Source organism: Callorhinus ursinus, unplaced genomic scaffold (genome assembly GCF_003265705.2).
Source record: "Callorhinus ursinus isolate GAN/ISIS: 27379988/994484 unplaced genomic scaffold, GSC_fseal_2.0 scaffold51, whole genome shotgun sequence".
Classification (NCBI taxonomy): Eukaryota; Metazoa; Chordata; class Mammalia; order Carnivora; family Otariidae; genus Callorhinus; species Callorhinus ursinus.
The window spans coordinates 2,306,439-2,376,246 of NW_027397113.1; the positions used below are offsets into that span (position 1 = coordinate 2,306,439).

A 69,808-nucleotide genomic window follows, 5' to 3' on the forward strand; every position below is an offset into this window, starting at 1 on the left:
GAGCTGGTCCCAGGATAAGTCATGGAACGCCAGGTACGACTTCACACCTGGGTCTTATGGACTGGAGCTTGTAGTAAGGATGATGATGGTGAGTGGGAAGGTGACAATGAGCCAGTACTCGTGCGGAGTGGCTGAAAGGCAGAAAGGCTGCAGGCTCAAGTCATCCTCACAACAACCCTCTAGATGTAGAGATAAGGCCCAGAGTGGTTAAGTACGTTGGCCCAAGTCACACAGCACAGGCAGCAGAGCCGGGGCTCAGGATTGGGCACTAAGGCTGCACTGCACTCACTGCAAGAGATTCCGGGTCAAAGTGGGGTTCGCCTGCAAGTGCCAACGGCAGCCTCTGGGTCTTCATTACACCCAAAGAGCCAAAGAGTGGCGAACTGCTAGGAGGGTTTGTCACAGAGTTCTTCACATGCCTGCTTCGCTAGGACAAGGCACCCAGGGGCCAATCCAGGAACAGAGGTTGGGGCACCAGTTCTAAGGTCTTACACCTGTGAGCCCTGAAGCCCAGAGCAGAGGAAGCAGGGAGACCCTCCCTCCACATCCAGCCCTGAGGCAGGTGAGGCATCTGCACAGTCAATGTGTCCATGGATCAGAGCTGATCCATCAGGGTTCCCCCAAGCCCCACAGCTGAGATACGGCCCATTCTCCCACTTAAAGACTATAAAGACCAAAGTGCAGGCCCTCGGCTAGTCCCCTTTTGTGGGTGATTCTGCTTGTGATGGGGTAAGGGTCAGCCACAGCCTCACAGGAGTGGGCTCTAGGCTTGGAACCACCATGTACTGATTCTACGGTCTCAGTATCTTTGTCTGTACAATGCGGATGATTCTGCTCCCGCCTTGCAGGGTTGGATGGAGGACTAAAGGTGTGCAGTGCTGAATTCTGTGCCCAGGTAGAGGTAAGAGCTCGATTAGATGTCCACAAACATCTGTAGAGTTCGGGGCTCACGTAACCAGCCGCTTACAGAACGGGTCAAGTCTACACTCGAGCTCAAGGAGAGCGATGGAAAAGGCAGGCCAGCCTAGCCAGGCACCCCCTTCCCCCTCCTGCACCCCGCTCTGGCTGGCCCTCTCTCTCTTCCTCTCTCTTCCTCCTGAGCCCTTAATTTGATGAGTGTACAGTGTCACTTCTAGAAAGAAGCCAAATTGGGCTGCTTCAAGAGCAGACGTCACGATAAGTTTCTCCATGGGAATCCAAAAAGAAAAAAAGGGGGGTGGGGGAGGAGCGGCAGGGAGAAGGAGTCAGCAGCTTCCCATGCTGTAGTTAGCAGCTCGCAGTTCCGAGGTGGCATTCTGATTGTAGGGCACACAGTCCTACCCGGGGCGCTCCGGGAGGGTGGAGCTCGGCCGTGTAATTAAATACAACTGAGCGCCGGCTGTAGCCCCTGCCACCGTCCCGCCCGCTCCGGGGTTTATTTAGTAACCTCTGAACTGGGAGGGAAAATCATCCAGGAAACACGGCTTGGGTCATTTATTTTAAAATTATTGGTATAAAAATACCCAGGGTCGTGATTTATGTGCAGGGAGGGGCCCAGGAAGGCAGGAACCCCCCCCCAACTCCAGTCAGACCTCCTTTGTGTCCCCCACCCCGCCTCCGCCCCGCAGTCCCTCCGCAGTTTCCATGATGACTTCAAGTCATAGGAGTTACTTTCTATCGCAAATAAATCTCCAGAATAGCACGGAAATATTATGTGTATTAATAGCGCCTGTAAAAACATCCGAAAAGCTTCCATCCGCCGGGACCGTGGAGGCCGCACGGCTGGGAGATGCTCTCCCGGGACTGGGGACGCGCGGCCGGCCTGGCAGATGCCTGCCCCCAGCCCAGCCCGACCTGGCCGCCGGTGGTCTGTCTGCCGTCTGTTTGTCTGTGGCTGACCCCAGTGACCCGCCGCCGACCGAGCCCCCCTCCCCCGCCCCTCACCAGGAAGAGGCACGGGGGCCGGTCCCCACCGCCGGACACCGGGGTCCCCCCTCTCCTGCCCCCCGTGCACCCCTCAGTCCCGGGGAAATGGCCTTCCCCGGGCGTCCCCGACGCCACTGCCGCCGCGCTCAGGGTCCCTCGGCCCCCCCGCGCAGTCCCCGGATACTCACGGGCTGCGGGGGCTTCCTTGGGGGACAGCCCCTCGAGGTCGATGTCGCCCTCCAGCATGGCGCGGCTCGCTGCCGGGTTCTGGTGCGCCCCGGACGCGCAGCGTCCAGGAGAGGGGGCTACGCAGTCACCCCCTGAGGTCTTCGGCGGCTCCGAGGGCCAGGGGTCGAGCCCAGCTTGGGAGGGGACCGTCCCCCTCCTCCTCCTCCCAGACGCAGGACGCCCAGCCGCGCGCGCCGGAGCCCAACTTGGCCGCCCTCGCGCACCGCCGCCGCGCCGCTCCTCCCCCTGGGCTTTTTGGGCTGGGGGTCCCGGCCGGCCTCCCCGCCCCCGGGGCTACCTGCGGACGCCGCCCTCGCCCCGCCCCGCGCGCAGCGCGACGCCCCGGCCGCCACCCGGACACCGCGCGCGGGCGCGGGACGCTGGAGAAGAAGAGCGGCGCTCGGCCCGCGGGCCCGGCCCGCCCCCGGCCTCCTGCTCCACCGGGCGCGTCTCCACCCGCCCCGGACTGTCTTATCAGTCGGGGCGGCCAGTGGGGCCCCAGGGGGGCCGTGCGCGGCGCCCCCAGCGAGGGCCCCAGGGAAGGGGCGCTGGGGGGGAGGGGCAGAGACCCAGCCCCGAGAGAAAGAGGGCACTGCACGGGCAGATGCGCGAGTGGCCAGGGTTCAGCGTCAGTGGAGAGTACTCGGCCTCCTCCCCCAGGCGGTGGGACCCTAATTCATCACTCTGGCCATTTGTCCTGAGAGGAGGAGGGAAGCCCAGGGATGGGAAGGAGATATGGAGGTTGCACGGCAAGTGCCTGCCTGAACTTGAACCCCAGCCTATGTAGAACTTAGGCATCTTGGTAAAGGGCGAACTGTCCCCAGTAGGAGGGACAGTTGTTTGAGGACTCCAGTTAAGCAAGGCAAAGGGAACTTGGCCAGGGGCAGAGGTGGGGGGGCGGGGACTCTGACCCACATCCCCAGGCCTGCTCAGGGCTGGGGGGGCAGGTGCCACTCTCCAGCCCTGCTCGTTTTTAGAAAGCAAGGTCTGCACAATTCAGCATCCTCCCAGACAACCCAGATGCAGGCACCACGGAGAGCTGGGAGAGTCACAGGCAAGGCGCCTTCTGTGGCTACAAACCCCACACCCCTGACACCTCTGGATAAACACAATAAACTCTGACGCAGAGCTGCCCTAGACAAAGGGCGAAAGCTGCTCCCTGACCACCGCATGGGTGGTGGCGGGACAGGGACATCCTGACCTTTTGGAAGGTCGTCTCACACTTCGTGCACCCCGAGGAGGAGCCCGCCCATGCCAGGGACCCCGCACCACCTGCCAGGTAACACCCCCCAAGCCACTGGCTGTGGCTGGCCCCAGGTGGAGACAGACCCAGCCACCTCCGGGGCCAGACTTCATTCACAGGAAAGGAATCCATGCATCCTTGAGGACGAACAGCCCTCCCTGAGCCCCGCGGGCTGCCGGTACCCATGTGTGCTGCTTTGGGCACAAACACTCACTAGAAGTAGCAGCAAAACCACAAAGAAACATCTCCCGCGGAACGTTCTTCCCTGCCCCTGACCCAGAGTGCTATGCACAGAGAGGAGACTCAAGCCTTCCTCCTCCCAGCCAGGGAGGGAGAAAGGTCACCTGCTGTTGTCTTTAGTATTTAGCTTGTTTTCAGTCTGGACGAAGGATTTGGGTGGATGGAGGCCCCCCCCCCCGGCCCCCATGAAGAGTCTGCAGAAAGCCCCGAGAGGTGGGGGCTGAGTACCCCAAAAGCCTGTCTCTGGGGGGCAGAGGAAGCTGGACGGGAATCAGGTGCAGTGTGGGACCGTTGTTGGGGTCACATGACTTTCACAGAGCTTTTACATCTGACCCAAACCACTGTTGTGCAGGAGTGGAGATAAAAACTCATTTTTCTTGGAAGAGTCTGATAGCCAATGTGATACATAGCAATAGCTTGGTTGTATAAATACACAGAGAAAATGTTAGAGTTCTAACTCCTGGAACCATGAACTATAAACCAAAAAAACTCAAGGGAAAAAAAATGTAAATAGGTAACGGGGCTATTTTTAACCATCATTGTTTACCTTTTGGGGGGCAGGGAAGGGCTATTGTATATTTAGCCAGCCTTAAAATGCACATTATTTAATGTATTATTATTAGCAGAAATATGTTAAACAGCCATTAATAGATGTTGATTCATTCCAATTGAGGCTATTTTTCTTCTTTTCATCCCCTTGGCTCCAGTTAAGTTGTGCTCTGATGTGAAACCCTTCAGCCGAGTCCAGCATATGCAGAAAAGCCAGCCGTAGATCCAGACTGTTTAAAACGATGTTTGATCCAATCCAGTTTTAAAAAAGATATTTTAGTAAATACCTGAACCAGCTCGTTTTTACAAAGATCAGCTTCGGCTGCGATTTTGGTAAACATTGCTGTGCCAGAAGGATGGCAGGGCTGGGGAGAGGGGGGCTCCCCCGTGGTCTGAGCAGGCAGAGAGTGCACTGGGCGAAGGGGCACCGCGGGGTCCCCCCCAGCCCGTTTTGCAGGACCCCCATGCGGCAGTCAGGAGCATCCTGCCTGCGTCAGGAAGATGTTTACATCAAAAGCAGAGCCCGGCAAGTGGACCGGCGTGGGGAGGCCTCTGTCACAGCCATCATTACAGGATACAGTGGTAATCACACCACACCACCCTTGTAATTATGGGACATGGTTTCCCTTTTTGGCGGTGAGGGAGGGAGCGGAGGGAGCTCCCAGCGAGGCTGGGGCCAGTGCTCCTGCCCTGGGGTTGGCCCAGGTTTAAAATAGGCTTTGCAGGGAGAGGCCCCGCCCACTGGGACAGGCTCACTCTCCCTGATGCCTGGGCCTTATCACACAGGGTGGCCTACTAGGGACTCTGGGGGCCTCCTTCGAGACACTGAGCGAGCACGTGACTCACGGCAACATCACTCGTGGTCTCCACGGCTCCCAAACACTGCTCAGGGGTGGTTTAGAGGCCAATGGTTCGTTCAGAGGCCAGAGCTCACTTGACCAGCTGAGTGTCACCGTTCCTAAAGCTACCCCATCTGCAGACCCCAGTGTATCCCCCTGCAGTTCCCCAGGAGGACCCTCAGATAAGCCAGGAGATGCCCAAAGGTCACATTCACATACACTCTGCCCGCACTGTATTCATCCCCTGATCACGGTCATGGGTTGTTCAAAGAGTGACTTCTTGTGACCTCAGGAAGTCTGCTTTCAGTTCAACCAGGTTCTTGGAGCACCTGCTGTGGGCAGGGCCCCGACTCAGGGCTGGCAGAGGGTGGTTGCAAGATGAGCAGGAGGGGACCCCAGTCCCCCCGAGCCAGCATGCCGTGGGAGGAGACAAGCCTGGGGCCCCGCAGCCAGCCACAGAGGGGCTGGGACCCAGCCTCGGACAGTTGCTTCTTGGCACCTCAGTCTGTGCATCTGTAGGAAGGACCTTGGCAAAGGCTGCTGCTTCTAGAGGTTTTGCGAAGCTTGAAAGAGGATCCAACTTCCAGCGCAGAACCTGGCGAGGCGTAAGGGCTGGTTTGGAGGGGTGTTGGCTGCTTGTATCATGCTCAGGTCATGAAGGCCGGGGCCACGTGGTGGGAGTCGCTCCCAACAGAGCTCGGGCCTGGCAGTGGCCCCTGACCTGCGGGCCAGCAGAGGGGGAGGGTGGCTTTCTCTGGACGGAGAGGGGCTTTAGGGCAGAGGGAGCTGGGGGAGCGGGTGGAGACAGGCCAGCGTGGCAGGTGTTGGGTGTCCAGTGAGTGACGAGTCAGAAGGTGTGGCCAGATCAGACCAGGGCTCTGGGCTGTTGCCTTCAGCAGGACAGGGTGAGTCTTTTGATAAAATAAAAGAAAAAACACAACTGTATGGAGGTGAAATTCATATAAAATGAAATTAACCATTTTAAAGTGAACAGTTTAGTACATTCTTGATGTTGTGCCACCTTCGCCACTCTCTGGTTCCAGAACATTTCCATCACTCCCAGTGAAGCCCCTCACCCCATGGCAGCTCTCCTTGCTTCCGCCCCCCCAGCCCCAGCCATGGCTAGTCTGCTTCCGGTCTCTGTGGACTGTCCTGATCTGGACACGTCTTATCCATGCGGTCTTGCTGCTCTCACACCGTTTCTTTTTTCTTAATGGGGTTCATACATGATTTCTTTCTCGTAATGTTCCTAAGGTTCATCCACGTTATATATCAGAACGTCGTTTCCTTTCGCGATTGAATAGTATTCCGTGGTATGGCTCAGCCATGCTTGTTGACCCGTGCATCCACTGATGGACATTTGGGCTGCTTCCAAGGGGGTCCCACCAAAGCGCCTGTGGGGGCCTGAGGCTCCCACGATGGCCGAGGGCCCTGGGCAAGGCTGGGCAGAGAGCTCAGCGGCTGGGCCATGCAGACAGCCCAGGAGGAAGCCTTGCGAGGTGGGGAGAACAAAGCGCAGCCTTCCGGACACAGGGGCCCCCAACGGTGGCCACAGAGGGTCTGCCTCCGAAGGGGTCTATCTCCACAGGTTTAACCAGCAGAGGGGCCCCCAACCAGGCGAGCTGCCTGCCTGCCCTCCCCTCGGGAGTCTGTGTACTTATTGAGCACTAAGACAGCACTTACTGGGTGCCAGGCTCTGTTCCAAGTACTTGATAAATATCAGCTCCTTGCAGTCCCTTCTGTTATCATTCCCATCTTCCAGATGAGGAGTCCGATCCTCAGAGAGGAGAAGTCACACAGGCATGAGTGCGGGGCAGGGACTTGAACCCAGACAGCCTGCTGCGGAGCCTGTGCTGAGCGCTGGGCTCTAGGCTGGAAACCCCACGTTGCCCAGACCTCAGCCATCCATGACCCACGTCCCGATTTGAGCCGGAGCCGGGATCCTCCTTCCTATTTTTCTTTAACCCCCCTCACTTCTCAATAACCTTTTCACTGTTACTTTTATTTTTTAATCATGGTAAAATGCACATGATATAAAAGGTACCTTTAGCCACGTTTGAGCGCACAGTTCCGTGGCATCAAATGCACGCACGCTGTTTTGTGGCCATCACCACTGCCCGTCTCCAGAACTTTCCATCCTCCCAAGCCGAACCTCTCTCCCCGTTAGACCCCAACTCTTCCCATTCCCACTACCTCTTGCCCGGAGGAGGCGACAGGCCTCCTGGTACCAAGCTGAGACTTGTCTTGGGCACACTCCAAAAGACTAAGAAGCCTGAGCTGTGTCTGCGACCGGGTGCTACATGGTCCCGCTGCCCTGAATCCCTGGGCCGCCTAGCACTGGTTCCCTTTGTACCGAAAGTAGGTTTGCAGCACAGCCGTGGCGGGGGGCCACATCCGGGGAGCCGCATCCGGGGAGATGCCAGGAATAGCAGCCTCCTTCTGTGCATGACCACGAGGTTCTGTGAGCTGCCGCTGCGGCCGGGGTAGCAACCACGGGAGTGAGCCACGGCCTCGCTGGACCGTGTCTGCTCTGCTTGTCATCTGTGCTACCTCGACCGTAGGAGGCGTGGGTTCTCGTCCCTGCTGACAGCTGAGGAAACTGATACCCGGGCCGGGGGAACCGCTCACCTGGATCCACACAGCTGCTAAGTGTCAAATCCTGCCCAATGGATTCTAGAACTTTCTAGTCGACTCCAGAACGCTTTCCACCACACCATGCCAACCTTCTGTTTGGACTCAACATATTATTACCGGAACAATAAGAAGGCTCTGGAAACAATAGAAAAAACATCCTATTTAGGCCCTTTAATGTGCTGTGTCCAAAATCTGGCTGGGGCCCCTTGGCCTCTCCTCAACCTTCCGCCTGTTTGTTTGTTTGCGGGATGAGGTAGGCGGTGGGCCTAAGGGAGATGCTCAGCTCACAACCTTCCAGGTATGACTAACATCCTGTGGCCTGTTTACCCTGAGGCTGCTCCTATTGCTTGAGGTTTTGGAATTAAACAGACTCTAATTAATGGTACAAATATTTACGCTCAATGCCCCATCAAAGAACACACAGCCTGGGTTTTTTGCTTTTCTTTCCTCAGAAAATAACACCGATGCCAAGGCTCTTGGCGGTAAACCAGAGGCAAGATTATGGGCTCCACGTATGTTTTTAAGTGGTTCGAAGATGGTAGATTTATATATAAAGTCCCTTTATAATTCAACACACCTGGTGGTTTTCTTTTCCCCCCAAAAGGCCAAAGGGGAACAGTCTTCCCTCGGTGGAGATTATCAGGAGTGGATGACGAAATGCCTCTTGAGGAGGATCGCTTCACCTGGAGCATCGTGTTAAGATCGAACAGTCTAGAAGCTGGTCTGCCGTCACTCGGGGAGTCTGCTTCGTAAGGCTGGGGCCTTTTCCAGGTGCTTTGCCCACAAAAACCTGAGACATTGTCATCTGATCGGGGTGCCTGCCTGCCTGGCACAACGGCCCGTCAGACGACTTGGAATGCAGCCCCTCCTAGGAACTGGACGGCAGGCCTCAGTGTCCTCGGGGTTTTTGCCCAGGAGGGCAGTTTTGTGCCCGGGCCTCCCCTCTTCTTCAGTGTGGGTTGGGGATCAAGATTCCCAGGGAAAGAAAACACCGGGTCCAGCTGCCCTTGGGGACCCCCGCCTGCCCCGCCCTCCCTCCAGAGGCCCTTAGCAGAGCTCCCTGAACCTCCCTCTGCGAGGCTCCCTTCCCCGGTCAGCCACAGTATGCAAATGACAGGCGCTGAGAGCCCAGACCGCTCACAAAGCCTCCGTGGCCCCCGGCTCTCAGATAAGGCTTTCCCAGACCTTTGGAGGGAATCTGAGAAGGAAAAGTCCGGCTCAGTTATCTCCAAAGGGCTCAGAGCCAGGAGGACATGCTGCCCACGGTTGCCCTGGGTGGTGGGGCACACAAAGCCGCCGTTGTCTTGAGGGGAGTCGGCTTCCAGTGTTCCCGAAAAGATGAGGATAAGTGAGTGGCCCCAGGCCACCCTTCTGCCTCCCCCAGGATGCATTTTGCTTTAAAAGCCTCACACTCGGGCGCCTGGGTGGCTCAGATGGTTAAGCGTCTGCCTTCGGCTCAGGTTCATGATCCCAGGGTCCTGGGATCGAGTCCCGCATCGGGCTCCCTGCTGCCTGGGAGCCTGCTTCTCCCTCTGTCTCTGTCTCTCTCTCTCTCTCTCTCTCTCTCTGTCACTCATGAATAAATAAATAAAATCTTAAAAAAAAAAAAAAGCCTCACACTCTGAGTGTCCACCAACTCCAGCCTCAGGCCTCAGGGCTGCGCTGGCTGGCGGGCTGGGGAGGGTGGGCTGGTCTGCTGCTCAGGTCCGCGGGGGCCAGACGGGCTGTGGTGTATCCCATTCTGAGAACCCTGCGCCCCCCTGCCCACTCTTGGGTGTGCATCCTCCTGCCTGAGGCACAGGCGGCCTTGCAGGGCTCGTGCGCGGGGCTCTCGGAGCTGGGCCGGGGAGGCTTTCCTGCAGGACCAGCTCCTCCCGGCCACAGCTCAGCCTTTGCCGCACGTTTACTGCTCCTGCGGTCTTGGCTCATGGGGCACGCACACCGGGCAGGACTCTGGCATCATCCCCTGCGCCGGGGTCCGTGTGACAGCTCAGGTGGCGCCCAAGCCCCCCTTGGCTCTTCAACCCGAAGGATTTAATGGCATTTTGAGGGAGCTGGGTGGCTGCCTTCCCATTCTGGATGACGGCTCCGCTCAGACCCAGAGAAGCAGGGGAGAGGGGGCTACAGACGGGGCTCACACGACAGAAGCTCCGTGTCACCTGTTCCTGGAGGCTGAGGCCTGGGATGCAGGCGCGGGCAGGGCGGGGTCCCCTGAGGCCTCTGTCCTCGTGTGTGGACGGCAGTGCTGTCCCTGGGTCCTGGCGGGGTCGTCCCTGCGTGCGGGTCTGTGTCCTGATTCCCTCTTCCTGCAAGGACCCCGGTCACATGGAATCAGGACTCACCCTGCTGACCTCATTTTACCTTAATCACCTCTGTAAAGACCCCAGCTCCAGATTCAGCCACCTTCTCGGGTGCTGGGGGTCAAGACTCCAACATAGGAATTGGGGGGCACGATTCAGCCCCTTACCAGGTTTAAAGAAAGGACTGTTCACAGAGGCTCGGGTCAGGTTGGGGGATCAACAGGCCGTGATGAGGCACCCCCACGCTAGCACCGGGGGAGTCAGGCAAGGACCCCAGGAGGCTGGCCTGGAGGAGAGGGCTCCAGCCTTCGGGGCGGGAGCCTCAGCTCACAAGAGAGGCCAGAGGGACAGAGAGCCAGGCCTCTGTCCTGATGGCCAAGTAGTTGACAAGTGGACCCAGTGCATAAAGGCCATCTCCCCATTGCCCGCCCTTCTCCCAGGGCACCGCGCAGAGCAGGGGGCGAGGGAGTGCGGGCGGTGGAGGCTCCGGCACTGCACCGTGGATCAGTGGACTCCAGCCATGTGGACAGCTTAATAAACCAAACAGACTAGAACAAACTAAAACAAACAAATTGATCAACCACCGTGTTCTTGCCAGCCAGGAGGTTTCGAGCAGATGGTTCTGCAATGCACATCGCCCCGGCTGGTAGACAGCCCCCAGCGGCTCGCTGGCTCGCGGGGAAGGACCAGGCAGCCCGTCTGGAGCAGGTTGTCGGGGAGAGCGTGTGGCCCTGAGCGGGTGTCCTGCAGCTGCCTCGTGCACGAGCGTGTGCACGCTCCCAATGACTGAAGGGGGCCCTTTCCTTCTGGACCCCCCATTACCCAGGAGTCTGTGCTGGAGGAGAGCCTGTGGCTCCCCGTGGGCCCCATGGGAGGTCTTCCTGAGGGTCTCCTCAGGGAGGGTGTGTAGGCTTTGGCCATTTTGGGGAGGGGGCTGCCCAGCACTAACTCCCTTTCCCACTTGGGGATCCCCCGGGTGTGATATTGGTGGATACAGAGCCCACTCTCCCATGAGGTGGTGGCAAGCTGTCCAGCTTTGGCTCCCTGGCGGCTGGGCCGAGGTCACGTGACTCCAGCTTGGCCACGCAGACCCTCCCGTGAGCGCCGGGCCTTGGGGCCGGAGAGGGCAGGGCGAGGACTGTCTTGGGACAGTGGTGCACGGTCAGTGGCTGTGGCAGCCATGTGCGGTGGCAGGGGATCTTGTGATGGTACGGAGAGAGGGCACTTGCCCTTCCCTTCATTCCTGCCTCTCACAGGGCCATCCGTCCTGTTCTTTCCCAGAGAACCGCAGCGGACTTCTGTTGCTTGCAGCGAGGGATCCTGACCCCCGGCAAGTGACGTCTGCACTCGTGCCCAAGAGCCCTTCCAAAAGGGGTCTTCCTTCTGAGCCACTGGTGTGGTCGTATTTTGTGGACAATCTGAATGACGTAGCGGCTTTGGTTTTCCTCTTAGGATTGTCTGCTGGGAGTCTCGGGGACAACTTTGGGGTGGTGCCTGGGGCAGGTGGTTAGGAGGATGGGCCACCCACAGCTGAGCCCTGCATTCTTCAATCCGGTGCCGGGCCAAGAGCGTGGGGTTGGGGGGTCCTGCTTGCTAAGAGACTGCTGGCTCGCACCCACCTGCCCTCGCTCAGCTCAGCGATCTTCTTTGTCTCCTTTCGTAAGATGGATATCCACGTGGCGCCTACCCCCACGTTGTCGTGCAGAGCGAGCGAGCAAGATGAGGTGAAACACTCCGTGTCTGGCCCACGGAAGCCATTCCGCAGGCACCCTACTTACTTCCAGAACCTCACTGTCCCTGTGCCTCGTTGTTTGTATGATCTCCCAAATTATGTTTCTTGTGGAATTTTAAAAATCTCAGCAAGCTACAGGGGCTCCTGGGCAGAGAGGTGGTAGAGCATCCGACTCACCGTTTTGGCTCAGGTCATGATCTCAGGGTCGTGAGATCGAGCCCTGCGTCGGGCTCTGTGCTCAGTGTGGAGTCGGCTTGAGATTCTCTCTCCTTCTGCGCACCCCCCCCACTCTCTCTCTTCCCCACCCCCTCTAAAATAAATAAATAAATCCTTAAAAAAAAAAATCTCGGTAAGCTACCTTAAAATCCCTTTAGAACAAGGTGCAATCCAGAAAGCAGACGCTCCAGTAAGCACGCATGTACTGACATCTTACACCTCCTGGGAACATCTCCCCAGAGCTGCTAGATCAGGGAATTAAAAGTATTTTTCATCTTTAATAGAGTCTTCAAGGACCAGTAGAAAATACTTAGAAAAGTGGCGGCCTTCAGGCAATAAATATTTATCGAGTGCCTCCTTGGCACAGGTTCAGGTGCGGAGGGCACGGGGCTTTAGGAAAATCTTTGCCGCTATGGGACACTATGGAGATGCTCTTCCTACACAGGAGAAGAAACATAGGCAATAATATCGTGTTGCAGAGCGCGGGGTTTTGAGGAAAAATGAGGCAGCCTGAGGGGACAGAGAGCAAGCCGCCACAGACGGGGGTCGGGAAGGGCTGTGTGCACGTAGGCCTGAGGGAGGGAGGGCAGGGTGCTGTACCGGCGTCTGGGGAGGAACGTTCTGGGCCCAGGGCACAGCCATGCAAAGGCCCTGAGGGCAGCCAGCTGCTCCTTCTCCAACAAGCTTGACTCTCTCAGGAATGCTGGTCAAGAGTAAGGAATCCTCTCGGATTTACGAACCACGTCTGGAGGCCTGATCCCAGGTCAATGTTGATACGGCGCATTTACACAGAAATATCTTATCACGACGCAGTGTGAAAGCGGCAAGATCCATTTGCCCAGGAATTGTTTTACGGCTCCAGGAAGATGACACACGTCATATTAATCACAGGGTTTCACAGTTTCCACAGGCGGGGAAGGCAGGGTTCACGGGCGTGTGTGCAGAGCCTTCCTGGGGGAAATGAGGTCGTTCATCGTCCGCGAGCCACTCGCCTGGTGACTGGATCCGGCATGCATCCACGGCGCACCGCCTTCTTCCGGGGCTGCCAGATAGGTACCCGCATGACCACGCACCTGCCTAATGAAAAAGTCTGGGCGCGATGGCTCGCTCTGCCAGTGGTAGACCGGGATGGAGTGGCTCTAGCGGGCCAACACCCCAGTGGTTTCCCTCAGCTTGCCTTCCTTTGTCTTTTCCGGGGAGCCATTTACCCACAGCAGAGGCCACAGGGACTGACAGCCCATTTTACAGATGAGAGACTGAGGCTCCGCTGGAGGAGGGGAGAGCCAAGTCCCTGGCGAGTCGCTAGCCCCCCAGGACGAGGGCTGGAGAACCTCCCGAACCCATGCCACAGACCGCCGGTTGTCCCCCAGGGTTTACTCTTTGCCTTTCTCTTAAAGTAACTAGTTTTTAGCCTGCATGTAACCACCCAGAACAAAGCCTGCATGTCCCGGCCTCCTTTGCAGCTCATTGCAGCCATGGAACTAAATTCAGGCCAGTGGGAAGGAATGAAAGCATACGAGCAACTTGCAGGGAGGAGAGCGCCTTTCTTTGCCTTTTCTCTCTCCAGTGCTGGAATGCAGACTTGATGGCTTGAGCTCAAGCAACCATCTTGGGTCATGAGGTGGATGCTTTTGCTGAGCATGGCAGAGCAGCCTGAGAAGGACCCCGGGTCTCTGATGACTTCATGAAGCCCCCTACCAGTCCTGGAATCCTGACATGCCACCCTCTGGACTTGTCTTATGTGAGAGGAAATCACTCTCACCTTTTTAAACGTAAGTTTTCTGTCCCTTGCTGCTGAACCAACAGAGGCCTTTCCCTTCAATGCGGCTATTTATGCAAGTCCCTCATTATGACAGAGATGAGAAAAGAGCCCCAGAGAGCGGGGGGGGGGTGATCTGTCCAAGGTCACAGAGCTCCACTTACATAAGCATTTCATTTCAAACCTGCCTGAAATGATTGCTCAAGCAAATAGCCCTTGCCTCCCGAGGGCCAGCCAAGACTGTGACCCAGCGAGTTCACAGGAGGGCTAATCGATGAGGCTGGACACACATTGAAGGCCTTCACCACCCACCACTGAGGCTGCTGTCAGCCCAACTCTGCCCCATCCTCCCTGAGGACGCATGCAGAACCCTGTTCCTTGACCCAACTCTGAGAAGTCACTCCCCTGAGGGTCGGGCCCTGGGACAGTTGGGTGCGTGGGGCCCGTCAGTTCTGCTGTGTGACATTCCCCGTGCCAGGTTCCCCTCTGCAGAGAGAAGCCCCCGCAAGCTCCCCCTGCTGATCCTCCTCCTGGCTGACAGCATTTCCTGTTGGCAGAGCCTCTTTTGGAGACCCTGAGACCATGGCAGCCCCACCCCCAAACTGCCTCTGACAGTGATTTCGAACCTCCTGTTGGGGACCCCTCCTCTGACTGATTAGGGGGTGACATGGCTCATTCTGGCCACCTTCCTGCCGTCGGGTCTCCCAAAACTCCGAGCTGCCTCTTCCGCCTTGTCCTGAGGGCCTCTGTGGCATGTCATGGCTTCTCTTGGCAACAAGAGACAATTTCTCAGTAGACTTGGATACTTAGGATGTCCGTCTGACGACAAAATAGGGGCCGTAGCCAAAGGGAGGCCCTTCCCAGCCCCAACATCAGACACTGAGCCTCACTGCGGAAGATGCCACCATGTGTGCCCTGTCCTTCCAATTCTCTGTGGGGAGGTCATGCCCATTTTACAGAAGAGGAAGCCGGGGGCTGAAAGGTTGACGTGCCCCAGGCCACAGCTGCTAGGCAGACCCCCCTCCAGACCAGGCCCTGTGGCCCCTCTACCCTTCCCAGCCTCCAGCCCCAGAGGAAGTCTGCACACACGGCCCTGAAAGGGGAACCACGGGACTTTGGGGACCTCTGGAGAAGGGGAGTGGCTTCTCACTGCCAGTTGTGCACCCCTGTGCCCGGGCAGGGCCTGTCCCCCGGGGCGCTGTGGCCCTGGCTGTCCCACAGCTGTCCGACCACCTGCAGAGGAGCTGGCTTCCATTCGGCCAGGAGCCACCAGCGAAGGGTGGTGCTAACCTCGATTACGCTAGGGTGTGACTGACCCCGACATGTCTAACGGTTCCCCATTGCTGATGCCAACGTCACAATCAAGGGCTCCGCTCCTAGGCCTTCATGACAAAGACATAAAGACTGAAGGGTGCCGCTGCCAACAGCAAGCGAGGGGTCTTCCCAGGGGATCCCTCAAGTTACAGCCCTGGGCACTTCAGGCCAGGTCACAAGCCCAGGGGCTGTGCGGTTAGCATAGGAGTATCGCTCACTACGTAGCTGGTGGACAGAAATCCTGCTCACGAAGTGCTCCTGGGAGAGGTGGAGGCTGGAGTCTGAACCCCCAGTGCAGCTCGAGGTTTGCGTGCTCGTCCCCAGCAGATGCAGGGGGTGCAGTCCGCTGGCCCCTGTCCTTCCCTAACGGGACCCTCCCTCCGGGCAGCCTCTCATCCTGCCTTCAGCTTCACCGTCTTGGTGAAACACCTTGTGCATTCGTGCTACGATTCGGTGTTTCCCGGAATTCCTCGACCGGAACCTGCCCTCCGCCTCTGTGAGCCTCGGGCTGGCCCTCCGCCAGGGAGACTGCCTCCGCGGTGACAGAGCGGAGTCACCGCGTCGTCTCCCTGGCATGGCCGTCTGCGGACTACCTCACGGGAAACGGGTCCTCGGACCTTCTCAGTGTGGGGATCGCAAAAACTTGGCAACACTCTGTAGCTATTTGAGGGCTTTTCTGTAAACATCTGATTGCCTAATTCACATTACTCCTCCCTCTGCCTCGACTCTCAGACACTTTGAGAACAAACCAAAAATAAAAATTAGTCCTTTTCCAGCGAATTCACTCATTTTTGCAAATCCTCACTCTGTCCGCCTCTGCCCTGGAGACTGAGGCTCACTCCTGGGCGGGGTGGGGGTTTCCGGCTTTGGCCAAGGCAGTCTCTGGGAAGGGAGCTGCCCGGGAGGCTCTGACTTCTGACCCCTGAGGGGAAGCGCGGAGCGGGGGGCCTCCAGAACCACCTCCCTCCACCCCTTGCTCCTCGCCTGGAGTCCCCTCTGGGGAGCCAGGGGATGCTTGTCAGCTTCCTCCTCCATTCATTGGAGATGACGTGAAGCCATTCATTCATTCGTTCATTCATTCATTCATTCGTTCATTCGGGTACTAAGCAGAGGACAGAGGGTGGGGCTGGTCAGACGAATCCAAGTCTTAGACTTCGTGGCTGAATTCCCATGAGACAAGAGGTCAGCTCTGTTCCAGAAAGACCCTCGGCCCTGCCCTGCCCCCAGTGTCCCCAGCTGGCCCCCGATGCCAGGAAGGGCCCCAGAGGCCCCCCGCCCCCGACCCCCGGCCAGGGCCCCCTCCAGGAATCCTAGGTAGGACACTAATGGCCTGGGGACTTGGAGCTAGGTGTTGTCCCTCCCTGAGCTTCAGGGCCCCAGGCCAGCCGGTGGGGAGGGACAGACCCGCCGCGAGAGTCCCCGCATGCCTCGTCAGGCAGATGGTAGCTGCTCGGTGCATGTTGCTCAGAACGGAAACTCCCCGTTGTCCAGGAGGCGAGGCCCAGAGGTGGGAGCGGGCTGGCCTCTTAATTCTCAGCTCCTGTACAATGTCCCCTGTTTCTGCAGCGGCAAGAGGCTCAGTGACTGCGAGCCTCTCTGGAGAGAGGCGCCTAGGCTCCCCCACAGCCCTGCCCCTACCCGCTGGGTGACCCTCTGGCTGGTGGCTTCATCTCCCTGGGCCCCAGCTTTGCATAATATGGGATCGAAACAGCACTCGGTAGGTGCCATGCCCTTTGGGCTCGACACTTTACCATTTTACCAATGAGGGAACCAAGCACAGAGAGGTGAGGCAGTTCGCTCTAGGTGGCTCAGCCAGTAAACGAGGGTTGGGTCCAACGTAGGGGTCTGGCCCCAAAGCCTTGGCGTCAGGGCTGCCCTCGTAGGGCCCCTCCTGGCCTAAACGCTCAGTGGGACGCCTGGTGTACAGTTAGCACTCCATCCAGGCAGTGCGATGGTTCTCAAGGGAAGGGGGTGGATTGCTCTCCAGAGACACTGGGCAGTGTGGAGACATTTCTGGGTTGTCACACCCGAGGGTGGGGTGCTCCTGCCTCTAATGGGTGGAGGCCAGGAATGCTACCAAACATCCCGCCGTGTGCACAGGACGGCCCCCGCGACAGGGAACAAGCCAGCCCCAAATGCCACCAGTGCCGAAGCTGAGAAACCGGGCTTGTGATTATTGTTCTCAGGAGGGGCTTGCCTACTGGAAGGTGCCTTGCGTTAACCTACCCCCGGTCAGGCCCGCCATCCTGGGGATGCTTTCCCTGCCCACTGGACTGGGCACCGCCCAGAAGCCACACGCATGGGGATCTAGAGGGCAGACCGGGTGTCCAGACTGGGCTGACTGGGCTGGCAGTGCGCGGCACTCCCCGGACCCCCACCCCGCTGTGGGCCCCGTGTCTCCTTACTGGTCAGCAGAGCGTCCAGCGCTGTCTCCTCCATCTGAGCACTGCCCACGCGCTCGCCTTTAGTGGGTGCCGGCTCCCCGCCGCAGGTGAGGGCCCTGGGGCTCCAGAACACAACTGTACTGGGACCTCGGGCAAGGTGGCAGAGACCACTCCCCAGGGTGAGCAGGGTTTGCAAAGTGAGTCATTGGGTCAAGAGGAATGGCAGCCAGGTGTCGATTGTGGGTTAATCATTAACATGCAGACACTTCCCTGGGGTCCCAAAGGACCCTCGGGCATGGCCTCAGCCAGCCTCGACTGGGGTCCTGGGAGACCCATCCCATCAGGGCCGACCTTGGTCCAGTCGTCTGCTGAAGGGGAGGGTTGGCGCCCAGGGACCCTCTCTCCCTTTACCCATAGGGCTTCCGCTCTGCAAAGTCGGGGCCACAGAAGAAGAGCGGTCCCATTTCACGGCTCACACCACCAACAGTCTCTTCAGACCACCCTTCCCTAAGTGCCTTTGTTTCCCATGCTGTGCCAGGCCCCTGACATCTATCATCTCCTCAGACACTGTCCCAACCCTGCAAGCAATGAGTTGTGTCTCCATCTCTCCGGGGATGGGGTGAGGCCCCACATGTGGCTGTCTGGTGAGAGGCCTGGTAAAGAACAAGGAGGAAAAGGAATAAATCGTTTCTTCCTTTGGGGTCTCTTTCCTCAGCGGATACACAAGCTGTTCAGGGGTTAAATGAGGCCACGCAAGGAAAATGCCGAGCACAGGTCCCGGGCACACAGGAGCGCTCGATAAACGTTGGCTGTTTTCCATGTCACGGGGCTGTGCCTCCAGGCCCAGGATCCTGGGCTGGTTTGTCCCTGGGGTGGAAGCACGTGGTCCGTGTTGGAGGAACAGGCGTCGGGGGACTTGGCCAAAGCCACGGGGCAAGGCAGTCTCAGTGCCGGTGGGTCTGCCTCCCAAGGTTGTGCTCCTTCAAAACGCCGCTTCGGTCCTGAGATGTCCCTGCATCACCTGGGAAAGTGGATTACACTCCCTTCAGGTGGGTGGGTTCTGAGCAGTGGCCCCAAATTCCAGCAGCAACGAAGGCCCTCCGTCTGTGGCTCTCCTGACCGGAGGAGGAACAGCAGGGTGCGGGCAGGTGGGGGGGCTGGCGAGCGAGCGAGTGTGGGGAAGCCTCCCCCTGGGGGTAGGGGAGGCTCTGAGTCGATGGGGAGGCAGGGGGAGAGGGGACGTTCGGGGCTGTCAGGGCAGGAAAGCCCAGTACTGGGTGCTGTTCACCTCCCCGGATATTAGCTGTGGACCCAAGAGTTTTGCTCCAAAGCTCTCCCTGCCTCTCTCGGCCACTGTAAGCCCGTCCTGCTCCAACTCAAATGAGATTTTTTTTTTCTTTTGAGATTTTATTTTTAAGTAATCTCCACACCCAACGTGGGGCTCGAACCCACAACCCTGAGATGAAGAGTCACACGCTCCAACGATGGAGCCAGCCGGGCGCCCCTCGAAGGATATTTGAGGGAGGTGAATCAGAGACTGCCGTGGGGAGAGACACAATAATACATTTCATTCATTCCTTCGTTCATTCACCCATTCCTTCTCTCTTCCAGAAAACATTTCCTGAGCACTTCTGCTGTCCAGGAAGGATGCTCTGAGGCAGAGAGCAGAGGGGAAGCCGCCTGAGTTCCTGACATCAAGCAGGGTACGGGGCACTGCAAGGGTCTCATGGTTGAGGAATTCCATTTGGGGGGGTGCCTGGGTGGCTCAGTCGGTTGAGCATCCAACTCTTGATTTCGGCTCAGGTCACGAACGAGCCCCATGCTGGGCTCCCCGTTGAGTGGGGAGTCTGCTTGAGACTCTTCCTCTCCCTTGGCCCCTCCCCCTAAAATAAATAAATTAATCTTGGAAAAAAAGGGGGAATTCCATTTTGAAGGGGAGACGGGTGAGCTCCTGTTGTGCTGGATCTGGAGGACCCGTGCTCTCCCCCCGGGGAACGGGGTCTGCGCTGGGGGCACCGGGCACACGGGAGCCGACCGAGCCCCTGGGGCTAGGATGGCCTCCCCTGTGGGAGAGGCGAAGCCCCATGCAGGGTGCAGGGTCGAAGCTGTGACCCCGGCAGGTCGAAGCGTTGTTTGGCACCTAAAGCCTCGTAATGGGCTCCCAACATTTCCACGTGTCTGGTTATTAACACCAATTACTAAATCCTGGCCTGCCAACCTCGCGCCTCCCTTTCTAAACGCTGTCAGGACGGGAAGGTCACCCACGGCTCTCCCGGGCAGCGGCAGCAGCCCTACTTGCAGAAGGTTTGAAATAAATTCCCAGGGCACAAGGAGGCACCTCACACCCGGAGCTCGGCAGGCTGCCCCATACCAGGTGCTTCTGTTTTCGCTCAAACCCTGGAATAAACCCTTTTGGGCTCTCCCGACCTTTCAATCACATGTATGGAAGTTCAAAGCCAGGTTCTGCCACCCGGCTGCCTTGAGGCGAGCCTGGGTCACCTCTCACGCTCATTGGTGTATTTAAAAAATGACGAATGGCTGTTTCTATAAGGAAATGATAACCGGCTTTGGGCAGAGTTACTGGATGTGGGGAATGGAGAGGCGCCGCGTGAACGGCATTTCTCCCCGTGCCCTCGGAGCCGCCCGGCTGCAAGGGCCGCTGTAAACAGTGAAATGTAATATTGCCTTATTTGGTCACAGAGCCAAGTTATCACTTGCAGAGGCCTCTCTGCTCTCAACTGGGTGAGAAACAATTAATTCCAAGTCCTCGTTCACCAGGCAGTGGGAGAGTGGGTGCTGCCTGGGCCGACCCTGCTGGGTTCAGAACCCCCGTTTGGATGGACCCACCCCCCCACCAGGGGGTCTGGTGCTGCTGGCCTCTTGTGCAGCTTTCGCACACGCAGCCGGGACCCTGCCCGTCGCAAATCCGGGGCCCTGGCGGGCTTTGCAACAGACGAGGTGTCTAGGTGCAGGGGACTAGGCATCAGAAGAACCTCCTATAGCTTTGCAGTTCGTATGGAGCTTACATGGGGTTTAGACAATAACACTGATTGTCTTGGGGGTAGAGCAGGATTCGGGAATGAAAGGTGTCCCTGAATTTCGGAGGATCCAGGAAATGCTCCAAACCTCGGCAGGGATGGGATGTTGGCTGTGGTTGGTGTGACCGGGGTACCGGGGGCTCAGCACCGGCCATGTGTCCTGGACACTGAGGGGGGTTGGCTCTCGGGCTCAGTGTACAGAGGAGGGGATGGACTGCAGACAGGTCAGCTTCTGTTGGAGTCCCAGCTGGCTGGGACCAGGCGGCTTGAACCCAGAGGGCCGAGACAGCCACACAGAGGAGAGGCAGCCCAGAGAGCCCCGTGGACGTTTCCCTGGGGAACCAGCTGCCTGATCCGCTGGTCCAGGGACAGGGGAGATCCTCATGCCCCTCTGTGAGAGGCTGGCCTCCATGGGAAGGCAGCTGTCCCCTGGAGACCGTCTGCTTAGTCACTGTTCTCCTTGCCCGGGTGTCTCCTCTGCGGGGTCATCCCCAGAGGACTAGACAGTGTGATCCCAGGGAAATGAAGAGGGAAGATCAAGTGGCCATGACTTGCAGGCGGCCCGGAGTGGGGGCGGCGTGCTGGAGCCGGGCCTGGCATCCGTGGGGCCAGCCTGGCCATGGCCTGCAGTGGGGCTGCAGGCAAGGCAGTTCTCTCTGGGCCTCTCTCCCTGTCCGTGAAACGGGCTCACTGGGGCCTGTCTTAGAGGCTGTTGGAAGGAATCTGTAAGATGAATAGATGCAGAGAGGCCAGCGGCACATGGTAGGTGCTAAATTGGTGTTGGTGGGATTAATGAAATAATTTAATGAGAAAATTTTGCCTAAGGTTTTCAAGGTATTGTGTCATCTACAGTTAATTATGATAGTGCATAAGAATGCAACTTCCAGGAAGCATCCTAAAGAAAGAGGCATGCCCTTCCCCCTTTCCTATCCCACTCCCTTCTGGCTGGGATAGAGCCGTGATGGCTGGAGCCAAAGCAGCCATTTTAGACATGAAGCGGCTTTGGGCATGGAGGCTTATAAAGCAGAGCGGCAAAATGTGAGATGCCTGCATCTCTGAAACTGGGGAGCACCAGCCCTCATGCACATACCCCGGGGCTTTTATGGTCAATAAACAAACTTCCGTCTTGCTTAAGGCAGTACGTGAAAGTGCTTTGTGAACTATGATGAGCACGGCAAAGGCGAGGTAAGGACTTCAGGTCTAATATCCAGAGTGAAGGGGAACTTAGTTAACCTTCTGCTACCTTTGTTTTTCACCTTTAAAATGGGTCCAAAAATTATGACTAGCGTTATGATTATTATTACTCTCCTTTTGCCTTTCCCCTTGTAATAATCCCTTTGAGTCCACTGTTGTCATTTGGTGTCCTCACTCTGTGCTCCTGGGTGCCCAGCACCCCCTCCTCCAGCTGACTGTCCTCTGTCTTTTGTGCTCAGGACAAGCCCCCACCAGAATCCTGGGACTTGGGGCACCTGGGTGGCTCAGTTGTTAAGCATCTGCCTTTGGCTCAGGTCATGATCTGAGAGTACTGGGATTGAGCCCCACGTCGGGCTCCCTGCTCGGTGGGTGGGAAGCCTGCTCCTCCCTCTCCCACTCCCCCTGCTTGTGTTTCCTCTTTCGCTGTCTCTCCCTCTGCCAAAAAATAAGTAAAATCTTAAAAAAAAAACAAAAACAAAAAACAAAAAGAACCCTGGGACTCGAGAGGTCTTAGCCCTGATTGTAGCTCTCACCCAGTGTAGGCTGTGCAATGCAGCATCCCACCAACCTCTGCTTAAATGCTCCCAGGGACGAGCTGCTCACTACCTCCCACACAACCTGGTCGTTGCTGGCCAGCTCTCCCAGAGCTGAGCACCAAATATATGTCCTGGGATGCCCCCATCTACCCTAAATCTGCTCTCTGGGATTCATTCACCCCAGAAACCTTTATTGGGCATCTCGTTTCTGCGGCACTGTGTTAGCTGCTGGGGGACAGGGACAGATGAGGTTCTTGTCTCCAGAAGCTCCCCTTCCAGTGGGGAGACCACCACAGCATGAACAATCATGAAGCAGTTAAGTCACTGACTTGTAACTGTCGCGGGTGCTTTGGGCATGGGAAATGGGGCGGCCCCGCCTGGCTGGAGCTGGAGTGACGGTGTCCCGCTTCGCCTGGGACAGTCCTGGCCCTGGCACCGGAAGTTGCACATCTCAGGGAGCCCCTCTGTTCTGGGCACACCGGGTTGGTTGTGACCATAGGACAGGCTTTCCAACTCTATTAGTTTCCTGGGGCCACTGTAACAAATTATAACCAACTGGGAGGCTTAAAACAACAGAAATGGATTTTCTCCCAGCTCTGGAGGCCGGAAGTCTGAGACGGAGGTGTCGACGGGGGTGTGGGTTGGGGGGGAGGTGGGGGGGTGGTCTCTCTGAAGGTTCCGAGGGAGATGCTCCTGTTCCAGGCCCCTCTCCCGGCTTCTGGTGGCTTTGCCGGTCCTCAGTGTTCCTTGGCTGGTAGACGCATCCCTCCAACCTCTGACTCCATCTCCACATTGCCTCCCTCCCTGGGTCTCTGTCTCCTCTTTTGTCTCTTAAAAGGACACTTGTCATCAGATTTAGGGCCCAACCCATTCTAAATCCAGAATGATCTCCTGTTGTGATCCTTGATTATAACTCTTGTAACTCGATTACAGCCATAAAAACCCCCTTTCCAAATAAGGGCACATGCACAGGTACCAGGGAGCCAGGACTTGGACATGTCCTTTCGGGCACTAGACGTTCATGCCGGCACTGGAAGGACTGGCAGGGCAAGTGGGACTTACCTGGGTGGGGGGCAGGACAAGAGGGACTCCAGGCAGGAGCAGGAGCATGTGCAAGGGCCCTATGGTCAGAAGGAGCTGACACATTAGCACGTGTGTTTGGAGAGGAGGGAGGGGAGACCCAGGGGCACCCAGGCAGGGCTGTGCAGGCCACGGGGAGGGGTGTGGCATTTGTCACAGGTAGAAAGGGAACTTCTAGTGAATGACAAGCTCCGGGGACCTTGAGCAGCCCTCCATGTGTGCGGCTCCAGTGCCCAAGCCGTGGCCACTTCCCAGGCTTCCCATCTGCTGGGCCACAGTGGGTGATTCCAGGTATGTGGACAGAGCTGCCTGTGTCATCTCTCCGGCCACCTGCTGTCTCACTGAGGCGGAACATGGGCTCTGAGGCTCCATGGGGAGCAGCCCCACTGCTGGGGCCTACTGGGTCCCCTACAGCCTGAGGGGCCATCCTTTGGGCAAGCTTTACCTGTCTGGACCCTGTGGATAGAGTGCTGTGAGGCTCCTTCCTCCCAGTGACGGTGTCATGACAGACAGGTGGAAAGCCTCCGGACGGGCTTGGTGCAGAGCTGGGGCCAGGCGAGCAGTGCAGGGGGGGCCGGCAGCCTGGAGGCAGTCCATTGTTCGGTCTTCGTACCGGACACCTGCTCCGTGGCCTCCACATCCATAAAACCAGAGAGGCAGCTTTGATGAAGACAGGGGCCTGAAGAACAGTTCTCCATGAGCTCCCCGCCGTGCCCGGCCCCTTCACAAATCTCATTTCCGAGTGAGATGTTTCGATCTATTTGCACCAACGTGGCTGGTGAGAAAGCTGACACCTGAGGAAACCAAGCAACTTGGCTGAAGTCACCCCATGGGGAGGAGGTGGCCCTGGGCCCTGGGTGCGGGTCTCTGGGCCTGTCTGGGTGGAAACCCCCGCAGGTGACTGAGCCAGGCAGGCCCTCCCCTCCACGACTGCCAGCCGGCTCCTGGGTGAGGGAGGATGCTGGGTCTCCAGAAGCATCTTTTTTGAAACTTCAAGAAGTCCCCGTCACTAAACTCCTGTGTGGAGGGGCAGCCCAGTGTGAACGTCTGGTGTGAGAGCTGTTCATGGTCCAAAGGCCCCCCTCACATCTAAGAAGAGTGGGCTTCATTCGGCCCATGACACTCGAGCCCCGCCGATCATTTCCCTACGGAAATGCAGTGATTTTGAATTGTCGGCGAGAACGCGGGGTGCTGCAGGCTTTGGGGGGTGTCCCGTTAGGTGCTTCCGTTGGGGCCTCGAGACACCATCACAGCTGTCTTGCAACGAGATGCCCGAGAGAAGGAGAGGGGCAGCGTATTTTCCCTTCTAAAATGTGTTCCCAGGTCTGCCTTCTGGGCTGGGTTCCTGAGGAAATGCATAGGAGACCTTATTTGGGAATACTGAGTTCCTTGGATTTTATGGGCGTTGAACACTCTCAGTGCCATGATCTGGGCTTGGGTTTCCGCGGTGGGTGGTGGCGGTGGGCGGGCCGCTTCGTGAGGAGGGGAGGGGCTGACAGACCTGGTCACAGCAGGGACTACCGTGTGGCCCAGCAGGCCGCTCGAGCTCTCTGAGCTGCAGGATGAGGTGCTGTGTGTGCGCTGGGGGCGGGTGGCCTCTTGTGCTGAGCCCTGTGGGGCTGGGCTGAGCGGGTCCGTCCTGCTCACTGGGACCCAGGGCCGATCTAGGCACCTCAGTGCTCGTTCAGCCCTCCCAACAGCCGCACTGGATGGATAAGGGAAGTGAGGCTCAGAGCAGTTTAGTCACTCTCTCAAGAACACACAGCCTGAATGATCACACCAAGTTCGAGTCTAGAGCAGAGCCTGCCAGTCGCCACTCTCCACAGTCCATCAAATGCCTGCCAGTGACAGGGACTCAGCCCCGTGGCTGGTGGCTTCCCAGCAAGGCTACAAGCCAGCCCTTAAAAAACAAACAAACAAAAACCCTTTGGGAACGTAAAATGGTGTAGCCGCCATAGGAAACAGTTTGATTCCTGAATGAGTTAGACGGAGGATTACCACGTGACCCAGCAGGTCCACGCCGAGGGGATACACCCAGAAGAATTGAAAACAGGGGTTCGAACAAAAGATCGTACTCTGATGTCCGTGGCAGTGCTACGCAGAACAGCCAAAAAGTGGAAACAGCCCAAGTGCCCGTCAGCAGATGAGTGGATGCACAAACTGTGGTCCATCCATACGTGGTGCATCACTGATGCATAAAAAAGAAAGCAGCTCTGACTCAGGCTATGGTGTGGGAGAAGCTTGAGGACACTGTACTAAGTGAAAGACGCCGATTACGAAAGACCGCAAATTGAGTTCATTTGTATGAAACTCCAGAACTGGCCAGTCCGTAGAGACAGAGAGCAGACAGTGGGCTGCCGGGGGCAGGGGAGGGGGTGGGGGTGATGCTGATGGGCACAGGTGTCCTTTTCGGGGGGATGGAGATGTTCTGGAACCAGATGGTGGGCAATGGTTTCATGACACCAGGGATGCACTAAATAGGTGAATTTTACCATGATTTATTTTTTTTTAAGATTTTATTTCTTTGTCAGAGAGAGAGAGAGAGAGAGAGAGAGAGCACAAGCAGGGGGAGCAGCAGGCTCCCCGCTGAGCAGGGAGTCCAACAACAGGGCTCGATTCCAGGACCCTGGGACCATGACCTGAGCTGAAGGCAGACGCTTAACCGAATACGCTACCCAGGCGGCCCTTTACCACAATTTAAAAAGCCCCGTTTTAGATGTGAGGAAGCTGAGGCTGGGCCCCACACCGAGCAGCCATCGCAGGCAAGGGAGGGAAGGGCTGGTAAGAGGACCCCGTGGCCGGCTACGGAGGACACACGTCTTCCTGGACCCTTAGCAGCGATTCCTGGGTTGGACAGAAACACTCTGTCTCATCCCGGAAATCTCCAGCCAAATGTTTCCCTCACGGATGCTCTGATGTGAGTGGATCTGTGTCGTGGAGTCTCCGGGTCCGGGCTGGTGTGCGGGGAAGGCAGACGCCCTCTCCGGGCGCTGCCCGCGGGGCCTCGTTCCCTCCTGCGTCTGTGCATCTGGCTCAGGGCGAGCCCAGTGAGAGCACCAGCCACCGCGTTCTCCCACGTCCACGGGGGTTTAGCGACAGCATGCACAGTCTCCCCGGTGGCTGCCTTCCCCACGCCAGCCGTGAGGCCCAGATGGGGCTGACCTCTCTCTCGGACTCTGGGGTGGCCCCTGACCCAGGTGGGCCTCGAGCACTGGCCGTCTTGAGCTGCAGGGACAGGCCCGGGGATGACCATGTGACCCAAGCCGGTCCAGGGACAGTCGGCTTTGCTGGAATCTTGGGTGAGACACAGCCTGGAGCCGCAGGCCCCATCTTGGCCGCTGCCTGGGGGCAGGGCAGGGGGAGAACCAAGGCGAATGCCAGAGGGAGGCAGGATCCTGACCTGGGTCTAGCTGAGCTCGGTTAGTGGAACCTGGGCCTTCCCAGCAACGTGATCTGGCCGTTCCCCTGTCTGAGTTTTCAGTAGGTTGCTGTCACGTGCCAGAAGCACCTTGTGGAACACAAGAGTTGTGCAAATTGTAGCTGCCCCAAGCGCTGGGGGTGGGAGCCACTGACCTGGAAGCAGCTGACTGACTAGGAGGCCACTGGACGCAGGAAGGAGGGTGTGCCAGGGGACTGCCTGTGGCAGGGCACCCCGAGAGCAGAGTGTGCGGTCACACCTTTCCTCGCTGTGACCTTGGCGTCCGTGCCTCCCCAGAGGGCCATTCCGTTGGGAGAAAGGAGTCCAGGCTTTGGCATCAGTCCGGGGTGGATGTTGCTCCTTCCCAGCCACGTGCTCGCTGTATGACCTTGAGCAGGACTCCCGTCCTTGAGGCCTCTGTCCTCACTGGCAAGCCGGGGACTGTGATACCCGACACCAGGCCTGGAGGGCCACTTGGGTCTTCAGGCAGCCTGGCTCAGATCCCAGCTCCATCACTCACTAGCCACTTAACCCCTCCTGCCTCAGTTTCCCTGACTATAAAATAGGGGGATTAAGGGTGCTTCCTTCCTAGGGAGGGGGTGCAGCAGATGAGTTTGTGAGTGTGCGTGCTCAAAACGGCAGCCAGCCCTCACTTAGTGAGCATCTGCTTAGTGAGTGTCCCTGGCACATCTGTGGTGGGGACAAAGGAGACAGTCTAGGAAAGGGCACAGCATTGCCTTCCAGAGGGGGTCCCCCTCTGTGCCCCACCCCAAGCCGTTCCCGGAGTCGGAGGTGGCTGGATCTGCCCTCCCTCCAGAGTGGACCAATTTGTCACCCAGTGACAGCCGTGCCTGCAGCCCTCGCCAGCCCTCAGCGGTGATGCCAGAGTCCAGGAACGCCCCGTCCCGCAGCCTCCAGGCTCTGCTTCGGGAGCTCATGCATCACAGCCGAAAGATAAATACATGCCATAAGCCTGGCTCGGGCACCCACCCAGCTGGGGCAGGCATCTGCAAACACAGGGGTGCCACCAGGCGCTTGCCGGTGCCACATAATGAACTTGACTGCTCCCTGTTAAAAATGGGGTGTGAAGGAGGCCCGGGGGGGGGTCCCGGCGGCTCCCCCATCTGGCCTGATGGGAATGGGCGCCGGCCTGACCCGGCCTGGCCCCGACCTGTGTGTCTGCGGCCCCTGTGGACCCTCCATCATCCCTGTCATGCTCCTCCCCGACGATGCTGTTCCCACTCTGGGTTCCTCGGGGCCGAAGGTCCAGCCCCAGGCCTCCTATCTGGCCGCTGGCAGAGGGAGAAGGACAGAAGACTCCGGAGGCTGAGAACTCCCTGCTGCTCTGCTGGGATTTGGATTCGTGCAGATGCAAATTAGAATAAGACCTGAGTAGGTCTAGAAACCTGCTGTTAAAAAAGAGAGAAAAGAAGAGGAAGCTGTTAAATTAAATCCGTGCCCCTAATTTCACCCCAAGGGGGAGGAACTGTACTCATTAACCAAGGAACGCATCACGTATAGGATTTTTGACCCAGATAGAATCCAAAGGCGCTGCGAATCTCTACTAAACCCTGTGGCATGGAGCACAGCCCAAAGGGGTCCCCGAGGGAGTGACTTCAGAGCGCGGGACCCCCAGCCACACGGAGCCCACCCTCGCTTCAGCGCTCTGCCGCCTCCATCTTAAAACCCTTAGTGATTTCATCTTTGAACTTGTGTTTTTGGGTGAAGTCCGGGGAGCACGCACAGGTGCAGAGCACGGAGTGCCTCGTGCACGCTCACCCCCGCTCGAGCCCGGCACGGTGTTTGCGTGGCGAGGGCACAGTGTTCAGGCTGCCGAGTGGGAGCTGCGGGAGCCTCAGGCCACACGGAGTCCGGGGGACCCCACGGCCCGATGCAGGCACTGGTGTTTCCAGCACCGCGAATGGCCCAGCAACCCATCACGTGGTCCTTGCCTGTGTCACCTCCCGCCACCGGCCACCACTCACACCCCCCGCAGGAGGAACGGGAAGAAGCCAGAGGAGCCCCCGGAGCAGCTCGTGAGTACACAGCACACGGCATACGTGCACACGAGCTCGGAAGTGGGAGCGGCTCATGCCGGCGCTTCCCCACGTGCCTTCCGCACGCTGACATTCGCCTTGGAACTGGCCCCGCGCAGGAGGACGATGAGCCGGAAATCCACGCGCTCGCGGTTGATGCCCAGACCCGCATTGTTCTCCTGCTTCCCGCATGTGGGCACCAGGCCCTGCCCGTCGCGGGGCCGGCGGCTTGGTGCTCATTTCCGTGTCTCGGTTGCTCTCTGCTTGCTGCCTTGTCTGCCGTGAGCCGGGGAATTCTCACCGCGCCACGCAGCCGAGGCCTCCGTGCTACCTGGATGCCCTGGGTGCCGGTGGGAGCCCCGAGGTTCCTGCTCCCTCCTGGAGCACAGAGGGGCCGGAGGGATGGTGGGCTTCCCTCCAGGGCCACAGCTGGTTCCCGCGGCCACCTGCTCTGGCCCCGGAGGCGCTGGGGTCTGTAGCCCTTACCTGCTCTCCCTCCCCTAGTCTGCCTGCAAGGCTCTTCCCAACTGCTAGTCGCCCCAAGAGGCTCGCAGCTTCACCCCTGCCCCGGGACCAAGCCCGCCCTCGTGGCTGGGCTCCGGGCCCCTCGGTCACCCCCATCCCCACCACAGCTCCAGCCTCATCTCTGCCGGCCCCTCCTCCGTGCTAACCACTCCTCTCTCCTGCCGGGGAGCACTCGGCCTTTAGAACACCCCCTCCGGGTTGTCTCCAACCTGCTGCTCCCTCAGCCCCAGACGACCTTCCTGCCTCCTCCACAGGTGGGTGCCTTCCAGCACCGAGGTCTCTCTTTCCCGGCCCCGCCTTTCTGCCCTGGGAAAGCCCTCCCAGCCAGCTCTGAGCTTCCACGGCTCACTTGCTCTGTCCTTCTGTCTCTCTCTGTCTTTATCTCTCCCTGAGTGTGTGTCTTCGTTGTTGTCCCTTTCTGTCTTTTTCTCGCTCTCTCTCAGTCTCTCTGTCTCTGGGTCTCTGTGGGTCTCTCCGTCTGTCTCTGTCTCTAGCTCTGTACATGCCCGCCCTCACCAGGCTGGATGCTAGGCTGTGCTCACGGAGCACCTCTGCGGTGCCTTCCTCAGCTGCCCTGCCCCCCATCGCTCCCTCCTCCCTGACGCTGCGGCGGTCCTCCAGAGGAGAAGCAGCCTCCGAGCCCCGAAGAAGCTCGTTCCATGAGTCTGGGCCGCCCGCTGCGGAGGGCCCGACATGGGGGTCTGTGCACAGCGGGTGCGTCAAACTTTGCTGAGCCTTTGCCACCTGGACCGACCCCAGGTCAGCAGAGGCTGGGACTCGGGGCTGACCTGGCCTCAGAGAATTCGCCCCGACCCCTGACTGGCTGGAGATCAGGCAGGGGGGGGCTGCTGGTGACCACGACCTTGGATGCTTTCAAGGTGGGGTCCTGCCAGGAGGTGCCCCATGTGTATCAGGGAGCCTGTCACGAGGCTGCCTGGGGGGAACCCAGGGGCGTTCACACACGGGGCTGACCCATGTCATTCAGGCTGCCCTCCAGGCTCCACGGCTCTGTGTGCCCGAGTGAGGCTGGGAAGGGACATTCTGGCTTCCTGGTCTCCGTGAGATGCGAGCCCTGAGGGGTTTCCTCTATGGGAAAAGGCAGGCTCTGTCCTCTTGGGGTCCTACCCCGGGGGTGGGGGGGGCACGTGAGTGCAAGTAGATCACCAGATGCTGGTCCTTGGCAGCTCGACTCCAGCTAAGGTCACTTCGGTGAAGCCAGAAGATCCTCCGGGGGCAGCAAGGACCTCAAGACCGTAGTGGGCGAAGCTCGGCATCCACAGAGGGCAATCCCGTTAGGAGCTCCGGCATGGGGCTAGCAGCTCCCTTGACTTACCCAGAGCATAGTCCCTCAGGGGGACCATCCCGGGACACCTTCCCCACCTCTCCCACCTGGGTCCTCTGTCTTCCAGGAGGCCGGGACAGAGACATTTAGTTCAGAGAGCTAGACAAGAAACAGAGGGGCGGCATTGAGGCGAAAGCTTCCAGAGTGGCCTGCTCCATACTCCTACCCTCAGGCGTCCCCTCCACACCTCCCACATTTCCTTTGATTTGGCACAAATGTGTGAGTAATTAGGCTCAGGAACCATCTTTCTAGAAAATGCTGATAGCTCTTAGAGGTTAGCTATGTATCAGACACGTTCACTTTAGTATAAGTTAGTTTGTTCAGTGCGCTTTCCTGTTAACACCCAAAGGGAGAGGAGCTGTGCTGAGAGATCAGGATCGCTTGGGGATGGATGTGGGATCCCAGAGGACTACCAGAGGTGCGGGTGCCTGGGTGGGTGGTGCCCTGGGGAGCGTAGAGCAAGGCGGCATTTGGATAAACAGAGCTGCTGGGGGCATTAAGGAGGACAAAGTCCCATGTCTTCTGTTTCAAAATGTTCCTAATGGGCCAGTCCTGAGTTGAGGACAGGAGAACCTGTTCTCCCTCTTCCCCTTTCCCCTCTGCTCGTCCCTCTCCCTACCCCGCTTACCCCACACTCAGGGCCCCCACTTAAGACTCGGGATGCAAGCAATTATGGCCGGTCCCAGAGTTCAGCTCCATCAGGCAGGGTGTCCGAGGGGGTGCAATGTCACGTTATTGTGGCCATTAAGACTAGGAAGGTGCCACCTGTTTTTCTGACCATGGTGGTTAAAGGGGGTGATAATAGAGACAAGGGGTTTGGTGAGTGGGCCCCAGAGAGGATGGGGTGACAAGACCTTCTGTGGCTTGACCATCCCCCGAGGAGTGGTGCTGGGGAGGAGGTGGGCAGCCGTGTCCAGGGAGCAAGGGGTCTCCCGCAGGAAAGGGAGTGGAAGCTCAACGTTTGAGGTACTCTCAGATAGGTGGGAAGTGTTCCAACCAAGGTCACGGACACAAGAGGACCCAAGGACCAACAAGGTCTCACGGGCACCCCCACCATGAGCTCCCCAGCTGAGCCTAAGGTTCAGGGAGGAGCACTGGCCCCCACTGGGGCTCCTGACGGAATGGAGACAAGCCCTCGAACCTATAAGCACTTTGGAGCCCAAGTGTAGGACAGGAGGACCTGCTCAGGTCTCGCCCAGATGGGCAGCCGGGATGTACTGAACCCTGAAGTTCCACAGCAATGCCACGTGGCCGCATCGGAGCAGCTTCGGTCCAATGTGGGCTCTGGGAGATAGGCAGGACCATCCAGTCACTCTGGCTCCCGTGGAGAGTAGACCGAGTCCTTTGGCCGTGCAAGCTCCCAAAGTTCTCAGTCAACCCATGTTGGTGCTGGAGGCTTCAGGAGAGGAAGATGCTCAGCTTCCAGCTAAGATGGGCAATCACAGAATAAACGGGGAGTTGGAAAACTGTAAAGGAAGTGAGTTTGTGTCTAGGTGTGTGCTGGCCATACTGGTCATAGCCTCATGTGTGATACATGCATGCAGGGCTGGCCTGAAGACCTCACCAACAGTTTAGCATGGAAATAGGGATGCACTTTCCTGCTGGAGCAAAAAGTTCTTTTCCGGTGAGCAGTGGGACCTGGCCAGCCCCACTCAGGGCTCATGACCTTCCCAAGTGTCGGACGAGGCCGCTCGATCACCCGCCCGCCTCACCAGGGTGAATGATGGGCTGATGAGCCCACCCCTCTGCCTCTTCCTGGCTTTCCACTGTGATCCCCCTGACTCTGCAGCCTCCAGGTTTGGAGTCCATCCATCTTGGAGGCAAGGACTTGCCTAACCTCACCCTTGGGGGGGAAATCCATTCATTCACAAGAATGCCAGCACGTAGTACCTTGTTATTCCTGCCCAGGTTTGTCATCTAAAGACCTGCCGCCCTGCTCCGGGAGAGGGCTCATCTGTCTGAGTCACCTGGAAGTCCCCCGTGGGGTGCCTGACCCTCAGCCATGGGGGTGGCCGTCACTTGACCAGTCTGATCCAACTGGCAGGCCCCGACGGCAAATCCCATGGAAGCCTCCAGATGTGTGTTCACCCATGGAGGCTGATTTTGTGCAGGACCCACAGGAGCCGGACATGGCTTGTCCCAAATTCTTCCCACTAGCCGGGGTGACAGGTCACTGAGGCCAACACCCTTCTGGGGGGCGGCAAGGGTCCCCCTCCAGAGTCCCAGGTCAGGGCTGGGTCAGAAACTTCCTGCTGTCCCTCAGAGCCACCCTCTGCCCTTCTCCCGCCCTGTGCCCTGGGGAGCTGACTTGCACGGGTTGCGCTCAGCCCCCTGCGCCTTGCTCTCTGATGGGAGAGCCTGGCAATAACAGTGGCCAAGTTCTTCTGGCCAAGGGGGCAGCACCGTTGGGGGGGCCCCTCATTGCCATGGCTTCATCCTGTACAGTCACCCCTCCCCTGGCCTCCTCAGTGTCGGGCATGGGGCCCCCCCCACTGTTGCCAGCTACGGGGGGCCCCGGGCACACTCCCCCCTGTTGGTTTCCCTTTCCTCTGTTCACACCTTTGAACATACAGGTGACCCTTGAACAGTGTGGGCCCACTTACACACAGATTTTTTCCCGTAAATATGGCATGGTGCTGGAAATGCATTTTCTCTTCTTTACGATTTCCTTAATACCACTTTATTCTCTCTAGCTTGCTTTATTGTAAGGATACAGTATAGAATATACATAAATACAGAATGCGTATTAATCGGCTGTTTGGATTATCCGTACGGCTTCTGGTCAATAGCCAGCTGTTAGTAATTAAGTTTTGGGGGAGTCAAAAGTTATAGAGGAATTTTCGACTGCATGGGGGAAGGGGGCAGTGCCCGTGACTCCCACGGTGTCCAAGGACCAGCTGTCGTCCCAGTTATCAGCCACTCTCGGGTCCCCTGTGAGAACGCGCAGAGTCATTGTCCTTCCTTCCAGCCCTTTCCCGGAGGCTTCCTTGGAGAGGCCGCTCAGTGCAGCCTGTGGAAATGGCTCTTTCTCTTACTGTTTAAAATCTGTGCCTTATCACAGCCACTCCCATCCTCTGCTCTCTTTACCATGAGTCAGCCCTGCAGATGTTGGGAGACAGCCTTGCCGCACCCCCTGTGTCTCCTTCCCTCCAGCCTAACCACCCCCCCCCGGGAGTTTCCGGCCCCTCCCCAAGCCAGTTTTGTTCTCAGCGCACACCTGGTGACTCAGGGTCCCCTTGACAAGCAGGCCCAACCTGAGCTTGGGCCCTTCGCGCTGATGCCAGGGGATGGTGGGGCTCAGAGCTACGGGGAAAGCCCTGGGCTTGGAAACGGGGGGCAGCCCCTGCCTTCCGGTGGTTTGCAGGTATGGGTTGGAGCAAGTCCAGACGACCTTCTCAACCAGACTGTCCAAATGATGGGGGGTCCTGCTGCAGTGTATGGGCTCAGATTCCCTGCTCACCCCTGATGCACACCCACCAGGAGTCGAAGAGGCTGGCCCAGCAGCCGGGAGGACCTGCAGCCCTACCTGGGGAGGACCTGCAGCCCTACCTAGGGAGGCCCAGCCCTGGCTGGGAGTTGGAATCACCTGGAGAGTTTTTAAAACATAGGTGCCCAGGGCCCTCTGCAGACCCACAGAACCAGACCTCACCAGGAATATCAGGAAAACACCTAAGGGCTGGGGACATGTGGCCTGGGTGGGGCTGCCACAGGCCTCCAGGCTGGGCTTGGTCGGCTCAGGGAGAACCGTGGGATGGGGTGAGGCAGGGCTGCCTCTCTGTGCCAAGAATACCTGGGTCAACTGGAATCGTTATTACTCAGAAGCATGAGCTGAGGCCCGGGGCTATTTCCATGAACTATAATGCTTGGAACCTCAGGGACTGGGGTTTCCAGAATGTCCTGGAATAGTCCAGAATGTTCCATGTGCCTTGAGGGGACCACAAACCACATTGGGTTTTCATCTCTCTCTCTCTCTCTTTTTTTTTTTATAATTGCAGGAAATATGGAAAGCCTGGACTCTGGATGTGTGGGTGTCTCCTGGTCGACACTGCTGGGTTCTGTCTTGTTGGCCTCTAGCTATGTGGCAAGTTTGTACAAATCAGATAAAGACGCCTCTTCCATCTGACAGAACTGGACAAGGTGCGGATGTCTCTCTGGGGACGGTGCCCCCGAGGAGCTGGGCCCTTGTGCAGCACTCATGGGCATGGGGCTTTTACAGAGGGCTCCATGAACTCTGAACTTGGTGGTTTTATTTTTAGGCTGTGTGGATCATTTCATAAAGGAACAGAGGAGAGATTCTGCGGTGGGCTGAGTGTCTTTGTCGACCCCCCCACCCCGCCCCGACAAATGCATATGCCGAAGCCTAACCCCCAATGGATGGTGTCGGGCCTTTGGGGTGTGATGGGGCTAGATGAGGTCATAAGAGTGGGGTGTCACTCACCCCAGAGCAAACAACTTCCTTCCCAGCTGCCCTCCTCGTGACCATCAGCTGAGCTTCTCCTTCCCCGCCCAACTCCTCCGTGCCTCTTCTCTTCTCTCCCCCTCAGCAAAGATAAAGCCCTGCACTGAAAGACCTCCTTCCTGATAAGGCCACGGAGCAAGCATGCTCTGAGGGCTCCCGTTGTCTTACATACAGAAGAGCACGGAGAGTGAAACTAAAACCACAGCCATCTTGCCACCTGCAGACAACTTTTATTGGTCTTTTGTCCATCACTGTTGTACAACATCTTTCTACTGTATTGGGGTTCCCCTCTTTGGAGCCTCTGTGAAACATGGAGCCTGGTTACTCACTCACCCACCCATTTACCTCTCCATCCACCCACTGCCCATCCCTCCACCCACCCATCCACCTATCCACCTATCCATCCACCTATCTATCCGTCCATCCATCCATCCGTCCAACCATCCATCCACCCACCCATCCATCTACCCGCCCTTCCTTCCACCCTCCCTCCCTCCCTTCTTATCTTCCTTCCTCCTATCCATTCAATAGTTGCTGAGCACCTGCCATCTCTACTGTCCCTGGTTAGTGTCCACTGGGAAATGAGTCTTTCTTGACTGAGGCCCCTTGAGGCCAAAGACCAACATCTTGAGGGCTAGCCCCAGAGAAGTAGCAGAGTCCACGAGTGTGCCTCAGCTCCATGACTCCCATGGACCCTAGCTCAGGTTGCTTTCTCATGACTCACTGTTCGGTGGTTGGCTTCATGCTGTTACATTCTGGGCGGCAATAACCCAGCTATCTAAGTTGTGGTTAGTGGAGGTTTAATTTGCTACTTGGCTTCTACTACGTGAAAACTGAAAGCAGGCGAGTGGAGGCAGCCTGATCCCAGTGGGGGCTGGGAGGGGACACCTGAAGCCAGAGGGGGTGGTGGTCCAGGAGAAGATGCAGTGGGCACTGGAGAAGACTTTTCCTGAGGGGTCCTGCCTTCTGGTCCAGGAGCGGGAAGCCCCACAGAGAGCAGGCAGGCATCCTGAGAGCATATTCCTCTATGGTCTGGGGGCTCGGTCTTCTCCTACCCCCAGGTCCCTCTGACCAGAGGAGGCCAGACCCAGAGCCCTGGCCCCAGTGGTGATGGGCTGGCTGATGCTGCCATGGGGTAGCACAGCGAGAACCTTGGCCCCCCGCACCCTGGAGGGTGGCAAACTTTCATGAACCCCTACCCCAGTCTGATGGCTGGACCTCTGCCTCGGTTTCCCTCGGAGTTCCAGCCCCTCCTCCCACCTCGACCGGGGGCCTTTCTTTGAACCCTGTGCAGCTTAGCTGAGGTCTGGGGTCTTCCTGCTAGCCTTTTCTGTCCCAGGCGCTGCCGTGGCTCGGGCATGTGCTGTCCTGCCCTGTCCACCCACCTCAGCCTCCTGGGGAGGGCATTAAAAGAAGGGGCCGTGTTTGCACGTGAGGCGCCGACAGCTTTATCAACAGGGAGTCGGTATTTCTAGGGAAACGCTTGTTTGTCAGGAGGGTGAAATGCTCCAAGTAATCGTGACCAAGCATCTTCGCGTTCAGTGTGCGATGAGTCCCGTCTACCAGGATGGATTTTAATCTTCCACCTGCTCATGCTGTGTACTCACTCACCCCTTTGCTGAGGCTGGAAGATCCCGGAAGGCTCTCACCTGGTCCCCACCTTCAGATAACGAGGCCCTGATGGGAAATGAGTTTCTCTCTTTTAGTGACAGGCCCGAAGGTGTGAAAGCGGGAGGGCCTTCGGAGTCCTGAAGTCAAGACCCAGAGAAGAGCCCCTTGTGGGCCTGAAGGAGGCCCCCTAGCCGCCTGGTGGTGCAGAGTGGCCTCCTCGGGGGATGTCTCCCGAGCTCTCCGCGGGAGTCTTCCGCTGTTGCTCTCCCAGGGCCAGGCCTGGAGAGACTCCCAGCGCTGGCTTCCGGGTTTGGCCGGGGTCAGTCCCTGTAATAGCCTCCCTCCTGGGACCCAGTCACTCCACCGCAGGGAGGAGGCGGCGTGGGAACCGGCCGGGGCGGCCACAGGGCCCGCTCTGCCGCAGACCCCCACCACCCTCTGCTCCGGTCCCCGTGGGCGGCGGGAGGGGCTCCTGGCGGAGCAAGCGTTCTGCGATCCTCGCCCTTGGCGTGTGCGGGGGGTGGGGGCACGTCCCCTCCCCACTGCCGTTTCCACGGACCGCACGCCCAGTAGGGACTTCACCTGCGAAGCTCTCCCCTTGCACGATCGCTGGACGGCCTCGCTTCTCACGGTGCCTAGACTCTCGCAGTGGCCTGTCCTTCTGCGGGGGTAGGTCCTATGTAGCTTCAAGGCCTGGGTCGCCTGGAAGCCATTAGGCTGCTGATCGGCTGCTGCCCTCTGAGACTCTAGAGGTCTCTACAGGCCGACGGCCGGCCGGCCTCACTGAGGGTAGAAGCCGCTGGAGGGGCCGGTGGCAGGGGGCTGGGTGGTGCCTCACTTGCCAGCCACACGCAGTCTGGAATCTGGCCCTCTGTCCTGGGAGGAGGGACCGCCCTTGTCGGTGTGGGTTGCATTCATTCAGGTCTCTACCAAGTCACTATGGCGTCCTGCCTACTCTTGGGTGTTGTTAGTGCACACGGGAGCCAAAGCATACTCAGACCTGCCCTCCTGGGGGTTCAGGTCTGATGGGCAGACTGACACTGATCCAGAAAGCACCCGGACTGGTAATACCGGGCATCCAGGACTCGTGGCGGCAGGCCGGTCCCTGGTGCCAGGCGGCAGGCTGCATGAATGGGTCCCTGCCGGGGAGGCCCAGGGATGCCGTCCGCCACAGATCGCCCACCAGGGCGAGGCTGGTTTGCTTTTGGGGTGGAGCTTGGATTGGAGAGGTCGGAGTGGAGGTCAGCGGAGGAAGCCAGGGTGAGGAGCCGTGTGGGTGTGGAGAGAAGACGCGGCCAGGTTTGCGATGTGTGTAGAGCACCTTCCCTCCTCGGATACCTCCATACGGCAGGTGCCCGGCTGGTTCTTGTCCCCGGCCTGGAGCTGCCCCGGCCTGGCCTGCGGCATCGCACTCCAACTGCGCTGACTTTGCCCTGCAGGTTTCTCAGGGGTCTTGTCTGTGTGGATCTGGACCTGGGAGGAAGTTGCCGCTTTCCCACCACAAGTCCACTGACGCTGCCCCCCGGTGGTCCCGGGGCTGACGCTGCCGTGGTTTTAACTGAGGAGCCAGCCCTGCTCTGCCTCCTCCACACCTCTTTGCAGTAAAGATCTTTTATTTTCTGAGACATTCTGTCTGAGCAATCCCTTCAAAGGCCCGTGGAGGGAGGCCTGAGGTCCCGGGTGGGTGGGTCAGGGCCAGGATCCACGCCCCAGACACAGCGCATCCTTCCTTGTTGAGCTGAGTAGAGGCACCAAGCTACGGCCCCGGGCAGGGGGAGGCCAAGCTCGACACTAGGACAGACACTTGCCTGCTTCCTGTGGGCCTCCCAGAGGACAGGTGGGCTGCCCGGGGGCGGTGATGCTCCGTGGGGCCACAGGGGCAATGATTTTGCCCCCCAGGGGGCCACTTGGCGGTGTCAGGAGACAGCTTTGGCTGGGAGTGTGGGTGCCGTTGGCATCTAGTGGGTGAAAGACATGGGTTCTGCTTGATATCCTGTGGTGCACATGACAGGTGTCTCCTGCAAAGAATACTCTGGCCCCAAATGTCAATAGTGCCGAGGAGAGGATGCCTTCCCCGGGGGAAGCCCAGCCCAGCCTCAGTGCTGGGGTGATGTTGGGATTCCTGTGGTCCTGGGGACTCTGGCACTCACCCTGGCCCCTTAGGGCTAAGAGCACTGGCCCACTATTTTTCCATTTTAATAAAGATTTTTAATAAAGATTTTAATAAAAATAATAAAGCGTACACTGGGCTGTGCTTTAGGAATACAGTGGGGAGCAGGAATTGAAATGTAAGCGGGAATGGCTCCTATCACCGGGGAGAGATGTATCCAGGAGAAGCTACGGCTTCAGGTGGTTCTTGCTGTCGTGGGGGTAATGGTCTCCTAAACAAGGAGCTGGATCTGCCTCATGGATGCAGCTTTGGGGTGGGTCAGGACAAACCAGGCCAAGGGCATAGCACATAGCACGTGCCAAGCCCTGAGGAGCGATCCCCCAATGGGTTAACACCCATCTGTCGGAGCTGAGAAGCTGGAAGACAAGAAGTCCCCCTCCCCGGGGGCCTCAGGATCAGGCCCAGCTTGGGCGCGGGTGACTCTGTTGGGCACCCTTGTCCCTCCTTAGGCCCCCTGGATCCCCAGAGCACATTCATCAGCTTTTTTATTTCACTATCTCTTGGGGAAGAATGCTGATGGCAACCAGGCCATCAATGTGGGCTTTCAATAGGAGAGAAATGGCAGATCCTGGGATTGCTGTCCTGGTGGGTGGAAATGCAGCCAGCGCCCTGGTCATGGCCGTCCTGCAGGCTCTCCCGGGGCTGGGTGACCCATTCTGAGAACGCAGGACACGGAGGGGGCAGCCCAAGGGGACAGCTACAGCTGCTCCCCCAAGATCCTGCTGCCAGGCAGACCCTGGTCCGGGCAGCCACGCCTGCCACATCCTTCTGCAGGCACCCAGAAGGCCAGACTCCCCCCGGGGAGCCCAGCTGGGAGGATGGGGCGCTCGTTCCTTACAAATACGTCCTCTTTGCTACAAAAGCACTCTGTTGGTCTTCAAACTTGGCGGATAAACTTCCCAGCAGAGATAATATCCTAGCAACCTCTCGGGTAACCCGGACACCCATGGCTAGAGTTGCAAAGTTGTTTACGTTGAGTTTTATGGCATTTGAGAGAACTTGGCTATTTTGAAGCTGGGAGGATGGTTGTTCAGAATTTCCAAAAGTCGATCCTGGGGCAGAGGGGCCTAAAAACAGATGGACTGACTTTTCAGGAACGTGAACTCTAAATTTCCAACATACCCCTGGGCATTGGGAGGCTGCCGGGCTGGGCGAGTCTGCATCTTCTCTGTAGAACCACGTGTCCACAGAGGGACCAGGGCCCCCACCCCCACTGTGCCTCCCCCAGCTGCTCCCTCGCTGGGAAGTGGGGTGGAGGGGTGGGCAGGGGGCACGGCGCCTGCAGAGAAAAAGGAGTGAAAGGTGCCGAAAACTAGGGCAGAGGGGGCACCCAATATTTGTTGGGGGAAAAACGAGTTACGTGTACTTTTAATAATGACGACGATTACGGCATTGCTACGATTGTTCTTTTACTGTTATTTAATAACTTAATACTTATTTATTATTTAATAACTTAACAACTGAAGTGTTTTAATAACTGAAGCCCTTACTTCAAAGAGATCTGGGGATAATGCAAAAGGGAAAAAAAGAAAAAGAAAGAAGGAAGGGAGGGAGGGAGGAAGAAAAAGTGTAAGTTCCTGTCACAGGGGGACACATACTGTCCGATGGGCCCTGTGGAGGCAGACCTAGAGTCTGAACGGTGATGAATGTGTCCGAATAGTCCCCGGTGCTGTGTGCGAGCCACCTTTTGAATTTTTGATCGGTGAAGATGTGTGGATTTCCTCTGCAATTCTCCGCTTTCGTTTGCGGTGAAGAATTTCCACATGTGGAGGAAGAATTTCAATTCCTTCTCCATGCAGCCTCTGTGCCCACCCTTTGCCCGTGTCCCCGTCGGGCAGTTGGCCTTCCCCCGAGGAGTGGTGGGAAGTGTTCCAACCGAGGTCACGGACACAAGAGGACCCAAGGACCAACAAGGTCTCACGGGCACCCCCACCATTAGTGCTGTTTGCCGGACAGCTGCGGTGCGTGTCCCGTCTGGGAATGCGGTAGCCACGTGGCTGGTACCGGACCCCGTGCTGTATAAAGGGTAGTTCGCATGTCACCACCAGGATGGGCATCTAATGACCAGTTTGAGGCATTTTCTGGCGGGCATGGCAGACCGGCCACATTTGAAATGGTCCCCGAGTAAGTCTGACGAGCCCAGGATGTCCACAGCCCCTAGAGGGACGTATACTATCAGCTAGAAATGAACCATTGTAGTTTCAAGCCTCGACAGTTTGGGGGTTGTTTTGTTACTGCAAAACCTATCCTAGATCGATTAGTACCTTTTTTTTATTGATTTGTAAATGCTACTTATTCCTTAAGGAAATTAGCTCTTAATCTGTTATATGAATGACACATATTTTAGTTATTTTCTTTTGACATTGTGGCATTTGCCATTAAAAGATTACAATTTTTATAGGGTCGACTTTATAGTCAGCTGGCTCTTTCTCATGGATTTTTTTTTTTTCATATTTAAGAAGGCCTTGTTACTCCAACAGATTTTTTTTTAGATCTCTGTTTTCTTTCTCCTTTCCTTTTTTTCTTTTCATGGCTTTTTAAAGAGAGAATTAAAATACCACAAAATTCACCCACTTAATAGTGTATATTCACAGCGTTGTACAAAGTAACCACCATCCAATTTTAGAATATTTTCATAAACCCAAAGGGAAACTTGGCCCCAATTCGTAGTCGTTCTCTATTTCTACCGTACCCCCAACCACAGACACCCTTTAATCTACTCTGTAGCTCTGTAGATTTCTGACTTCATCGAGATTCTGGATCAAATGGAATCATACCATCTGTGGTCTTTTGCTGCTGGCTCCTCTCACTTGGCATGATTATGCTGAATTTTATCTGTACAGTAACATAGATCAACACTCCCTTCCTTGGATAATGCCCTGTTTTACCAGCTGATGCACACTTGGGTTGTTCCCGGTATGGGGCTGTGGTGAATAATGCTGTTATGAACATGCATGCATAAGTTTTTGCATAGGCATGTTTCATTTCTCTTGGGCGATGGAAGTGCTGGATCCTATGGTAACTCTATGTTTAGCGTTTGGAGGAACTGCCCAACTGTTTTCCAAAGCACCTACATCCTTTTGCATCCCCACCAGCAGTGGATGAGGCTTTCCAGCTTCACTACATCTCACCTTTGCTTGTTACTGTCTGTTTTTGTAATTTGAGCCATCTAGTGCTCTAGTGTGCATTGTTTCTCACCGTGGTTTTAGTTAGCATTTCTCTAAAGACCCATGATATCAAGCGTCTTTTCATCTGCCTACTGACCATTTGTACATCTTCTTAGGAGAAATGTCTACCCAAACACCTTGCCCGTTTCTAAATTGGAGTTTTGTCTGTGATTGTTGAGTTGTAAGAGCTCTTTATATATTCTGGAAACCAGTTCCTTATCAGATCTATGTTTCAGAAATCTCTCCCATTCTTTCGGTTGTGTTTCCATTTCCTTGATGGCAGTGTTTGCAACACAAATAATTTTGCTTTTGATGAAGTCCAGTTTTCTATTTTTTTTTTCTTTTCTTGCTTTTGGTGTTGTATCCAAGAAGTTTTGCCTAACCCAGGATCATGAGGATTCAGTCCTATATTTTCTTCTAGGAGTTTTATAATTTAATTTAATTTTATTATTTTTATTTTACTTATTTGCTTTTTAAGTCGGCTCCACTCCCAGTGTGGAGCCCAACACTGGCCTGAACTCACGACCCTGAGATCAAGACCTGAGCTGAGACCAAGAGCCGGACGCTTAACCGACTGAATCGCCCAGAGTTTTCTGATGTTAGCTCTGACATCTAGGGCTATGATCCATGGTTAGTGAGTTTTTCTGTGTGATGTAAGAAAGGGACCCAACTGAGTTCTTTTACACGTGGATATCCAGTTGTCCCAGCACCATTTGTTGAAAAGATTGTTCTTTCCCCATTGAGTGGTCGTTGGTACCCTTGTCAAAAATCAGGTGGCTGTAAATGTGAGGGTTTACTCTGGACCCTCTATTCTGTTCCATTGATCTCCAAGTCTGTCTCGTGCCAGTGCCACACTACCCTATAACAGTAGCTTTGTAGCAAGTTTGAAATCGGGAAGTTGTGAGTCCTCCAACTGTGTTTTTCTTTTGAAGATTGTTGGGCTATTCCTTATGAATAGTAGGATCAGCTTGTTAATTTCTGCAGGAAAAAAACAACAAAACAAAAAAACAAACAAACAAAAAAAAACACAAAGCAGCTTGGATTTTGATAGGGATTGCTTTGAATCTGTAGATCAATTTAGGGGAATATCTCCTCTTAATAGTGTTAAATCATCTGATGCATGAACACAGAATGTTTCACCATTTAAGTCTTCTTTAATTTCTTACCTTTCCACAATGTTTTATAGCACTCAGTGTAATACAAGTCTTACACTTCTTCTGTTAAATTTCTTCCTAAGTATTTTCTTCCTCTTGCTACTACAAATGGGGTTGTTTTCCTAATTTGATTTATAGATTTTCATTTCTGATATGTAGAAATACAACTGTTTTTTTTTTTTTTTTGTATATTGATCTGGTCTCCTGCCACATTGATGAACTAGATTATTAATTCAAATAGCTTTGTTTTGTTTTTGTATGTGTGGATTCCTTTCTCTTTTCTGTATATAAGAACATGACATCTGTGAATAGAGATAGTTTTACTTCTTCTAACTGGGATGCCTTATATTTCTTTTCCTTGCCTAATTGCTCTGGCTAGAACCTCCAGTAAAAGGTTGAATCTAAGTGTGGAGAGCAGATATCTTTGTCTTGTTCCTGATCTCAAGGGGAAACAATCCAGTCTTTCATCAAGTTGATGTTAGATTTGAATTTTTCATAGTTGCTCTTAGAAGATTGAGGAAGTTCCTTCTATTCCTAGTTTGTTGAGTGTTTTCTTTTTTTTTTTAAAGATTTTATTTATTTATTTGAGAGAGAGAATGAGATAGAGAGAGAGCATGAGGGGGGGAGGGTCAGAGGGAGAAGCAGACTCCCCGCCGAGCAGGGAGCCCGATGCGGGACTCGATCCCGGGACTCCAGGATCATGACCTGAGCCGAAGGCAGTCGCTTAACCAACGGAGCCACCCAGGCACTCTGTTGAGTGTTTTCATCATGAAATAGTGTTACGTTTTGTTAAGATGAACTTGCAGTGTTTATCTTCTATTCTAACAATATGGTATATTATATTGATTGATGTTCCTATGTCAAACAACCTGGCATTCCTGGGATAAATGTCATATGGTCATAGTGCACAATCCTTTTATATGTTGCTGGATTTGTCTTGCCAGTGTTTCTTGGAAGGTTTTTGCATCTACATTCATAAGGATTTATAGTGTTTGCTAATAGTCTATTTCAGGTTTTTTTTTCATTAATATCCTTAAGAGAGATTGGTCTGTGGTTTTCGAAAATTTGTTCTATCTTTATTAAATTCAGTATCACTATCACACCAGCTTTTTCTAAAGATTTTTGAAATTTTCTACTTTTTCCATACCCGGGAACAGTTAAAATGACATTGGAATGACTTGTTCCCTAAAATCATGTTAGAATTCCTTGTGAAGTCACATGGCGTGGTGCTATTTTGGCATGGAATAGAACTATCTATTTAAGAACCTCATTGTTATTATTATTATTTGGTAATTGGGTTATTTTCTTTTTTCTGTCTCTTCTGGAGTTAAGATTTATAATTTACATTTTCTTAGAATCAGTTTCATCCAAGTTTACAATTTATTTGCATGGAGTTGATCAAAGCATACTCTTGCGGTTCTGTTCATTTTCTCTGTTGATATTTCTCTGTTTGTATTTCTTATTCTGTATATGTGTGCCTTGATTAATTTAGCTGCTTTACCTGCCTTTTTTCCTCCAGAGTCCTCCGGGCCACACCGTTCTTGGAGCCATCCGTGGCCCAGCCTGCCCAGTCGGTCGTCCCTCTCCCCTTCTGTAGGTTCAGCCCTGCACTGTGGTCCGAAGGCTCTTTACACTTCCTCCTGCTGTGTCCTTCAATGATCTCTTCGGGGTCAACCTTGTCTTTGCATCTGGCTCTTGACCCAAACAAGCCCCAGTCGTTTCTTGGCTGCAGTGTGAGGAACGGACTAGAAGGGGCAAGAATGGAGGTGGGGGGCGGGAGGTCTGCAGGCTGTTGCTGTGGTCTGGGAGCAGAAGGGAGGAGTTCCATCCCAGAAAATGGGGGTGCGAGGGTGTATGCAGTGGGGGTGGGCCTAGGACATGGGTATCATACTGCATAGCTCACATTTTACCCTTCATTGCTTTCAGCGTTCCTTCCCAGGGTCGTAAGCCTCAGGCAAAGCTACAAAACTGAAGACAGAGTTGAGATGTTTACTCAGCCTCTCAGCTTTGCTTCCGCCCCCGTCTGATCTCCACGAGATCTTGCAGAGAAAGAGATGGGGTTCTGAAGGCAGCAAGAGAATGTGATTACACAGCTCGGAAGGACAGCACCCCCAGCCGGCCCTACTCCTGGCTCTGCATGCAGAGGCTGGGGGCAACGGTCGCCTGTTGCGGATGCCCAGGAGGGGCTGGCCAGCTCTGCGGAGGCCCAGACAAGGTGCCTGGACCCAGGGTGCTGACCTTCGGAGGGCTGGTGGCCAGCAGCCCTCCTTCCCCCAAATGCTGAAAGAAGGAACAATCCAACAAAACCAATAGTTTTCAGATGGGTTTTGTGCTGTCGGCCTAGTTTTTTGGCCATCTTGTATGTGGTCTCATTTAGGAAATAGACCATTCTGGTGAGCAGTGATCTCAGGCATGGGTAAGGGGGAGGCCAGATGGGGGTCTTCCTGCTGCCCAGTACCCTCCACCGGTAAGTCCGGGTTACTCTGAGTTCTATATCGGACACCTCCTGTCCCCTGCCAAACTGCTCAGACTGAGAGTTCTGGGTCTCCACACCGTCTCCACACCCCCGCACCGTGCCAGTAAGGAAACCAAGGGGCGTCCGCAGCAAATGCAGGGCTGAGTTGAGAAGCCCCGTGTCCTGCCTCCCAGCTGAGGTGCACAGGGTCAGGTACGGCCCCCACACAGCGTGGCGCCTACAGTGAAGGCAGGCGCAGTGTGGCAAGCAGGTGTCTTGCTGATTTAAATAAACACACAGAGGTTGAGCCCATTGCATACAAAATGCGGCATGCGTGACTCAGCCCCTCTCTGAACCATGGGGCCTGGATCTAACCCCGAGCCCTCACAGCCACCGTTCTTAGAGGGGGCACCTCTGCCCCAGGGCCCTTCCCACGTGATTCTGGGCCAGCCCCAACACCCTGCCACGCCTCCATCTACTTTGCTGTCCCTGATCTAACCGCGTGTAGCCGGGGTCAGGCTTGAGCTGGTTGCTGGGCGTCTGGGTGAAGGGGCTTACAGTGTAGGGTCAGTCAGACCCAGAAACCAGTATGAATCGGAGAAGAGAGGGCTCCCCAGAAGCTGGGTGCGCTGGGGGTTCACTCATACACAGTAGTCATGCCCTGGGCTCTTTCCATGTGCCAGGTCCTGTAATGAACAGATCGGGGTAGCAGCCCCCCTGGGAGCCAGCAGGGAGACCTGCCACTGGAATCGGCTTCTTGAGTGGGCCGGCCTCCTGGAGTCCCACCAGGAAAGGACTTCGTTTCCCCAACTCTTGACTTCAGACAGCCCTGTTGGATGGATGCCCCCTCCCTGACACATTATCAAAGGCAGATTTTCCGTGAAGCTAACATGAGTTAGATTTCAGAGGCTTTTTCTAGCCAGGTGCCTTCCAGGGTCCCGGGAGGCACCCCGAGCATTGCATTCCCAAGGTTACAGGGGTTTCTTTTTTCCAATAAATTTTGCAAAAATAAGCATTTTTTTCTAAAGATTTTATTTATTTGACAGAGAAAGAGACAGCGAGAGAGGGAACACAAGCAGGGGGAGTGGGAGAGGGGGAAGCAGGCTTCCCACTGAGCAGGGCGCCCGATGCGGGGCTCCATCCCAGGACCCTGGGATCATGACCTGAGCCGAAGGCAGATGCTTGACGACTGAGCCACCCAGGCGCCCCCAAAATAAGCAATTTTTATGTGGTGGACACACTAGGGTGACAGAGAGAGGTGGGGGGCCCCAGTGAGTCACATTCTTCTGTAGTTCTCATCCTTTGAGCCTGGGTAGATCCCAGGACCTACTTGTAGCCCACAGAATACGGCAAATGTGACAGTATATCACGGCTGTGAGTGTGGAGTGTGATAGGGCAAAAGTGAAGGGCCTTCACGGATGTCATTAAAATCCCTAATCTGTCGACTTTGGGTTCATCACAAGCGTGAGCCTGGGTGGGCCTGACCTAATCAGGCAAGCCTTTAAAAGGGGCCTGCCCTGAAGTCAGAGACTGCCCCTCGCTGGGTCTGCGGAAGCAAGCAGCCGGAACGTGACCTCTGCTGACCTCTGCTGACACCTCGAAGGAGATCCGGGGCTGTTCCTCCCTGAGGCCAGCTGAGAAGTCAGTCTGGCTGCCACCTTTGTTTAAGCCGCCTAAGACCCCAGGCAGAGAAGGCCGTGGGCGGCGCCCGCCTCTTGGCCCAGGAACTGAGACACAACACGTGGGCCTCGGTTTAACGTGCGGAGACAGACAACGGACGGCTGCGCGCCCTTCCCCTTCAAGGCTGCTCCCCCTGCGTGAGCTACCATCACACACAGGGGTCTGGGGCTCTCTCGTGCCTTCCGGCCGGGGGGTAACCTTACTCTGTGTGCCAGGGAGACTCCCTTCAGTCTGGTCTGGTCCGTGTGGGAGTCCTGCCCCACACTCAACCCCACAGGGAGGGAGGGGCTGGGGCCACCATTTTGAAAGAGTGGGTACAGCTCCGTATCAGAGTCCTGGGGTGGCTGCATCGAGTGGGCACAGACAGGGAGCTCACAACAACACGAATTGCCTCCCTCCCCATCTGGAGGCCAGAGGTCTGAGATCAAGGTGTGGACAGGGCCGTGTTCCCTCTGGAGGCTCCAGGGAGGGTCCTTGCTGCCTCTTCCAGCCTCTGGGGCCCTGGGCTGTGAGCGTCCCTCCAGCCTCTGCCTCCGGGGTCACATGGCCCCTCCTGTGTCCCCTTCTCCTTTCCCTTCTAAGGACACAGTCCTTGGATTTAGCACCATCGGGGGGGGGGGCCTTATCTCTATGTTCTTAGTTTAATCACACCTGCAAAGACCTTTTCCCCCATAAGGCCTCACCCACAGGTTATGGGGATTAGCATGGGGACAGTTCTTGGGGGGGTCAACCCACTAGGACCCCATTCAGAATTCTGTCCACAAGTAAACAGGAGACAAGTGTGCAGCAGGGTATGATGTGAGAGGCAGAGGTGGAGAAGAGCAGGGACATGTCCAGGAGGAAAGGGTGTTGCGGTGGCGTCTCCGAGGGGTGACACTTAAGCCCAGACCGGGTGGCTGGGAGGGAGGCCACCCTGTGGAGCTGTGGGCGGAGGGGACCCCATGGAGGCAGGCCCGGGTGAGAGCGGAGGGTCAGCGAGCCCAGAGGGTGGCGGATGACAGGGAGACCCGTGGAGACAGTCCCCCAGAGGAAGAGACAGTTCCCCAGGTTCTGGGTGACAAGGAAGGGCTCCCAGGGACAAGGGCCTGTACAGAGAAGATCTGCCTGCCTCCTCGGGACCCGGGAGACTCTGGGTGTCTGGGTGCTAACAGCCTTGTTTCTGCTCAACGTGAGGACTAGACGTGGCAGGGGCCCTGAGAGGTCAGGCAGGGCCTTCTTTTTCTGTCTGGAACCCCAATCCTGCCACCATCCTGAGGGTAGCATAAAATAACATATGAAGCCACAGAGAGTGATTAGGCATTTGATGAAGGCTTCAGGCCATCAGAGATCATCCTTAGAGGCACGCCCGTGGCTCAAGAACCAGCCTCGTGGGGGCCTCTGCTGGACCACAAGGCCACATCCAGAGAGCCTGGAGCCTGCCCAGCGTTGCCTTCTGCTGTGGCCCCTAACCATGGCGTGACCCGGAACCCTCTGTGTGCGTGGCGTGCCCAGAGCCCCGCTCCCAGGCCCTGTACCACAGGGGGAAAGGGACAAGGGTAAAGGAAACCGTGTTCACTTGAACGGCTCGTTCTTTCAGACGATGGATGCTGAGCACCCGCTCCTCTGTGTCAGGGCCACGAGGCTCCTGGCTTTGAAGGGCTCACATATGCGGGGAAGGGGCACCACAGACAAGTAGACAGATGATGAGCCAGGAGGGAGGGCAGGGGGTGGCAGAGCTGATGCGGATGAGGGGCTGGATCACGCGGTGGGGTGTCGGGAGGCCTCTTGGAGGTGACAGAGCCGAGGCCGCTTGGTGCCTGGAGGAACCTGGGAAGAAAGTTCCGAGCAGACATGCTGTGAGGTTGGGATCAGGTGTGTGCAGCTGCTATGTGGAGAGAGGCCAGGCAGGTGGCCAGCAGGAGACGCAGGGCCTGGATGAGCAGAGTCCACCAGGGGCTGGATCCCAGGCTCCTGAGTCTCCATCCAACAAACGCCCCCTTCGAGTAAGCCGGCCCCAGCTGGTGTCTGAGACGTGCGACCAGGATGCCCTGGACGGGGCAGGGGCAGTGGCCCTGGGGGGTCTGACAGCAAGCCCTACTGCACGGACCAGGCATGGACCCGGGAGCGAGCCGGCTGTGTGGGAGTGGGGTTGTCCCCAAGAGACCCCAGGCTGGGGAGGATGGAGGCTGGCTCCCACGGGGTGCACGGGGCTGGGGGTGCTCACAGCTACTCCTCCAATTTGCCAGAATGGCAAAGTGGTCACGGAGCGTGGGCTCTGGAGGCGAAGATGGTCGTTCAAGTCCCTGCTTCCCCAGAATTACCGGCTGGCAACCCGGGGTGTTCCTTTGATCTTTCTGAGTCTCGATTTCTCCTCCAATGAGGGGTCAAAGTCAGGGGCTCTGGGGCCAGCCTCCCTGGGTCTTGGTGGTGACCTTGGACCATCGACGTGCCCCTGCCTCTGGCAATGCAGGGCTTTGTTTGTCCGAGGAGAGCTTGGCTGATTGTGGCCATGACCATCAGCTCACAGCAATGAGACAACCCTTGCCATTCATCACCCAAATGTCTGTGGCTTTGCACATTAAAGGCTTATTTCTTACTTACATCCCAATTCAATGCAGGCCAGCATTGGGAACAGCAGGTAGAGTCTACTCCAGGAGGTCATTCGGGGATCCAGGCTCCTTCCGGCTTGTGACCCTCTTGGGCCTTCAGAATCTTCCTCCAGAATCCCCTGCAGAGGAGCCAACAGGCCAGGCCTGGGCCGTTTCCACCCACAGGCCACGGCCACACTAAGTGCAAGTGAGGCTGGGGTGTGCGGACCTGCTGTGTGTCCAGGAGGAGAGAAGTCAGAGCTGGTTGAACGGCCTGGCTCAGTTTTAGCTATCGCTGCTTTACCTCCTGCCACTGCTGGGGGCAGCAAGGAGGGGGTGTGAAGGGCCGGGGATGGCCTGGCCTGGGTGAACCGTAGTCGAGGTCATCGCTGTCACATCAGAGCTGACTTTGGAATCCCCGAATGAGGCTGCCAGGGTAAGCTCAGACCTCACGGGGCTCCCCACGTCGTTGGCTCTCCATGAGTAAGAGATTTTTCTTTCAGGGCAGTATGTGTATATGTCACCAGCAGCCTCCTCTAAATCCCTTAATCTTATTATTCCTTTGTGGGGAGGCTCCAAACATTCCTTCCCTATTTAAAAAAAAAAAAAAAAAAAAAAAATTTTTTTAAAGAGCATTTTTTTTTTAAACCCCGGATCTCCAGGAGCATCATTCCCTGTTGGGGAAGGACTGGGGGTCCTGCTGGGTGTGAAGAAAGTGAAAGCGATCTTCAAAGGATCTCTTTGAGGTCTGGTCCACCTGCAGCCAGCCCAGGCGACAGAGGGCAGGCTGTTCGCACAACCAAAGCCCAAGCAAACACCTCGGGTCCTCCAGTTCCCTGCCAACCCCTCCTGCAGGGTCGGAAGGCAGAACGTTCTTGAACCCAGCTGTGCATTCGACTTGCAAGAGGCACTTACCCAAATGCAGATCTCCAGGCCCCATCATAGTTGCCCTGATGCTGAATGTCTGGCAGGAGTGCTGAGGAATCTGGATTTTTAGCAGGTGTTTTCACAAGGTGCTGACAGTCAGTCCATGGCCTGGAATTTGGGTAGCCTGGCTGCAGGGGGGAGTCAGGTGAGCCAGACACACCCCTGGCCAGCTGGCAGGGAGGGTAACATAGGTACCCCAGTCCGAAACATCACCCAGGACCAATGCTGCTGGTCACCACCGGGTGCGTGACAGGCTCTGCCCTGGGCCTGGCCACGGGCTTTCTGTCATTGTGTCTTTGTGGATTCCATTTGAGGGATGTGGAGACCGAGGGCCCCTGAGGTCCAGTTATTTGGCCCGGTTACCCCTACATAGTGGGGGTATGTACCTCCACTCTGGGGCCTACAGCGTGGACGATCGAGGGCGCTGCCCTGGGGAGCACCTCTCTTCCACCTGCCGGGGCCGAGGAGCAGCTGTCCTCATGCAGGCCCTGCTGATCCCCACTCGCACCTTTAAAAAAATGGATGTGATATTCACACGGCATAACACGAACCATGATAAGGTGAACAATTCGGGCGCATCTGGTACATTCCCACCGCTATGCCTCCACCAGCTCTGTCAAATTCTAAAATGTTCTATCACCCCAAAAAGGAACTCTGTGCCCATTAAGCGATTACAACCCCCACCCCACCTCTAAACTCTGGCCACCATGGATCTGCATTCGTCTCTGTGGATTTCCCTACTCTGAGCATTTTGTGTAAATAGGATCATGCTCTCTGTGGCCCTCTGAGTCTGGCTGCTTCCACGGGTCATCACTTGGTAGCGTGTGTCCACACCTCCCGTGGCTTCCCACACCCCTGCCCCTTCCTCGCTGCACAACAGGGGCTGCCCTGGAGGGTGGGAGAGGGGAGGAGACCGCTTCCTGTGGGAGGTGAGGGCACACAGGTAGGACTCTGGCCTGGGGGCAGGGGGCTGCCTTAAGTCCCAGGCCTTCGTCCTGTTTTCTGCCCACCCCCAGGTGAGCCTCTGGAGCAGGAAACCACAAATGCATCTCAGATGCTCAGGAGGCTGGAAGCAGCAGATGGAGCCCTGCGGGCCACAAGCCGGGGTCCCGCCTCCCTTCTCTCCTCCAGCTCCAGGAGGTGCATGCGCCAGCAATTGGCCTTTTATAAATAACTTCGTTTGGACTTTGTTTGAAAGCGCTGTTGGGGGGATTGCTCCGGTCCCGCTGATCCATCAGACCAGTTTCCTCCTGCAACAGCCCTGGGCTGGGCAGAGATGCTTGTATGACGTGGGGTGACCATCCTCCCACCAGACGGGGTACTCAGGCTTCATCCAATGCCAGCCCGTGTTCCTGGGGTGTAGGACGCCCCTACCAATCCCACCCTGGCTCCCTTCCTTCTAGGACCCAGCCTGTCCCAGGAGCTCCTTACTTCTGCAGCTGCTGCATCCTGGTGCGGGAGCACCTTCCTGCAGCTGCCCTGCCCGGGGCTTCGGATGGGTCGCCGGTTCCGGCCAGCGGGAGGCGTGACCCCACACTGGTGGCAGGAGGAAGCCATTTATCATCACGGAAGGATCTGGCTGCTGGCATGTTTATCTAGAGGAAGGAAATGGACTCTTCATCTCCTCCAAGGGGCGTCTGGCCTGCCCCGCTGTCCGCTCTGTCCGTGGGGGAATTTTAAATAAAAAGTCCCATTTGTCAGTACCTGTTTAGTGTCTCCCGCAGGGCTCTCGCTCATCACTCCCTGGGTGCCGCACTTTATTGCTGCTTCCTCCTTTAAATAAACTCTGCCATAAATTTAATTCTTGTCGGAGCTGAGCTCAGAAATCTGTCCCAGCGACGCGGGCCAGCAAGGTAAAGCTCTGTCTTTGGGGCGGTGTCCAGAGCAGACTGCCCAGGACACTTGGGGTTGAGCAGGGTGCCCGCTGTGGTGCAGGAGGCTGTAGTCCTGCAAACTCAGGGACGGTGTGGTTTGATTTTCCACATTTCCAAGTCAGGGAATGAGTAGTAAAAAATCTCACCTGACAACTGGCATGGAAATTGTTGGGGTGCAATTGCACAAACTCAGTACCCTGTGCCAGTCTGGGTACTTCTGGTCAACAGGACCCCTCGGTTAAGAGTGCTTCCTGAATTAACAACTCTGATTTTTGCACCTCCAGTGTCCCCCAAGTGAGGTGACCCAGGGGTGAGAGCATGGGCCATGCAGCTTCCCCTCCACCCACACGTCCGTCCATCCATCCATCCATTCATCCATCCATCCATCCATCCATCCATCCATCCATCCATCCATTTATCATCCATCCATCCACCATCCATCCATCCATCCATCCACCCACTATCCAACCATCCAGCCAGCCAGCCACCCATCCAACCATCCATCTACCCATCCAACAACCCATCCACCCATCCATCCATCTTGCCATCCATCATCCACCCACCCATCCAACCACCCATCTGCCCATCCATCCACCCATCCACCTAACCACCCACCCATCCATCCATCCATCCATCCATCCATCCATCCATCCATCCACCCATCCTCCCAACCACCTATCCATCCACCTGTCCATCCATCCATCCACCCATCCATCCATCCACCCACCCACCGACCCACCCACCCATCCACCCATCCACCCAACCACCCATCCACTTATCCATCCACCTATCCATCCACCCATCCACCCACCCACCCACCCATCCATCCACCCAACCACCCATCCACCTGATCCACCTATCCAACCAGCCAGCCATCCATCCATCCAGCCATGGCAGGACTGGACACTTCACAGGACCAAGGGAATGATGCCCCAGGGAAGCCCTTGGCTGTAGAGAGAGGGATGTGGGGGGTTTGGGGTGGTTGGGGGGCAGCCACCAGGCTGTGCTCAGGAGGGAAGGGGTGCTCCATCCTGCTGCAGCTCTCAGGGGAGGTGGGTCCCTTTCTGCCCCCACCCCACCTATCTCATTAGTGTCCTGGGGCTACAGGAACAAAGCACATAAACCAAGTGCCTTAAGCAACAGAAATTTCTTCTCTCACACTTCTGGACACCGGCAGTATTAAGGTGCGGGCGGAGCTGAGCTCCCCCGAGGACCCCGAGAGGGTCTGTCTCCAGCCTCTGCTTATGGCCGTGTCACCGCAGACTCTATGGGTGTTCTCCTTCTGTGTGTCTGTCTGTCCCCTCTTGTTAGGAGGGCTCCAGTATGACCTCTTCTTAACCAATCACATCTGTAACCACCCCATTTCCAAATAAGGTCACATTCTGGGGTCCTGAGTGCTAGGACTTTAACAATGAATCTGGGGTATGCAGGATGCGATTCAACTCTACCACTTGCTGAGGCTAAAATCCCTCTTAGCGTGAACAGACCTCTTGTGTCTGCTTACCTACCCTGAGGTTGAGGGGAGGGCAGGGGAGCTCGTGCCTAGTCACCAAGAACCATGGTATTTGTGGTTTTTTTCTGTCTTCCAGCACATAGACCAGCAGGACTCAGGGCGTCCAGGGCCCTGTGGGGGTTCAGGCCAGGCTCCCCCACTAAGGGGGAGGGCTTCCCTCTGCAGGGAAGGTGCCAGGCCGGGCTCAGGGCTCCCTACTCTGCTCTCTGCTACCCCCAGGCCATTCCCAGCATCCTCAGGTCCCCCTGGCCTTTGGGTACCCCGAGTTCCCAGAACCAACCCAAGGATGCTGTTCCTGGAGCAGGTTTCCTGGGCCACACTGTGCCGGTCCTCCGGGTTCCCCCACCAACCCCTACCTGGAGGCCACACAGCTCTGGGAGCCCTGAGGGGTCAGGAGTAAACCCTGAGTTGCCAGCTAGCCTAAGACCCACTTTGGCCACCAGGAGAAGAGGGGTGGGGGGCACACGTGAATCACTTCAATCTTCCTGATGGGCTGGGAGCCCAACCCGAGCCCTTGGGAATGAAGATTCAGCTTTCCACACACCCATTATCTGGAAAGAATTGCTCAAGTCTGAGTCTCGCTCTCAGGCCAGGGTGGGGACGCCCACACTTACTTCCTGCCACACCCACCTGTGCCCCAATCGCTGGGCACACCTGGAATCCAGCCTCCAGGTCTTTGTCCATGCCGGGCCACCCTCACTCCCTGGGAGCGTGCAGTCCCGCCCTGCCCGTGGCCGAACTCCAACGGCAGGAAGCCCCGGGACCCCTGGGAGACAGGAGACGTCCTGCCTGGGGGTGGGGTTGGGGGGTCCCTTGTGCTGTTGCCCTCACATGGAAGGCCTGCCTGCAAGACCACGGCACGGACAGGACGACCAGACCCCACAGGCCACCTCCTAGCCCCACCCGAGAGTCCCCAGCCTCCAGCCCTTCTTCATGTTCTCCTTCTCCCAGCCAGAGCCTGGCCTCCCTCTCCTTCCCCTCAGGGAGCCCCGGCTTTTTTTCTTGACAACAAATAAATTTACCTTCTGACAAAGCTGGGTGGTAAGTCTGGGGTCCTGAGGAGCCAGGAGGCTGCGAGCCGCCCAGACACCCGGCGTCCCTTCCCCACCTATCCAAAGTGGGGAGGGGGTGATGTCTCAGTAGCTGATCCCACACAATTCCCATCTCATATGTTGGAGATGAGCTGTGAGCAGGAAGCTTAGGAGCAGCCCCCCAAATCCTTGGACACCATCTCCTGGCTCAGAGTTACCTGGGTGCTGCCAGGACCCAGGGGCAGCCCGGCCGGAGCCTCTCACCGCCTGCCCCTCCCCAGGCTGCGCTCTGCAGGTGCAGCATGGAGGGGGCAGCCCTTCCAGGATCAGGTACGAGGACCTCCCCTGGCAGCCCCAGCATCTCCCTGCTGGTGCCGAGGGCGTGAAAGCCTCAGGCGCTCTTTGCGGACCACCCTTCGTGGGCCAGGCATCGTGAGTGGTCTTCTGGAAGACGGAGTGAACACTGCTCCTCCCCACGTCGCCGCATCCCTGGTGCCTGGGCTGCTGAGGAGACAGGGCATGACACGGGGAGTGGGGGGTCGAAGCCGGCCCTCCAGTGGGCTGCCCCTCGTAGCTGCGTGAAAGCACTAAAGAGGCTCCGTGGAAGCCGGCAGGGGGATGGGGATGGAGGACCCCGAGGGAGGAGCCACTGTAGGAGGGGACTCACCCTGGGGAGAGGGAATGTGCCCCCAGAAGGATGTTCTCACCTGAGTCCCCCTGACGGGGAGCTCAGGATTCACAGGGAGCCTCCAGGTGTCCGTGGGGAGGGCGGCCCCCCGGGGCAGCGGGGCGACAACACAGGGAGACCCGCCCTGCAAGGGCTGGAGGACTGCTGTGTGTGTGTGCACACATGCGTGAGTGGGTGTGTTGTGCACGTGCGTGTGTGAGTTAGTGTGCATGTATACAACAGTATGCACACATGTGAGTGTGCACGCACGCGGGCGTATTTGTGTGCGTGTGCGCGCGTGTGAGCACGAGTGTGTGTGTGCGCGAGTGAGTTGTACTTGTGTGGCCGCACACACACATGTCCGTGTGCCGTGTGTAACCCTGTGTGAGTGTGTGTGTGCACGAGCACCAGGCACGCGCACCCTGTAAGGTTGCACGAGGCTCTGGAGCACCGTGGCCCTTTGAGCCATGGGCCCCGGTCCTCTCGGGGTGAGGACAGGCCTGAACCTGGATGGCCGTGTGCCTGGGGGGGGGTGCAGGGCGAGGAGGGAAACCAGAGGGGGCGAGGGAAGGGGGACCCTTGGGAGGCAGGTCGCAAGCGAGGCCGCTGCGGGGCCAGGCGCTCAGAGCCAAGGCGGGGCCCTGGGGTTTCGCTGCAGGGATCCAAGGTGGGCTGACCCTCCCAACACCAGCATCAGAGGGTCACCCTGCTCCTGAGCTGCTTGCTCCAGTGGTCCACGGCCCTGGGGGTCCAAGGACTCGTCAAGGACATCTCGAGAGGTAGGGGCACCCTCTGCATGGAGGCCAAGATCATTCCCCGGAAAAATGGGAGGGATGGAAACCGTGGAGCAGGTCCTGGCTTGCTGAGTGTGTTCCTGTGGCGCCGCCAAGCCTCTGCTTCCCCCCGGGGATCAGGACCCCAGCACCTGCCTCCCCAGATTGGTGTGTGTCCTCCGGAGCGGGAAGGCCCCTGGCAGGCATCCGGTGCTCATTATCGTGGTCAGCCCCTTGAGCACCAGCTGTGCGCGGGGTCTGCCGTAGACTGGAAACCAGACTCCCCCCCGCAACGCCCAGGCTGCCCACATCTCACTGCTCAGAACCCGAGAATACGTGGCCTTCCGTGGTAGGGGTGACAGCAGGTGTGACTGAGTCAAGGGTTGGGAGGTGCAAGGTCACCCTGGGTGTGGCTGTGTCACCACGGGTCCTGTTGAGAGGTGCAGGGGTGTGAGAGTCAGAGCAAAGACAAGACAGCGGAGCCAGGCCAGACCGAGGGACAAAGATTGGCAGGTGCCGCCCTGCGGCTTCGCGGGGAGGGGGAGAGCAGGAGTCCCAGCGGGGCCGCAGCCCTGCGGGCACCTTCCCTGTAGCCCAGCGGCACGCTGGCCCTCCAGGCCCGTTCGAGAATAAACCTGTGTGTTTCGGGCCGGCAAATTTGTGGTCACCTGTGACAATCAGCAATAGGACACGGGTCCCGTTCCAGGGAGTCAGCCACATCCTCTAAATGAGGACACTTGGGACTGTTCCCGCAGCGCTCAGGTCATCCCAGGGCCGTCGGGAGGCACTCCAGCCCCGCGCGGCCCAGGCCCCAAAGCAGAGCAAGGTGTGGGGGGGCCGGCCAGAGGCGGCTGGGGCCTTGTGGGGAAACCGAGGCAGCCTCAGTCCCCCACCTCGGTGGCCTGGCTGCCCAAGGAGGGGTGCAGGTGGGGGTGGGTGGCTTGGGGCTGGGAGCCCCCCCGAGAGCTCTAGCTAGTGAGACGGCCCTGCCCTGTTCTGTTCCTCCCGCCAGAGCCTGCCAAGAGCGACCAGAGAGAAATAATAGAACGTTCCTTTTGGACATGTTTCCTCCTATTTTTAAACTGTTGCTTTTTTTCCCGTAACTGTTCGGATGTTTAACTTCAGCATCCGGGGAGTGAAGGGGCCCCCAAGGCTCCCCAGTCTGAAGTATCTCAGGGGCGCAGAGTCCCGGCACCGCACAGCCACCGCCTCCCTGGCCAGTGCACACAGCCACCCGGCATGGAAGCTTCTTAGCCCCACTTTATGAAGGGGACACTGAGGTCCGGGAGCAGAAGCGACGCAGCCAAATGTCACCGGCTCCTGAAGCAGCAGGGCCTGGATCCAGACCCAGGTCACCTGAAGCCCATTAGGCTTTTTCCCATGACACCATGCTGCCCCCCAGAGGTCAGTCTGATTTTCCTTTTCCAGAAAGTGCTGAACTGACCTGGAGCCCCAGCTCCTGGGGTGTCTCTCCCCAGCTGCCACAGTCAGATCCTGAGCTGGAGGCCACACGCAGGATTCACCAGGGAATATAGTTGGTGTCCCTCAGAGTCCAGCTAGCTGGTTGCAGTGTGGGGAGTCTTGGGGGGAAGCAGCTGAAAGCCCAGCGGTCTGGGAACTGGCTGCAATTCATTTCCTTTTGGGGCCTTAAAAATGTAACAATGAGGGTCTTTGTTCAAAGAAAATGTGTTGTTGAGTCTTACTATGTGCTGGGGCCTGGAGATAGAGCAGAGAATGGCCTCAAAATAATAGAAAGGCACACTCCTGAGGCAGTATCATGGGGACTGGGAGGCGGAGGGGTTGATATTGAAGCTCTGGCGGAAAAGCATTCCAGGTAGACAGAAAAGCAAGTGCAAAGGTCCTGAGGCAGATAATAACCCGCCATGTTTGAGGGACAGCAAGAAAATCTGTGTGGCTGGTGAGGAGTTGGGGGCACAGCGGGGGGTATGGGATAATGGGGGCAGCGGGGGCCAGAGTGCAGGGGGAGGGGAACCTGGGAAGCCATGGTGATGAGCTGGGCAGTGAGTGGGCTAGGGCAGTTCCCGTCACTTTCTTTGACCTTGCAAAAGTAGGTTTATTGCTGCAAAACCCACCTACGATATTGAAATTCCCACAAGAAGAACACAATTTGCTTTTCACATCTGACCTTCTGTAGCCACAGGCTCCCTTCTCCCCCCTGGAACTGGGTTTTCACACAACACCGTGTTTGGCGATGCAGGATTTCGGGACAATGCAGCTCTGCTCTGGGACAGGCGCCTGTCCCTCTTCACACACCCTGATGTCTCCAGCTCCCCCTCCCCAGCCCTGGAGCCTCTGAGCCCTCCAACCCCCAACCCCTCCTAGGTCTCCCGAGGGCAGGGAGTGGGGAATGGTCGGCCCACTTGTCCTTGCCAACCCCGGGGCCACCCCACCCTACACGCCCCCGGCCCCTTTTCTTTCCCAGGACTCCCCTGACCCGACGCCCTGAGCCAGCATGGGGCCTGAGGTTTGGGGAGACAAAAGAACGTGAGCACAGAGCAGGAGAACCCAAATGTGACGTCGGACAGCAGTGTCCGCACCCGCTCCACATGCATGTCCTAGGCTCCGACCTGAGCGCCCTGCCACTGCCCCCGGGATCCTCTCCCAGCTCTTGACAGAGGGGCTAGATGGCTGGCGGCTCCCCCGCCGACCCGTCTGGCCCCGGGGTCCAGCATCTCCGGGCCGGCCCCCCCGCCTCCCTCCTCCCCTCTCCGTCTGGGTGCCCCAACCCTGGCCTCTAGCTGCTCAGAGCCCCCGCTCCGCGCGGGTCCAGCGCCTGTCCTTCCCTTTGTCTTCTCGTTCCAGATGTGCCGGGAACCCCGGCTCCCCCAGCGTCAAAGGTCGGAGGGCACGTCATGGTTTTTTGTGTGTTATTCGTTCACCGTCATCTTGCTCTGAGGGGATTGCGTCCCTGAGGGTAGAGCCCCTGTCCCCAAGGGTGGACACCACGCCTGCGTGGCTCACCACCATCTCCCCAGCACCTAACACAGGCCTGGCACATAGTAGGCGTTTAGTGAGGGTTGGCCGAAGGAAAGGACGGATGAATGGACGTGCGGAGGCTCGCGCTCACACACCCTGGCATGAAATGTGACGTTTGGGCCGTGGCATTCCTTCTGAAGAGGAAGATTCATGTCAGGGAAGGCTGAAGGCAGCAAGGATTAGTGAAACAAATTCTGGGGAACGTGCTAGGCTCCGTCCATCAGACCAGTCTCCTACATGGCCTCTACCTTCCTTCCCCCAACTTCTTTCCCTTTTACCTTGGCTGCTAGGAAGCTCTGAGCAATCTTGCGCAAACAGGGGCTGAAATATCCCCCTCGGACCCAAAGAACTCCCTCCTTCATCTCCCCTCTCTTCCCCTCCCTGCTCTGCTTCTGCTTTTTTCTGACTCCCTCTCATTGCCTGACACATCCCAGTGCAGCCGAGAGCGCGGGCAGGTGACAAACAGCAGGAGGCCCTGCTTGGGGGAAGGGGACAGAGGCGGGTCCCCAGGTGGGAGGCCCCACCCCTCTGGGTCAATCCCTGGCCCCCGTGATTGCCCACCTGGGCCTCCTGTACCTCCAGGAGCCAGCTCCAGAATCCAGCAAGGACATGCAGATAAGATCTCACCAGATAAGTGATCCATTGACCCCGGACATGGAAGGAAACAGTGGGGCCGTGATCTTTAACCACGTTCTGACATCGGACTCACATGGGAATAAAAATACCAGGTGCAGGTGGGTGTGGAACCCCAGAGAAGCTTCCCAGCCTGGCACCACCCGGCCAGGGATACCACTCAAAGGTGAGGAAGAGCAGGAAATTCTGAACCTGGCCCCACCCAGCCGGAGAGGCGGCCTTGGAGGCCAGTGGCCAGCCGCCTGGCCAGCCGGGGCCTCAGTGTCCTCACCTGGAAAATGGAGACAGCACGCTCCCGCCCCAGGTGGGTGTGAGGCTCAAAGGAGAAAGTCTGCCTTGGAGACCGTGGGGTGCTGTGCACCCCCCTGCAGGCCCTGGCTGGCTCTCTCTGAGGACCCTCTGCTCAGAGCAGCCCCCGGAGCTGCTCACCTCATCTCCCGGCTGCCACCTGCCTGGACTTGAGCCAACGGAGGGAGATAAGTCCCTGGCTCAGGACAATGCCTGGGTGCTGCCCCAAGGGGCTCCGGAGCTCAGCAGACGGGCCCAGCTGTCCTCAGGTGGAGACAATTCTGCTCCCTCATGTCCTCTGTCCCCACACCAGGTGCTCCGAAGGGCTTACCCCATCGGCTGGGCCTTCCTGGCATCCAGGCCAGATGCGAGAAGGGGGAGCCTAGGGGAGCCCAGGCCTTGGTCTGAGCCACAGCTTCTGCCCCGAGCGTGCAAGCTCAGGTGTGAGTCTGGCCATGCGGGTTCCCAGGACACAGCCCCACAGGTGCCCATCCTGCAGGTGCACACGGGCCGGCACCAGAACTGTAGGATGGGGAAGTGCTCTGCCCCCCACCACCTGGCCCAGCACTGAGCACAAGGAGGGGAGCAGGTGCTGCTTGCCTGGGGGTGAGTGATGCTGCCTGGTGCCCCTGGAGGGACTTGCTCTACAGAGGGGCACCGGGGAGCCCATGAGGCTCCTTGGCAGGTAAGTGGGCCTCAGGTGCCCACTCAAGAGTCTCTTGGGCGTCAGCTGACACTCCCCCCCAGGAAACAGATTCCAGTGGGTCCCCTGCTTGGACAGGAGCCCCCCCACCCCCACCCCGACAGTGTGTCTGGATCAGCAGCTCCTGACCTGAGCAGCACCTGCCGGTGCTCACACCCTGGCTCCTGAGACTGCCCTCCAGGGGGCAGTGCCTGCCTGGGGACCCGGCCGCCGGGGTACTGGTTCCTCCTCCCTCCTTCCCTCATTCACAGATCAGTCTGGAATCTTGTGGGCGCTGGATCCTGGGAAGAGGGCTAGCTGCCTCTGCAGCCAGCAAGGTGGGGAAGGGGCACATGTCCCCTCCCCCCTCGCTCCCCAGCACGAGCCAGAGGGGCTGGGGACTCGGAGGGTGGCAGCCCTTCTCCTCACTCCCAGGCTTAGGGACGGCTCTGAGGGCGAGGGGCTTCCCTCCTGCTGGACTGCCGGGCTGCACGGTCTGGCGGGTCTTGCTGAGTGGCAGTCCCAGCCCCTGACCCCTCCAGGGTGTCAGGGGAGGCCAGAGGGCTGGCGCATCCCAGGCTGGGCAACAGGTGGACATTGAAATGCCGGGAGCCGGGCCCGGCAGGGATGCGGAGGAAGGCACATGGCAGCATTGGTCTCTGGGGACCCCCCCCCAGGCACCTGCACCAGGGGGTGAGGTTGGCATGATGGGGTGCACCAAGAAGGGCACTGGAATGGGGCTCAGAGACCTGGGTTCAAACCCAGCCTCTGCTGAGTCCCACCCAGATCCCGAACCTCTCTGAACCTGTTTCCTTGTCTGTACAGTGGGGCCGGGAGAGCCTGTTCTGTCTGCCCCTTGACAGGAAACAGGTTGGGCGGGGCCCCAGAGGCCCTGGAGACATCCTGGGTCAGTGAAGGGCTCCCTTTCTAGCCCGTGCAGCTGGATCTGGTTCTCACCCCAAAAGCTCACTTGGAAAGGGGTGACCCGGGGCCTCAGCCGTGCTGGAAGCGGGCCCAGCTGGGAGCCAGATGGTCGGGGACTGTGGAGTTCTGCTGGGCCCTCCTGCTCCCTACAGCTCCTTGGGCCCACTAGCTGGAGGGCCCACCCAGCGGGGCTGAGAGCGACCCTACCTAGCCCCCTGGTGGTTAGCCTCCCTAACCAAAGCCAGGCTCTCCTGAGGGAGGCAGGCAACTCCTCCCTGGGGCCAATTTCAAAGTGCGAATCAAGCCAGGGGCTGCGGTCCCTGCCCGGTCATGGGCTTGCCGTGTGTGGGAGTGAGCTCCCCGTCCGTGTGGCAGCCGGCTTCAGTTCACAGACTTCCCTCACGCCCCACTGGGCAGAGCAGGACGTAAGTGTTGGAGCAGTGAGTTGGCTCAGCTAAGAGCACTCGGTATGTCGGGCTTGGGGGAAGCCAGTCCCAGAGCGGCGGAAGGGGCCCCTCAGCATTGCGGTACTCGTGGCTGGGCCGCCTGGTAGGGCAGGCACCCGCTCTGAAGAGGAGGGTCCTAGCCAGTGATGGGACAGCAGGGACCCTCCTGGGGGTGGGAGGGGAGAAGGAGGAAGGGCTGGGACAGAGGGGGCTGCCTGCAGGGATTCTGCACCCCTGGGCGGGCTGCCCCGGGGCTGAGGCTCTAGGGAAGGGTCCTTCCTGCCTCTTCCAACTTCTGGGCCTCCAAGTGTCCCTGGGCTGGTGGCCGCACCCCGGCAACATTTGCCTCCGTGGTCACATGCCCCTCTCTCTGTGTGTCCTCTTCTGTCTTATAAGGACACTTGTCATTGGACGTACAGGGCCCAGCCAAATCAGGGACGATCTTACCTCAAGATCCTCGGTTATATCTGCAAAGACCCTGATGGCAAGGAAAGTCACATTCTGAGGTTCTGGAGGTTGAGACATGACTTATGTCGTCGTGGTGGCAGGGGGGTGGATACACTCCAACCTACTCCAACTCCTCGTACAAAATCCGAGGTAAAATAACATTATATGATAAATCGGGTCCGGAGACACTTGTGTTTGCACAGGTCTTTTCGGGACTTTCTCTTCTCTGTTGTCATTCCGTCTCCTCTCTTGCAAGATGGGACCTCTTGAGGACCCTTCAGCCACAGGTGTGGGTCACAGAACAGGGACAGAGATGAAATGGGGAGGAGCCTGGGGGCACACAGTGCAGTCCCCAGCGTGTAAGAGACTGATGTCCCCAGGAGGTCATCGTCAGGTGCAGGAGAAAGGTGTTCTGAGGGGTCAGGAGGAGGAGGGCAGAAGGGCCTGAGCTCGAGATCCTGGGGTGTGTCTGGACCAGCCCCTGCCCACCCACACGCCCCTGCCGCAAGAATGATCCCCCAGGAGCGCTGCCTGCAGCTGTACCCCAGCCTCGTTCCTGTCTCCAAATGGCCCAGTTTGGGCCACAGTCTCTATCCGGGGTTGGCAAAGCCTGGGCCTACCCGCTGCCTGTTTGGGGGCTGCCTGTGAGCTAAGAATGGCCATTCCAAATTTTTTTTTTTCAAGATTTTATTTGTAGGTAATCTCTACCCCCAACGTGGGGCTTGAACTTACAACCCCGAGATCCAGAGTTGCATGCCCCACCAACTCAGCCGGCCAGGCCCCCCTCTGTTCCGATTTTTAATGGGCGAAAAAAATCCAAAGAAGAATCCACGACGCATGAAACTGATATGAACATCAAAGTCCGTGTCCATCAATGAGTGTTCTTGGCCTCTTTCCCTCTACAAGGCGGGAAGGTGAGTAGATGCCACAGGGCCGTGTGGGTGCAAAGCCCAGAATTTACCTTTGCCGGCCCCTTAAGAAGTTTGCTGAGTCCTGACCTGCACGCTGGCCCTGGTGCCGGGCGGACTGGGACTGGCCTTCCGTGAGGACAGGCGGAAAGTCCCTTCGGACAGCGGCAGGGCCCATCCTGCGTCTCAGCGAGAGATGTGAACGGAAACACCGTCACCAGGTAACGCTTGCTGAGAGCCACACGTGGGTGGCACACGCAGCCCTGTGCACAGCCAGGCCGGCCTGGTGATGAAGCCGAGGCTGTGGATTGGAGCTCCAGCTCTGTGGCCGTGTCGTGCCTCGGTTTCCCCACCCTGGAAGTGGGAATGATCGCACCTCATGGGAGAAAGGATCCTGTGGGTCAGGGCATGTGAGGTGGCCCCTAGTGGGACGCAGGGCTGGCCTCCCTGCTGGGGTCACTCCGCTACCCATGGCCCCTCACCCTCCACCTCCTCTGCTGTGCTGATCCCCGCACCACCCTTCCCGGGGCTCCCAGAGACTCGGTCAGAGAGAGAAAGAGAGACCACATTCACATAACCTTTACTAGCATCTATTGTTATCAGCATTCTACTTTATTATTAGTTATTGTTGTTAATCTCCTACTGTGCCTAGTTTATGAATTAAATGTTTTTTAAGTAGGCTCCACATGGAGCCCCACACAGGGTTTGAACTCACGACCCTGAGATCAAGACCTGAGCAGAGATCAAGAGCCAAACCTTAACTGACTGAGCTACCCAGGCGCCCCTGGGTTAAATTTTATCATACGTATGTATGCATAGAAAAAACATAATATAGGTAGGTTTGGTACTATCCACAGTTTCACGCACCCACTGGGGTCATGGAATGTATTTCCTGTGGATAAAGGGAGCTGCTGTACATCATTATCTCCTGGGCTTAAAATGCCCCAGGATCCATCCTACCCAGAGTCAAAGCCAAGTCCATACCCCTACCTCTAACATCCCTGATCACCTCTCTTAACTTTCTCACTGATTGCTTACCTCCACCCCCTCTGGCTGTTCTCTGCACACACCGGGCTCCTACCCCAGGGCCTTTGCATATGCCACGACTTATCTGGGCCACTCTTCTTGGGACCCCCACGTCTCAATTCCCCATCTCCTTTGGCTCTTAACTCAGATGACACCTGCCTGGTGAGGCCTTCCCTGGCCACCTGATTGAAAATTGAGGCTCCATCCCCACCCCGGACATGCTCATCCCCATTCCCTCCAGAAGGTTCCTATTTGGATCTCATCATCATATAATGGACCATACATTCTACTTTTTATGTTTATAGTCTGTTTACTTCCACTGGAGTGTTGGGGCTGTGTCTGTTTGGGCCTCTGCTGTGTCCCCAGCATCTGTGCCGGCCAAATGATAGATACTCAACAGGTATTTGTTGAATGGATAAATCCAGAGGACTGGAGTTAGAAATCTCTCACCTGACAGAATCTGCATCCATGGGGCCTGGCCTGGGCTCAGAGTGCAAACATCCTGTGAGAAGGGATCATGGATTGGGCTCCTAGAACCTTCTATGAACAACACCCCATGGGTCAGCCCATGCCAGCTAGTTAACAGGACCCCAAACCCTGCCACCTCCTGTGGTTCCCCACAGTCACCCTGCAAGGTGGGGGCTCAGCATCTTATGCCCATTTTACAGGTGAGGACAGTGGAGGCACAGAGCAAGGGCCCAACCCTGGCTCCAGGCTCAGTGCTTTGCTCACGCCGGCAGGCAGGACAGTGGAGATGGGGCTGGAGGGATCCAGGTGTGCCATGAGGGGCAGGAGATTGAAAGGGGGACAAGACAAGGCGTGCGGGGCTGGGACTCGCCAGGGTCCTCCCTCCCAGAGGCTTCTCTTCCCGTCACCTCCCTGGCTCTGTTCCCCCTGTGGGGCTGGTGACCCTGGTGACCTTCATGGCCTCCGTCCCTGCCCGCCCCCTTCCGCCATGCAGGGTTTTCATGGGGCTAGGCAGCTGCTAAGCCGTGGCTGGCCCGGGCTCCATCACTCTATAAGGAAGAAGTCCTGGTTGCCCCCACCACCGGGCGCCTACAGGGGTTGCCCCTGCTTCCCCCGGAGAAGCGTACTACCCTCATAAAAGCATAAACCAGTGACTGGCAGTGAGAGGCGGCTGGAGATAAGGAAGACCTTTACAACCAGATAAGCTGACGACAGCATCCGGCCCCTTAAATTTGGTCCAGCACCAGGCCTGGGTGCTGGGGATGCCCAGCCAGAGGGGGCCACGGAGCCAACAGGAGGCCCCCAGATGGGGAAGCTGGGCTGGGGAAGGAACCACCTGGAAACCAGTGACGTAAACAGTAACTTCTCCAGATGGAGGGGCTCAGAGCCTCGTGGGCTTTGTGTTTGGGGTTTTGGTCTAGTTTTTGTTTTTTTCTTCATTGTAAGGGAAGAAAACACCTCAAAGTGGCTTCAAGGGCCTTTGGGTCCCGCAGCTCCAATGACGAGGGAGTCTGCTGGCCTTGCTCTGGGGCGGACGCCTCCGCCCCTGTCACCCGGGGTGAGGCCCCGGGCAGCTCCGGGCTGGCATCTCTCACCTCTGAGTCCTCAGGAAGAAGAGCGTGTGTCCCCAGTGTTTCCATAAAAGCCCCAAGTCAGTGCTTGCCAAGTGTCACTGGGTAAGGACTGTGGCCCTGTCTGCCCTGGATTCATACCCACAGCCCACCATGGTCTACAGTCTGGGGGCGGTTCTCACACTGTGTGCCTTGGAACACTCAGGCACTCATACCAAATTTGTCCCTGTTGTTTTTCCATCAGCAACGCAGCAGCAAGACCCTGGGACCCCCGCCTCGTGCCGGGGAGGGAAGACATTTGTGGGATACATTCTTAGGCCCAGTGACACGGACGCCAAGGGTGTGTCTGTTTACAGGTCCGGGGTGGGGGGCACCTAGCCGTGTGTTCATTCAGAAGCTCACTGGGAACGGGGGGAGGCTGGCTTCTCCCGTCCAGTGCAGGGAAGCGCCCCGGGGCCTGTTGCTCTGGGAGGACAGCTCAGAGAGGTGTGCTGCTTCCTTAAACCTGGGAGAAGCGCCCCCCCCAGGAATGTGGGAGGTTGGCAGTAGAAGTCTGACAGGAGAGAAGAGGGGGAAGGAATACATAATGGGCTCTCCCTAGGAAGGAGAAGGAAATGGGATGGGGGCCTCGGGGGAGGGAAGGGCTCCAGCCTGACGTGCTAGCTGGCCTTCTGTCCCTTCTTGTTAAGGACAACATGCATGTGCTCTTGTCGTGATGTAAAGAGGCTGACGAGTTCGAGGCGGCTAATTCTGGATGGGGAATATAGACGCTTGCTGCCCCTTGCTCGGCTCTTTTCTGAAGCAGTCACATTTAAAAATGTATGTTACAACCTCCCCACCCACTTCATCTGACCCTGGAGGTCACCCCGGGCATGTGGAGGGGGGTGGCCCCGGGGCCGGGTAACCTGGGGACGGGCAGGTAACTTATTAACCAGACTCTCCAAACTGGGAACCGAGGCTCGGGGAAGGAGTTTCCTTGTAGTTTAGCGCAGGAACGTGACTCAGCAGGGGCTTCTGGGCATCCCGGCAGGGGCCAGGGCCGTGCCCTGCAGGCCACTGACCCCTCCAGTCACCCAGGACCTCGCGGCCACATCGGGAGCCAGCCCCGACGCTGCTCTGGCTCCCCGGGGCCACCTGGCACTCTGGTGGGTCTCACCTGGGGCCAGGGGACGGCGGGGCGGTGCGGGTTGGCGGGTGTTCAGACCAGGGCATGGAGCCATTTCTGTCCCGGGGCTCGTCCGCAAAGCTGGTTTGTCGTCCAATAGAAGAAATAAAGTGGGAGCCACAAGGGTAATATGAAACTTGCTATTTGCCACCTTAAAAACAGCAAGTGAAGTAAAGCAGGTGAAGTTCATTTTAATAGTATATTCTATTTAATCCAGCATATCCAGCGTATGACCCTGTCAACCTACAATCAAGGTGAACACATTATTAGTGAGACATTTTACATGATTTTTTTTTAAAGATTTTATTTATTTATTTGACAGAGAGAGAGAGACACAGCGAGAGAGGGAACACAAGCAGGGGGAGTGGGAGAGGGAGAAGCAGGCTTCCCGCGGAGCAGGGAGCCGGATGCAGGGCTCGATCCCAGGACCCTGGGACCGTGACCTGAGCTGAAGGCAGACGCTTAACGACTGAGCCACCCAGGCGCCCCGGGCACCTTCACAGGAAGTCTTCGAGGCCCAGCGAACATCTCACACTCACGGCGCACCTTGGTTTGGGCTCGCCACTCCTCACGTGCCCCACATCCGCAGGTGGGCGAGTGGCTGCCAGCGGGGATGGCACAGTCCAGGCTACCCAGGCCTGGAGGGGCGTCCCCAACTGGAAGAGGACCGTGACAGCAAGAGGAGGGATTTGGCCACCTTCCCCGGCTCTCTCCTCAGTGAGCTGGCAAATGCATGTCTGATTTCTCAAGACCGTCCGCCTGTGGGAGAGCGGCCGGGCCCAGCACGTCAGGGACGCGTCTCGAGGCTCTGCGCCTGTGACAGGAACGTCTTGAGGACACGGCGGGTGGGGATGAAGTCTGGGGTTAGTTTTAGCACGCTGTACTGGTGCTGGTCTCTTCGTCTCCTAAATGGTTATGGGGTCCTCTAAGGTGTTGCTGCTGGAGTCAGCTGAGGGAAGGGGCTATGGGAGCTCTCTCTCCTCCCTCAGAAATATTTGAGTGACTCTAAAATAGCCCAAAACAAAAAGTTTATTTAAAAAAAAAAGCACTCCATTAAGAGTGAAGGACTGAATGATATTTATGACAAAATCTCATTCATATCATAAAACCACTCATAAAAACCTACATGCAACCTTCTCCTTTGGGCTAAAACCCAGACAGAATATAGGAGAGCACGGTTTTCAAGAAGCTGGACATCAGGCAACACAGGGTAGTAAATTCCGGAGGCAGTGAGTCCTGTGACTTCCTAAGCTTGCAGCCTTGAGTGTCCCCAGGACGTGGTACAGGGTGGGGCTCCCTGAGCTTGGGGAGAGCCAGTGGCTGGGGTAGGCAGGGCCTGCAGGGGGCCTCCTCTGGGTATTCAGCCAAGAACTGACCACCGTGCGTGTGAAGGAATTACCCAGGGCTGAGGAGAGAACCCCCCCCCCAAAGAACGCATGACAAATAATGCCAATTCTCCCCCGACTGGAAGGCCTCATAGTTGACAAGTTTTGCAGCTGGGTAAGCAAAAAGGTCTTGCTTCTTCATTAGTGAGCAAAATTAGCCCTAGGTGAAACATTGTTCTGGACCCATCTAAGACTTTTGAAAAAGCGAGGTGCCAAACCATCAAATTCAACTACAAACATGTCACTTAGCTCTACCTTGGAGCAAAACTCAAGAATATTTATAGGAATAAAACATACCCAGCACCTAGCTCCGTGTGATTCACCATATCTGGTATCCAAGCAAATGTTGCCAGCCGGGGGAAGAAGAAGGACCGCATGCAGATGGTGACTGTCCACCTGCCCCCGGCCCCGTCCAGCCCACCCTGCTCCCCACCCTGTGTCTCTGCCCCAGGAGGCTGACTGGTCACCAGCTTCCTGGCCTGTGGGTGCCGGTTGGGCTCAGCTGGTGGGAAGAGCCAGCGACAGATCAGAGCGTGGAAGGAGAGGGGGGCTGGCTTCCTTCCTGTGGGGCCACTGGGGACACGAAGCGTCCCCCTCTACTCAAAGCCACAGCTCCGGTCAGCACCCTGGGTTCCCTAACTGCTCCCTCCCGGTGGCGGGACAGTAACCAGATTCTTCCCCATCCTGTATCATCGGCCTGACCCCCGGGGTGGGCTGCCTGTTTCCACCACGACCCCGATCAACCGACATGTGTGTCTCTGAAACTAACAGGAACGACATCAATGACAAGGATAATCATACACCACCCC

The 69,808-nt window shown here is 57.2% G+C and overlaps 1 protein-coding gene and 1 long non-coding RNA gene across 6 annotated transcripts in view; one reads left to right on the plus strand and one right to left on the minus strand.

The window, feature by feature from the left end:
- Nucleotides 1–2,300, minus strand: part of ANO1 (anoctamin 1) — a 137,485-nt gene extending 135,185 nt beyond the window's left edge. For all 4 annotated transcript variants that reach the window (XM_073883343.1, XM_073883342.1, XM_073883344.1 and 1 more), the window contains exon 1: nt 2,094–2,300. In XM_073883343.1, coding sequence (XP_073739444.1) covers nt 2,094–2,151 — 58 coding nt within the window. In that variant the 5' untranslated portion in view covers nt 2,152–2,300. The remainder of the gene's footprint in view (nt 1–2,093) is intronic.
- A 15,977-nt stretch (nt 2,301–18,277) lies between these two features.
- LOC141370941 (uncharacterized) lies at nt 18,278–52,199 on the plus strand. Of its 2 annotated transcripts, XR_012375445.1 has the most exons (4): nt 18,278–18,392; nt 18,955–19,046; nt 34,508–34,649; nt 52,106–52,199. It is a non-coding gene; the product is annotated as an uncharacterized lncRNA (long non-coding RNA). The 2 variants fall into 2 exon arrangements; XR_012375444.1 differs by lacking the exon at nt 52,106–52,199 and having other exon boundaries at nt 34,508–34,771.
- The last annotated feature ends 17,609 nt before the right edge of the window (nt 52,200–69,808 follow it).